We start from the raw sequence: 71,069 nt of genomic DNA, 5'->3' as shown, positions 1-71,069 counted from the left end.
GCGCGAGATTTGAATTTTCTGCCCTGGCGTCAGGGACTTCAGCTCTTTTATATAACCAGCGGGTAAGTATATTCAAAAATTTATTTTATTATGAAAATATCATTTTAGAAAGATCAAATAAGAATTAATCTCTTGCTAGTCATCAAAGTCATATGAAGTGGACATATGTCTCCATTCCAGTACTTCTGTGAACCACTCTCTTGTGGGCCAAAAGGGGGCCACTAGACTCATTCTAGTTCCCTCGTGCGACACGAATATTTGCATCACTTTGTGCACAATCTTGAACGGTGGGAACGCGTACACGTCCAGATGGGACCAGTCCATGAGGAAAGCGTCGATGTGAACTGCTTCGGGGTCTGGCACTGGGGAACAGCAAGTCTCCAGTCTCTTCGTCTTCGTGGTTGCGAACAGGTCTATACAAGGACGACCCCAAGTCTGCCACAGGCTCTTGCAGATTTCCTGATGAAGCGTCCATTCTGTAGACAAGACTTGAACTTTTCTGCTCAGACTGTCTGCCATCACGTTTCTTTCCCCTTGAATAAATCTTGTTACTAGGGTTACATTCTCTTCTCTTGCCCAATAAAGGTGTTCTCTCGCAGTCTCGTAAAGAGACCTCGAGTGGGTTCCGCCTTGCTTGCCGACATTACAACGCTGTAGTAATGTCGGAGTTGACCTGTACCACTCTGTTCAGGACCTACTTTTTGAAGCCTTTGAGGGCTAACAGTGTTTAGAAGTGCAAGATGGAGTTTGTTTTGGATCACAGCAGTGTCAAGAGGGGTCTGGAAGAGGTAAATGATCTGCACATATGAGCTGTTCATTGTATCCAGTTTCCTTAAAACTTTATTGCAAGCAAGCTATTTCTGCCAACTCAATGGGAATGTCCCTAGTTATAGAATGTGGTTGAAGGGATTCTGCCTTCCGTTTATGACCGCAATTTTGCTTTCTTCTGATTACAAGTGTTAGATTAGAAGGTTATGTTGTATAATCTCCCGTTTGGGTTGATTTTTTTTAATTGTCTACATTCTGAATACGTATCTTTGTATGCTGGGTTTCCGAGACATTTTGAATGGACCCATTTGCCTCAAATATCGATTATTTAATCATTTTTGTGTTAAGCATATGTTTAACCATTATTCTGGTAATTAGTTTTTAAAAAAAGGCTCGGTTTTCACCCAAGACACTGTTGGTTAGTGGCCTATAAGGAAGAAAGAAAAACCAGCACAAAGATATAGTGGAGAAATCCTTAGGATAACAGCCTCGCGTCTCTATCCGTAGGATAACAGCCTCGCGTCTCTATCCGTAGGATAACAGCCTCGCGTCTCTATCCGTAGGATAACAGCCTCGCGTCTCTATCCGTAGGATAACAGCCTCGCGTCTCTATCCGTAGGATAACAGCCTCGCGTCTCTATCCGTAGGATAACAGCCTCGCGTCTCTATCCGTAGGATAACAGCCTCGCGTCTCTATCCGTAGGATAACAGCCTCGCGTCTCTATCCGTAGGATAACAGCCTCGCGTCTCTATCCGTAGGATAACAGCCTCGCGTCTCTATCCTTAGGATAACAGCCTCGCATCTTTATCCTTAGGATAACAGCCTTGGATCTTTATGACTTTCAAGGGAAAACTCCGATTGTTCCCTAAGGTTTAAGTGTAGGTCTTCGCTATGTGAAGCTATTCTTGTGGACTCGGAATTTTGTATAGTGCTTGACTTTCCAGTTGGGTAACTTTAGTACATTATTTCAGTGAAATCTTTCTTGGTTCGAAAATTATCTGCCCGAGATTCTGTACTTGGGAATGGAGATTCGGAGTCGAGCTTTTCGGGCTTTTCCGTCTGCCTCAAGGACGGAACAAGCCCTGGTGAAACTTCAATGCTTTTTAGAGAAGGGAAAGTGTTCTGCGAGGGATTGGATGAGTCTTCTGGGAACCCTTTCCTCGTTGGAGCAGCTTGTCTCCCTGGGAAGACTGAATCTTCATCCTCTTCCGTTCCACCTCAATCTACATTGGAACAGCTGGAGACAAAATGTATCCCCATTTCAGAATCCACAAAGTGATGCCTTCAGTGGTGGAACGACCCAGTCAAACTTCAAGAGGGTCGTTCTCTGGAACAGAGGAACCCAGACCTTGTGTTGTGTTCAGATGCCTCGAACTCGGGGTGGGGAGCAACACTGGGAAAGTTGGAGATCTCGGGTTCATAGGCAAAAGATCAGGAGATCCTCCACATAAACCAGAAGGAGCTGTTGGCAGTCCTGTTAGCCCTCAAAAGCTTCGAAAAGTCAGTCCTGAACAGAGTGGCACAGGTCAACTCCGACAATACTACAGCGTTGGCTTACGTAGGCAAGCAAGGCGGAACCCACTCGAGGTCTCTTTACGAGACTGCGAGAGAGCACCTTTACTGGGCAAGAGAAAAGAATGTAACCCTAGTAACAAGATTTATTCAAGGGGAAAGAAACGTGATGGCAGACAGTCTGAGCAGAAAAGGTCAAGTCTTGTCTACATAATGGACGCTTCATCAGGAAGTCTGCAAGAGCCTGTGGCAGACTTGGGGTCGTCCTTGTATAGACCTGTTCGCAACCACGAAGACGAAGAGACTGGGGACTTACTGTTCCCCAGTGCCAGACCCCGAAGCAGTTCACATCAACACTTTCCTCATGGACTGGTCCCATCTGGACGTGTATGCGTTCCCACCGTTTAAGATTGTGCACAAGGTGATGCAAAAATTTGTGTCGCACGAGGGAACCAGAATGACACTAGTGGCCCCCTTTTTGGCCGAGTAGAGAGTGGTTCACAGAAGTACTGGAATGGATGGTGGACACACCGAGAAGCCTCCCTTTGAGAGTAGATCTTCTCAAACAACCCCACTTGGGAAAGTACCATCAAAACCACCAAGCTCTACATCTAACTGCCTTCAGACTATCGAAAAACTCACGAGAGCTAGAGGTTTTTCGAAGGAAGCAGCTAGTGCGATTGCGAGAGCAAGGAGGTCTTCTACCATCAAGGTTTACCAATCCAAGTGGGAGGTTTTTAGAGAATGGTGCAGAAACAACTCTGTTTCCTCTTCCAGTACTTCTATGACTCAGATTGCTGACTTCCTTCCGTACCTTAGAAGGAAGCGTAAGTTTTCGACCTCGACTATCAAGGGATACAGGAGCATGTTAGCGGCCGTCTTCAGGCATAGGGATTTGGACCTGTCCAATAACAAAGATCTCCAGGACCTTCTCAAATCCTTTGAAACGACATCAGGAATCGCCAGCTTGGAATCTAGACATACTCCTGAAGTTCCTAATGAGTAGCAGGTTTGAACCTTTACATTCAGCCAAGTTTAAGGATCTCACCATGAAGACTCTCTTTTTGGTCAGTTTGGCAGCAGCAAAATGGGTTAGTGAAATTCATGCCTTCAACAAAAATGTAGGCTTTAGAGATAACAAGGCTATCTGCTCCTTACAGCTAGGTTTTCTTGCTAAGAAGGAACGCCCTTCACAACCCTGGCCCAAGGCTTTTGAGATTCCGAACCTTTCGGATTTGGTTGGAGAGGAATTAGAGAAGATCCTGTGTCCAGTAAGAGCCCTGAATTTCTACCTGGAAAGAACGAAGAATTTACGGGGCAAGTCAGAAGCACTTGGGTGCTCAGTCAAGAAACCTTCGCTACAGATGTCTAAAAATGCGCTATCCTTCTTCATCAGGCTCTTAATAAGGGAGGCTCATTCTCATTGTAGTGAGACAGACCTCGAGCTTTTGAAGGTCATGGCACATGAGGTTAGAGCTGTGGCAACGTCTGTGGCCTTCAAGCAGAATAGGTCTTTGCAGAGCATCATGGACACGACATTCTGGAGGAGCAAATCTGTGTTCGCCTCACACTATTTGAAACGTGTCCAGACTCTTTATGAGGACTGCTACACCCTGGGACCATTCGTAGCAACGAATGCAGTAGTGGGGGAAGGATCTACCGCTACATTCCCGTAACCTAATACCCATTTTGTTCCCTTGGAACTGTTGTATTTTTATGGTTGTTTGTGGAGATTAGATAGTTTTCCACAATCATTGATTTATAGTCAGGTGGTCAGTTTGTTCCATGGGAGTGCCTGGAACAAGGGTATTGGAGGAGGTCCTGTCACAGAGGTTATACACCGTTTTGACAGCTCCTAGAGGTCTTCAGCCTCCTGGGTGGATCGCTGGATCTCTTAAGGAAAGCGGCCATAATGAGGCAGGAATTCATTGAAGTCAGCTTCCTTAACAGGTACGAACCCTTAAGCTTGTTTATTAACTCTTAGGTAAATTCCAACAATGTTGGCTGTCTCTGACCCTCCACCAAAATTCCAACAATGTTGGCTGTCTCTGACCCTCCACCAAAATTCCAACAATGTTGGCTGTCTCTGACCCTCCACCAAAATTCCAACAATGTTGGCTGTCTCTGACCCTCCACCAAAAGTGTTAATCAGCTATATATATAACTACCAGGTAAGTCAGATGTTTGAGAATGATATTTTCATAATAAAATAAATTTTTGAACATACTTACCTGGTAGTTATATATAATTTAATTCCCACCCTCCTCCCCTCTAGAGACCTAAGGGCATGGAAGATCTGAGGAATAGTTGAAATGGTTCCAGGGACCTTGGTAGAGGACGCACTGGTGGTACACCTGGCTACCCAATCGGCGATTGCCGTGAGTTTTGAAATTATGCATGACGTCAGGGACTAGGCTATATATATATAACTACCAGGTAAGTATGTTCAAAAATTTATTTTATTATGAAAATATCATTCCTCCTAGCCCTGGCCTCTGCCGAGAAAGTCAGCCAGCGACATGATCTGTCTTATGATATCGCCCATTCAAGGGGATGGGGGCAAGTGACACTGAGTTTCATATTTGAGTTTGTTAGATTGAGAGTCTCGGTTCTGTGACAGATGACCCAGACCAACTGTTACTCTGCCCTGTGAGGGCACTGAGAAATACTTGAAAAAAACCTCCAGAGTCCACCCTCAGATCAGCAGGCTCTTAGTGAGCATGGGGAGGACCAAGAGGAAGATTACTGGATCAGACTGGTTATCGAGAGAGCCATACAAGCAGGCTTCTCACCTCCCAGTCGTCATCCCTGTGATCACGACTTCAGGGGTGTAGGCACATCCCTGATGTTCAAGAAGAATTTCTCTCGACGCAGGTTTAACAAGCGGGCGTGTGGAAACGGCAAATAACGTTCACCGCCCACTACCTGCAGGACATTGCCCACAGGAACCTGAACACATTTACTGTACCTTAAGTCCTTTGGTGACTGCATAAAATGTGGTCTATAACACCTCAGCTCCCTTGTAGGACAAGTAGCAGTTGGTTGTGGGGAAATGTTACCCACGAGTAAGTCTAGGATGAATGCACGAGTGACTGGCCATTTCATATTTCACTCTCCCCGCTCTTGGGGTCAAACATCCAAGGAACTCGACAAGCTTTCTTCCTCTGACTGCAGGTGGGTACCATGCCCTTTGTGTAGCCTGATATAAGTTTATGTATTTATGTCCCCATTCTCCAAGCGAGGTGGTCAGGCAATGTCTAGGTTAAGTGGGGAACTTCACTCCAAAATTATGCTTACCTAGTCAAGTCATATTGCTAAATTCTACACATAGTACAGATTGCCCTGACTGTCATCCTATAATGATTATGAGGTGTCAGGGCGCCCTCTGATCAGCTCATGCGAAGCACAGTGTGTCACCCAGGGAGCCTTCAGCTAGTTGGATTTAGGACTTGGGGTGAGTCTCCAACGTAAAGAGTGTGAGCTTTGTATATAGTGCTGGAACATTGACAAATTTGGAATAATTTGTATTATTCCTGACCATACAAACCTGAAGCTCTTTACGCATACTGGTCCCGCCATCACCTTCCCCCCGGAAGTCCTGCCGGAATTGCAAAGCGACGGTTGTTTACTAGCTCTGGTGTGAGCTGGGTGGTTGGTCTACTCCCACTACCTCCCTCCGCTAACTAGCAGAGGCTAGTTACACCTCCAAAAGGCTTTAATGGCTAGTTTCAGCTATCGCCAAAGTAATACACCTATGTAAAGACCTCCAGGTTTGTATAGTTAGGAAAAATACAAATTATTTTAAATTTGTTGTTTTTTGTCAGGTAGAACTAGGAGAGTAAAATAACAACAGTGCGTCCGCGGCAGAGGTAGCCCTCTCGAGCATAGTTTTCTATATCGGCCCGATTTCTATACGACGTTTTAGAAAACTGGCTGCAGAGAGGGCTGCTCTGCCGCAGCGAAAAAATAAAAATAATCTGATTATGGTAATTATAAAATTTTTCTAAATTCTTTATTGATGATTTCCATGTCTTCTTTATGTGACAATTTGACTAAACTTTACCTTGAATTGGGCCATCAAAATTTATATATACAGTATTTCTATAAAAAAAAAAAATGATTTTTTCATGAAAGTCTAAAAAAAATCACTGCTTGTTTATTTCAAGTCATCATTCCTCTAAAAATTTCAGTCAAAAATTCTCTAAAAATTTCAGTCAAAAATCCTCTAAAAATTTCAGTCAAAAATTCCCTATAAAAATTTCAGTCAAAAATCCTCTTAAAAATTTCAGTCCAAAATCCTCTTAAAAATTTCAGTCAAAAATCCTCTAAAAATTTCAGTCAAAAATCCTCTAAAAATTTCGGTCAAAAATCCTCTTAAAAATTTCAATCAAAAATCCTCTAAAAATTTCAGTCAAAAATCATCATAAAAAATTCTGTAAAAAATCCTAATAAAAAAACTCAAAATCTCTCGTTAAAAAATTCAGTCAAAAATCCTCAGAAAAAATTCACTTTGCAATTTTATTTCAAATCAAAATTCCTCCTTATAGTCATAGCTGACATTTGAGTACTACAAGCCTTATTTTACATAATAATTCAGAAACATTGAAATTTTTACATAATCATGATATTCTTCCAAGAGAAGTCAAGGATCCTAAGTGTGTCAAGCCTTGCAGTCTACGTTCGGGTCGACGCTACCGGCAGTGTCACGCAATAGGACGTAACCCCAAAACTAAAATGTCTACGGGGGAATTTGGGAGCTCCCCCAATGGCTGGCCGTTCCGGTGCTGTTTCTGCCCGTCGTCCGGAAACGGCAGATTTCGACTGACAGGGTGGAACAGCATGACATCTTAGGTCAGCTTAATAATAATAGTGTAGGTTGTAGGCGATTATGATACATTTAATTATGACCCACACGGCTGGCGTGCATAGCACATTTCGCTACCTCATTGCAAAAGGGTCTTAACTCCAAATTTGCTAGTTTTGAGTTATATGGTGTACAAGATTGCCAATTTGATTCCGCATCTTTTGGTAAAAGAGTCGTAAATCTAGGTGATTGGCGGCCGAGAGATGGCGCTTAGAAGATTTGTGAAACATGATCAAATTCATAGGACTTAGCAACTTTCAAATGCGTCTCCTGAAAAATCAGGAATTTGGAGTTACGACCCTCTTGCAATGAGGTAGCGATTTGTGTACTGCTTGCCAGAACAAAGGATCATCGAGGTGATGTTTATTTGGAGCGAAGCGAGCCACGGCGGAGTGAAATCCATTTCAGGTATGTCATATAAATTATAGGTAATTATGATACAATACTTTGATAGCTACCCAACCGGTTGGCGTGCACAGCACATCCATGTATCGCTTGCCAGAATTCAGGAGCAGTGAGATGATGTTCATTGCAAGCAAAACTAATCATGGCGAAGCAAAGTCTATTTGAGTGGTGGCAAATTGCACATCCTTCTCTTTAGCCAGTTTTCTAAATCGTCGTTTAGAAATCGGGCCGATATAGAAAACTGTTCTTGAGAGAGGCACCTCTGCCGCAGTCACTGTTGGTGTTGCTTCGTCCTGTTAGTTTTACATGAAAAAAACATTTTTTTTTCTGTTATTTTTCTTGGATTTATGTTTTATTCTGCTGTTATCTTCCGCACATACCTAGTTTTTCTTTGCCACCACCCATAATCCCGATTCCCACCTGGGGACCCCCATTACTGTTGGGGTATGTAGGGCGGTGGTAATTGGAAAACAATGGCTTTATGGAAGGTAACAACATAAGAACAAAACAAAACAAGAATACCATTGAAAAAACTTGTTTTTCATGTTTATTACCAATAAACATTATTGCGTTGCTTGTGTATTCTGGTAAGCATTACATAGTTGTGCTGTGCACGCCATCTGCGTGAGTCACTATCAATGTACTGTATTATGACTACCTATAATCTATATTACAGACGCCAAATGTTTTTGCTCTGCCGTGGCTCGATTCACTCGCAAATAAACAGAATCTCGTCACTCCTCTGTTCAAGCAAGAGGTACATGCATGCGCTGCACACGCCAGCCGTGTAATCATTATCTAATGTATCATAATTACATAACTCCTGTATTATTATTATCAAGCTGATCTAGGATGCCTTATTGTCCTACCCTATCAGTCGGAGTCTGGTGTTTCCGTTTGACGGTCAGTAACGGCACCGGAACGGCCAGCCGTTGGGGAAGCCCCATGTTGCGCCACGCGTCTTATAGTTTCGGGTTTACGGACTTTTGCGTGACAGTGCTGGTAGTGTCAGTCTGAACGTATACCCCGAGGTTTAACACACTTAGGATACTTGACTTCTCTTGGAAGAACAACGTGGTTATGTGAAAATTTCCATGTTTATGAATTATGTGAAATAAGGTTTGTAGCACTCAAATGTCAGCCATGACTGTAACGAGGATTTTCTTTATTTGAAATAAACTAGTAAAGTTATTTTTCTATGAGGATTTTCGAACGAATTTTTTAACATAGTCAGTTTAAACCCCTCATAAATGTCGGCCATGACTGAAATGAGTTTATTTGAAATAAACTGAAGTGTATTTTTAATGATGGAAATGAAAACGCTATAAAACAGGTGATTAAATTATATCTGAATTTTGATTGACCAATTCGAGGTGAGGCTTAGTCAAATCTTGATACTGAAAAACATCATCAAACAACTTAGAAAAATGACATACTGTATTTACTGTAATTTCATTATTTTATCTCTGTTATTATGCATTTGCACATTATAAGGATGAGTCTCTTATTATAATGTTGGAAGGTTGTGTTATTTATAGGAACAAATCTTTTAAGTTGCACTATTCACCTTAACCGCGCCACAAGTTCTTCTACAGCCAGGTCTGTTTACCTCATTGAAAGCTTAATGGCCATTCTAGCTTAGCTCAAATTATACTCATATTAGGTTAGGAAAAATACAAATGATTAAAAGATTTTTTATTTTTTATCTTAATTGGTTATTAAATTTTTTATGAATGTAAAATCTTCTTGATTTCGTATGAAAATACTGTACCTTACTTCTGTCAAATGATGAGTATCTACCCTGAATATTAATAAAATAAGAGATTAATTTTTATTTATTGTAGGTATGTATTGCCAGTTCAAAACTAATCGATATTTTTCTTCCGTAGATTGGCGAAGGGCGTCGAGAACGCCTGAATCAGCATTTCCATTTTCTCTTTCTTGTTGCCGTGTATAACTAAGTCAGTGTTTGTTTGTTCCAACACCACTACAAATACAAACCCTTTTACCCCCAAAGGACGTACTGGTACGTTTCACAAAACCCATCCCTTTACCCTCATGGACGTACCGGTACGTGCTCGCAAAAAAATGCTATAAAAAATTTTTTTTCATATTTTTTATAATTTTTTGTGAAAATTCAGGCATTTTCCAAGTGAATGAGACCAACCTGACCTTGACAAAAATTGAGGCTGTTAGAGCAATTTTAAAAAAATATACTGCAAAATGTGCTGGGAAAAAAATAACCCCTTGGGGGTTAAGGGTTGGAAATTTCCAAAGAGCCTGGGGGTAAAAGGGTTAATTGATGACAGGCGGTGAACGCAGGCGAGTAGCGTCAACTGTCGAGAGCTCTTCACTTTTCTCTTCGACTTCACTGAGTACAGACGCACTATTGCATGATTGTTTGCAATCGTCCCTTTGTGCCAATTGTAGGTTTGACCAGTCTTTTGAGTGTCGTATTTGTGGGTAGGTAGGTTGGTTGGCCAAGGCACCAGCCACCCATTGAGGTACAGTACTACGTACTGCTAAAGAGCGATCGAGTCCTTTGACTGGCCAGATAGTACAGTAATAACATTGGAACCCCATCTGGTTATTACTCATTTTCCTTTGCCTACACATACTGTACACTAACAGTCTGGCCTATTCTTTACACATTATCCTTTTTCCTTTACCACCTGACAACACTAAGGTAACTGAAAAATTCTTTACTCAAGTGGTTAACTACTCCACTGTAATTGTTCAGTGGCTAGTTTCCATATAGTAAGTGTAAAAGAGACACTTTAGCTACGGTAAGAAGCTTTTCTAGGACGACACTCTAAAATTGAACCATTGTTCTTTAGACTGGGTAGTGCTAAAGCCTCTGTACCATGCTCTTGCTCTGTCTTGGATTAGATTTCTCTTAAATTAGGATACACTCAGGTACACTTCTATCTGTTTCTTCATTTTCTTTCCTCACTGGGCTCTTTTCCCCTTTTGGAGACTGTTGGCTTATAGGATCCTGTTTTCCCAACTTGAGTTGTAGGTTAGGTAGTAATAATAATAATTAAAAAGTTTTCGTTGATATAAGGAAAATATACTGAATACCTATTTTATCAAACGTTGTTATTGTTGAATTACTCAGCAGGTATAACAATAATTTAACCAGTTTGTTCTCACCTGGAAATTGCACCAAGATGGGCAAAGAAGAAAAGGTATAATTCTTTACTTCAGTTGTTCTATGTAAAGCAATAAATCTTACTTCAATTACTCTTTACCATCAAATAATATTCAATTTCAATTATACTAGTAGTTCCTATGCATATACAGTACAAGCCTTTAGCCCTTTAAAATAGGGAAAGGTCTAAGGATGCGGGCACACCGAGAAGCCCCACCTGTCTGTCAGTTGGAAGACTTTCACTTTTGGCCGCAATGAGTATTGACTTGCTGTTGCTCCATGAACAAGGGCTTTTATCTTTTTCATTTTCTTTACAGGAAGTAAATACTGGCTGTTGGTGTCTGTGATGAATGAAAAGGGTGGATGTTACAACCAGTTTATGGCAAAACTGGCTGTTGATTCACACACTGTGTTTGCAGGCTTATGTTTTAAAGGGGAAAATGAGAGCCAAATCTTATGCAGTGTCTGTTTTGACAACGCCCAAGAACATAATGATGAAGTCTTTTACTTCTTTCTTTCCCTCATCGAGTTTGACTGCTTTTGTATATGCCCCCGGCTCTGTCCCTTGGAGTATCTTGCGATCTGCATTGGCGTGTTTTTAGGGTTCTGGTGGTGTGTGGGGTTCCTCCCATTGATTGCCGTACCCTGTAGAAGGGCAAGAAACACGTATGTTGCTGTGCATATGGCTAACAATGAGGCTTGGGCCTCCTAGGGTGTGGCAGGTAGTCCCTTTAAGGGAGCTGGTAGCTCACCCACTCCGTTCCCAGTACAGTACCAGTCTCCTGTGATAGAGGGGGGGTAGGTGAGGTGACTGCAGTGGTTATTCTCCATTATCCGTTCTGTTAAGGTTCTGCGTTGCTTAAGCACTGGTAGAGCCAAGAAAGAGCTGTCAAGGAACACGATCTCTTATGGCTTCTTAAGATTATCTGTAAAATGTACACCTCAATTTCCGAGTGTTGAGGTACCAGCTAAAACCAGGACTCATGATGTCATGGGCATAGACCCCACCTTGCCTTTAAAGAGGAATCTCCCAGTCAGCCAGGTGTTGAAAGCTGGGGTATGCAAATGCTTAACAACCTTCAGTCTTCTGCCAACAGGTTTATACCCACAAATCACGACGCTTTTGTGCTTGGCTACTCAGGTAGTTGCATAGCTAGCCCATCTCCCACACAGGACTGGAAGCATATTATCTATGGTAATGCATGGATGGAAGTCTGGAATGAAAGGTAAAATGACTGGCTCTTCTCCATGTTTTCTTTCCCTTCTCTTGGGGGACGAAGTGATCGAACTATCACTTGATGAAGCTGACTTGATGCCTGTAAGTTTACACTTCTGAGCCCCATTTTTTAGATTCTAGAGATCCTCCTTAGGCAAGGGGGAAGATAGTGGAATATACACCAACCCAATTATCATACAGCAAGTATACTGTATTATTCTGGACCCCATTCTCCTTAGGGGAAAAGTATCCCTCCTTTGACTGCCTACCAATCTTGTACAGTATATTCATCCATATGATGCAGACTGACATTTCCAGGGAAGATAAAGGAACAACCAGTTTGGTTTTATGGTGAATTTCAACCAACAAATCCTTGAATCTCTCTATTTTAAAGATTGCTGAAGACATTTCTTCAGGTTCATATAGCTAGGAAAAATACATATTACTTTTAAAAACTTTATATAATATAGATTTCTTTTTTACTCATTTCAATAGAATCTAATATTCTCTGCAGTGGATAACAGGTGGACATTTAGTTGTGATTTGAAATAAATTTTTTGGAGATACCAGAGTACACCATTTATTTTTTCTAATTTACTTTTTTATCCCTTTAAAGTAACGATTATTTTTTTAAGAATATAAGGGACTATGGAGACCTTAGAATACTTTTTCTTAGCTTTGCATAATGTAAGAAATTAGTTCATGATTTCGATTTACTTTAGAAAATAGGCTCTGTAACTGGTTTTGTAAATGTTAAATGAATTTTAGATTTAATGATGTGTGCTAATCTGTTAAATCTTCCCCTACAGAGGTGTTGAAGAAAACGGAGCTTGATTTGAAGATGATAAACAGAGGATAAGGACTTTGCTTCTACTTGGTCACAAAAAACCAACACTGATTTGTTACAAAAGCTGTTTTTGGTGAGTACAGTAGTTTAAATGATAAACTTCACGGTCATTTATTTAATCTTTTTTATTCTTTTCTTTTACACACTACTACAAAGAAATTTAATTCTTCGCTATCATCCCATTGTCCTCTGATGGTTCGAATGTCAAGTGATTCGTCTGTAGTCAAAAAGCCCACAAGTTGTCTTCTTCAATGACCCTCTTATCCACAGTCTCTTCAATGACTCTTATCTGCAGTCAGTTTTCTCTCTCAACTTGGATTTAATGGCTTGTTCTTATTCTTTATTGCTTCAGGTCATTTTTTTCATTCTTAATTTGAATATTTTATTATTTCAAAACTTTTAGTAGTCTACTTTTTGCCATCGAAAATGTTTAGTATTTTTTAGTTGTTGATTGTTGGACCCAGCATTGTTGCATTTTATCCATTTTGAATTTTTTGGTCTTTTTAATTGATTTCCAATTTTATACAGAAGTTTTTAAACATTTATTAGTCGTATATTTTTTTCTGACCTTGGAAAATGTTATATTTGGTTTTGTGTTAGTTTGTTTTGCCTGAAATAAAAAAACAATTATTTTTTTAGTTTTCTGTTTTAGACAGGGTTGTTTCCTAACTTTGGAGTTTTAGTTTTCTGTTTTAAACCTTATTTTTTTAGTTTTCTGTTTTAGACAGGGTTGTTTCCTAACTTTGGAGTTTTAGTTTTCTATTTTAAACCTTATTTTTTTAGTTTTCTGTTTTAGACAGCGTTGTTTCCTAACCTTGGAGTTTTAGTTTTCTGTTTTAAACAGTGCGTGTTTGTTTTCCTAACCTTGAACTTGTTTTAGGTGTTTTCTGTTGTTGGTTTTCCTACATTGAACTTGTTTTAGTTGTTTTCTGTTTTATTTTTTAGATTGTTTTACCATGTTTTAGTTTTCTGCTTTATAAATGGGTTTGTTTAACCTTGGAGTTTTAAAAACATGTTTTAGTTTTCTGTTTTAAACAGAGAAGTTTCCTAACCTTGGAGTTTCAGTTTTATGTTTTAAACAGGTTTGTTTCCTAAGCTTGGGAGTTTTCTGTTGTAAACAGAGAACTTTGTTACCTTGAACATGTTTTAGTTGCTTTCTGTCAGTTTTCTGTTTTTTTAACTTTTCTTAACCCTGAATTTTTTTTAATTGTTGTATTGTTTTACCCTGAATAGTTTTTTAGCATGAGTTTTTAAACAAGTTTTAGTTGTTTTCTGTTCATTTTACCTTTTTTTGTTTTACCTTGAATATTTAGTATTCCAGTTTTACAGGATTTGTTTTGGTTGATTTCTATTCTACCTTTCTTTGTTCTGGTTTTCCCAGATTCACAGCTTTTTAGTTTTCCTTTTTGAAATCTTTGTTCTGGTTTTCCCAGATTCACTGCTTTTTTAGTTTTCCTTTTTGAAAAGTGAATTTTTTTTTGGTTTTCCCAGATTCACTGCTTTTTAGTTTTCCTTTTCGGGAATTTTTTTTTTTTGGTTTTCCCAGATTCACTGCTTTTTAGTTTTCCTTTTTGAAAAGTGAATTTTTTTGGTTTTCCATTATTACTTGTTTTGTTTTAGTTAATTTCTGTTTACAAAGTTTTTTGGTATTCTTGTTTTCTGTTTTCCCTTGAAAAGTTGTGGTTTTTCCAGCTATTTGGTCCTTGAAATTACCTTGAAAAGTTGTGGTTTTTCCAGCTATTTGGCCCTTGAAATCCAGCTATTTGGCCCTTGAAAAGTTGGGGTTTTTCCTGCTATTTGGTCCTTGAAAAGTTGTGGTTTTTCCTGCTATTTGGTCCTTGAAAAGTTGTGGTTTTTCCTGCTATTTGGTCCTTGAAAAGTTGTGGTTTTTCCTGCTATTTGGTCCTTGAAAAGTTGTGGTTTTTCCTGCTATTTGGTCCTTGAAAAGTTGTGGTTTTTCCTGCTATTTGGTCCTTGAAAAGTTGTGGTTTTTCCAGCTATTTGGTCCTTGAAATCAAAGCTTGTAACTTGGTTTAACGGTTTTATTCTGGCATTTTTATTTTTTTTTTATCAGTTTTGTATTTTACTATTGTTTGAAAATTAAACATCTTTTTGACTAGAAATTATTCACATATTTGTTGTCATAAAAATGATTATCAAACTACCTTCAGTTGCTTTAAAGATATGACTTTTTACAGACGTTTTGCAAGAACCTCGGTTATCAGGACAAATTGTTAGTAACTTTAATTAATTTTTGGGTAATGTTAAAGGGATTATTATTACAATTTCAGAAGTGTTTAACTACAGAAGCAATGATTTATGAATGAAATAAATTACAGTACAAATGATATGTTATGATGGTACATGTTATGATGCAACTGAAGCCTTATTATTATTATTACTATCCAAGCTACAACCCTAATTGGAAAAGCAAGATGCTATTAGCCCAGGGGCTCCAATAGGGAAAAATAGCCCAGTGAGGAAAGGAAATAAGGAAACAAATAAATGAAGAGAGCAAATTAACAATAAATCATGCTAAAGAAAGTAATGTCAAAAGAGATATGTCATATATAAACTATTAACGTCAAAAACAAATATGTCATATATAAACTATAAAAAGACTCATGTCCGCCTGGTCAACAAAAAAGCATTTGCTCCAACTTTGAACTTCTACTGATTCAACTATCCGATTAGGAAGATCATTCCACAACTTGGTAACAGCTGGAATATTTTCTTCAATGTCGTTTCTTCTCTTCCAGATGGTTCCTGTTTATGAACTTCACTGCTTTGCCAAGGAGCCATGTAGTGGAATGAACTATCTTCAGCCGATTATTGTTTTCTTCCCGAAGAAGCCTTCCTGTTAAAGGTGGTAAGTTATATATTAGTTGACATACAAAAAGCCTGGATGTAAGTTAATAAAGAAAATTAAAATAATTGTTTTTCTTAGCCATAAAAACCAGAGTTGTTTATAAAACCACCTTTTAGTCAGACAAAATTGCCAATAATACATTTCAAGAGTCCCTCGACTAACTTAACTAAACAAACCAGTTTTGGATAACAATGAGAGGGGTAAGCATCCATGTGTGTTTGAGGGGCAAACACAAGAGATGCTTCTCTCTGTTCATCATATAGCTCAGTCCCACTACACTGCCACAAAGGTTTAGCAGCAGAAGTAGACAAGGCACTTGAAACTTTTACTTGATCTTGAAAGTCGTTCAATCAAATGGTGACAACGCAACTGGGAAGAGATATCACCTGGTCATACTATCATGGAGTGTGTGTTGGCACTTGAACTTGTTCTTGAAAGTCGTTCAGTCCAGTGGTGACGATGCAACTGGGAAGAGATATCACCTGGTCATACTATCATGGAATGTGTTAAGTTCCCAGGGAGAGGCAAGGCCCAAGCACCTTTCCAGGAACAGAAAGACACCGAAGGAAATCATCCTTCTGCTTCACACACTGCAGCAGTAAAACTTCTGACGGTGCACATCAACGTCCAAGGATTGGCAACCTCCTTAGGATTATGTTGCTGACGTCACACTGCCACATGATGATTATTACTAGCTAAGGTATAACCCTAGTTGGAAAAGAAAGATGTTATAAGCCAAAGGGCTCCAACAGGGAAAAGTACCCCAGTGAGGAAAGAAAACAATGAAATAAACGATACAAGTAGTAATGAGCAATCAAAATTAAATGACTTAAAAATGGTAACATCATCAAAACATATAGGTCATATATGAACTATAAAAACTTATGTCTGCCTGCTCAACATAGGCGAGGGAATAGACAGAGAATAGGAATGCTTTATACAGTTGAAAGAATGTAGTTATTGGCAGGTTGCACAGGAAACTATCATACAGCCTACAGTAATCGATAAGCCACTGAACATTAATCCTTTCTTCTAAATACTATATCCTTATCAGAAAAGATTTAACAGCTATTTCCAGCTTCACTGAAACTAGGAATGAATTTAAAATTTGATTAATAGCATTACTAGGAATTACCTAAACAAAATAGACTTAAGATTAGTAGCATGATGTATGCAAAAGATTAGAGACTTTTAATTCAAAGAGACTACTAATTCATCTTTATTTGGACCAATTACAGTGTATTATCAAAACAGGGAATGAACCAAATAACGAGAAGATTTCATATAAAGAAATGCTATACTGTACTGCAGATTTACCAATGATTGTAGAATAAATTTCAAAAGTAATTTTTATTTTCCTTAACTATACAAAAGCCAAGTCCTTTAATAGGCGTATACTTTCAGCAAAGCTTGATCTTGGTTGTTAAAATCTATAACGAGGTGTCTGTAGTTAATGCCTGGTGACAATGAAGCCCTGACTCCTAATTCCTAATTAGCCACTAGGTTACAACCATGGCCTGGTATGCAGTCAAGGGAAGAACCTATATCTGTGAGGGGGATATGCCGTCTACATGTAGGGTCATACGAGAACATGGGTGCATACACATCTATTCACCCCCTCATTAGGAAAGATGGGAGAGGAGCTTCTAAACAAACTTACTACTTGGAAAAGATGCTTGATCATGTGGACCTCAACCTACATTCATTGTCTGGTCCAGCATATAACATAGTGATTACTGCATCCCAAGGAAGGGGAAGATAAGTTAATAAGGCCACTTGACATTACCTCTCATTCTGGAGTAACATCACGACTTATGCAAGGCGAGATGCCTCTTGTCCCGTGGGTAAGCTTGATTTACTGACCTGACCTGCTGAGCCCCTATTATTATTACTATCATCATTACTAGCCCAGCTATAACACTCGTCTGAAATGCAGAATGTGCACTCTCACGAGAAGGTAAACGAAGAGGTGAGGGTTCACTTCTGCAGGAGGGACCTGCTGTAGAAGGGCACAGTCCAGTAGGAGAATAAACTAGGCTACGAGTAAACACGCGAGTGCTCTCTCCTGTAGGAGCATGAGAACACACAGGAGAGAACTCACGGGCGCTTGAGCAAGCCAAGGTAGAGGCACATACCTAGTAGTGCTCTAATGGGCATGCAAACAGCCGAGGGTGAAGGAGTGTGAGCGAAAACAAAGCAGGCGCAGGAGCACGAGCACAAACACAAGTAATGCAAGGTTACACATGCATAAATTAGCATGTTAGTTGGTGCACATAAGCATGTAAGGAAGTGCTTGTCATAAGTAAAAGGAGCACTCTCAAGTATCCTCTGCATTGTCTCGTCTTATTTTCCGTCTTTGGTGAAGCAAGTCCATGGGACAGTACTGTCTCTCCCATGAGGAGAGATACGGTAGCGTAACATACGCAACTCCTATCGATCAGTCTTCTAGGCCTTGGTCAAAAAAAGAAGAAAAGAAAGGTGGAACACTTCCATCCTGACTGGAAGTGAGTGAAGAGACGACCTTGTCTGGCATCCTGGCTGATGCCGAAGACACACTGAGGAAAGAGATCCTAGGTACTCTATGAAGAGGCAGCACTATCAGGAGATATGTTGCTAGAACCTTCTGTACACAAGAAAATTCCGACAATATGAAGGGCAGTAACCTTCCCTTTCAACTCGGCAGCAGTAGCTGCTACTATCACGCATAAGGAAATAAACAGTAACAGTAATGCTGTCAAACAGGAACAAGACACTATATGTGCAGGATACACAGACAACTGTCAGTCAGCTACAAATGTCTAGAAAACAGAAAAATCTTTCATCTTCAATAATATCCTTTGTATAAAAAAATTGCCAATAATTATCTAAAAGAAATAAAAGATTAAAAATATCAGTTGACAGCGCCAGGTGTACAGTACTTCTAATTTCCGGCAGATAAAGTGGCTATTCAGTATCACAGCAGACAAGGGAGGCTTCGTTATCACCAACCAGAAACTACAGACACCAGCTTTTTTTCAACATCTCAGTTCTAGCTACACTGAATGCATAACCCTATTAGAAAACGAAGATTTGTATACAATACATGTAGAAACAAATACTATTGAAATGTACTAATAGTGGGAATCATATTTGCCAATGCAATTAAATTTTATGTTGGAGTGCCAAGGTCGCTAGTTTAAAAATGCACAAGCGTGTAACGTGAGATTAATGAATACTGTACGGAGTTTCGTTGAAATTCATTGGACTGAGGATTGTATATATTTAGAAGCTTCACTGAACAAAGTAAATATTAATCTACTTTCAATAGTATACAGTACAGTATTGTCATATTTGAAAAGTGGAGGAAATATGTTGCATAAAATTATATGTTTGAAAGTGAATGCAGTATGTATGTCATTGTGTGCATTGTGTAAAAAGGTAAAGTAGAAAATAAGAAAGCATCGGCTGATTTTCGTCCTCAAGAACCACAGACTCTTCTCCGTATTTGCTATGACAGAGCGAGCAAGCAAGCTAAGCATCAATTATTTATAAGTGCAAAGGAAATTGAGCAGTATGGAAGAAAAATTAATGCTTTGAGGGAAGAACTGAGGAGGAGAGTAGTTGAGAATGAAAGGTTGAGGAAGAAAAGTGAATAACTGAGGATGATAGGTTAAGAGAGGAAACAGTGAAAAGTTAACTGAAAATAGAAGAGATACTGTAATGGAGAAAGAACATAGGAAGTGAAGAAATTAGAAGGAAAGGAGATGCAGAAAAAGGAGAGAGAGACTCCTACATCAGCACGCAGGAAGTTGAACAAGGGTACTAAGAAAAGCAGAAGTCAAGAAATGCAAAGTTTTAATAAAATTACATGAAAGAAAAGTAAAAAACCCAGCCACTGAGGGGGACAAGCCAGCATCAACTTGGTGCCGGCCTCAAGCCCGGGTAAATGGGGAGAGTTGGCAGCAGGAAAAGCATCCAGCCATGAAAAATTAGCCAAAACCAATATGGCCAGTGGCGATAGTGAGATTAACCGGTGATGAAGTGTGGGACAGAGGTAGGTGGAGAACACTGGCCAGATACATCAACCCCACATAAAAGTGGGAAAAGATGTAGACACAGAAGAAGAAGAAAAGTAAAGTCAAAGTATTCACCAACAAATAAGAGATCAAATGGGTAAGGATAAGAAAGCAAATCAAAGAGAATTTAGGAAAAGTCTTTAAGATATCGTTACTACATAAAGTCCCTGATAGTACAGTGGTTTGAAGAGAAATTATTGGTAGTTTTGAAAAAAATAATTAGGAATGTACAAATTTGCCAGTTTTTCGGAAGGGAAATTAGCTTACCTTTTTACAACAATTATGCGTGCAGGTGAACAGTTATGAATCTGTGAGAGGTCGAGTGATCAGGTGAATATGAAAAGAGACAAAAACTAAGCTTGTAGCAGATAGAATTAGAAAAAATAAGACAAGACATGCATGCATAGACTGGAAACTTTATGAAAGCAGTACAGTAGTACCGTATGCAGTCAAGGATATAAAAGAACTTATGGCGTTGGTTCCAAATTCCTTTCCCACTGTACACGTCAATGTCCGAGTTTATCAATTTGTAAAGCATAAAATGAGATGTGTAAATGGAAAATTGTAATGGGATGGTGTGTTGGAAACAGTAGATCATGTAACCCAGTGAATGTCATAGCAATCTTTCTGGATAAATACTATGGGAATGAGAGCGAGAGAGAATGCGAATAATCAAATCCAGATTAAAATGTGATTTAGATGTAATAGCTTAGGTCAATAGAAGAATAATAATTTAGATGGTCACTAGATACTAAAGAAAATGCATCATGTGAATGAATGTTCTAAAAGTGTATTAAGCTATGCCATACAGCAAGAGTGGGTTTCACAGAGTAAGGGGAATGAAAATTGTGGTCAGAAAAGGATATTGTCCCAGGAAGCGCAAGGCTCCAAGAAGTAAATGTACATACTGGACATGGTTGGTCTGGTAGTGAATGTTTAGGAGAATGGTGAATATTTATCAAATTGAGAATCAATAAAGTAAAGGGAGCTGTAGTACGTTCCAGCATAGTGCTATATTACATATCCTTGTAGAAGGTAAGTAATTTGTCTCTCTGTGGAGAACACTACAGTACATCCCATCAATTAAAGGTCACAGGTCATTTGTAATTGGACAATTATCATTAATATTCACCATCATGGATAGAAACTTACCAGAATGAGTTTGAAGAAGTGAAAATTTGGAGAGGATATATAAATATTGATAGTGTAATTTTATCAATTTGAAAAGGAAAATGAGATATAATGATGCTGTGGAAATTAAAAGAACCTCATAAGCTTGAATATGATTAAGTGTGAGGAATGGAAGTAATGTGTGCATGGGAAAGAAAGAAAGGATAAACTACTATCTCACGGTACAGTATAAGTACTATACATCTGCCGAAGAATAATCTCGGTGAGTGTCAGGGCAAAGTTTCTGGATGGATACTAAGCAAATGAATGAGGAAACAGATCGTTGAAGTGTATACCAAGAATGCTAGAAAGGAGAGATATCAATCAATCAATATACCAAGGCACTTCCCCCAATTTTGGGGGGTAGCCGACACCAACAATGAAACAACAAAAAGGGGACCTCTACTCTCTATGTTCCTTCAGCCTAATCAGGGACTCAACCGAGTTCAGCTGGTACTGCTAGGGTGCCACAGCCCAACCTCCCACATTTCCACCACAGATGAAGCTTCATAATGCTGACTCCCCTACTGCTGCTACCTCCGCGGTCATCTAAGGCACCGGAGGAAGCAGCAGGGCCTACTGGAACTGCGTCACAATCGCTCGCCATTCATTCCTATTTCTAGCACGCTCTCTTGCCTCTCTCACATCTATCCTCCTATCACCCAGAGCTTTCTTCACACCATCCATCCACCCAAACCTTGGCCTTCCTCTTGTACTTCTCCCATCAACTCTTGCATTCATCACCTTCTTTAGCAGACAACCATTTTCCATTCTCTCAACATGGCCAAACCACCTTAACACATTCATATCCACTCTAGCCGCTAACTCATTTCTTACACCCGTTCTCTCCCTCACCACTTCGTTCCTAACCCTATCTACTCGAGATACACCAGCCATACTCCTTAGACACTTCATCTCAAACACATTCAATTTCTGTCTCTCCCTCACTTTCATTCCCCACGACTCCGATCCATACATCACAGTTGGTACAATCACTTTCTCATACAGAACTCTCTTTACATTCATGCCCAACCCTCTATTTTTTACTACTCCCTTAACTGCCCCCAACACTTTGCAACCTTCATTCACTCTCTGACGTACATCTGCTTCCACTCCACCATTTGCTGCAACAATAGACCCCAAGTACTTAAACTGATCCACCTCCTCAAGTAACTCTCCATTCAACATGACATTCAACCTTGCACCACCTTCCCTTCTCGTACATCTCATAACCTTACTCTTACCCATGAACAAATGTAACTGAATAAGTGACAAAAACTGTAATGTCAGAAAGAACAAAATTCATTGATTGAATGTGAAGCATACTAGAGTGGTAGGACCTAGTGATGCAAAACTACAAACAGAGTTTTGACAAAGGAAAAACTAATTTTTGGGGAGGTGCTCTGTGGTCTCCAATGACTTTCCTGTTCAAGGCTAGAACAGGGAATCCAATACAGCCCAATACCAAAAAAATATTGTTCCCCTGTTCTAGGGACAGTGCACCAACATGCAGAGTACAGACTCGGTGAATTATAGGGGAGACCTGCAGTTCAGGCCCATCATAACTTGCCACAACACTTCCAAATCTGCACATTGTCAATGACTGCTGAAGATATAAGAAAAGTAAATAAGAGGTTCAAAAATAGGAAGACAGAGGATATTACAAACCAGATGCTGCACTGGAGTGGTGATAAGTATGATTAAATGGCTATCAGGGTTTTTTAAATGCTAGCCTACAGGATGCAAAGTTGGTGAAAGAATGAATGAATATAAAGATAAAAGTGACTTGTAGGAATTATAGGGGCCAAATGTTACTTGATATACTAAGGAAGGTGTATGGTAGGATTTTGATTGCCAAAGGAAGAAGGTGAAAGAAGAATTGGTAAAGGGAGGAACTGTAGATTTTGAAGAGGGTGTGTGGATCATGTGTTGATTACAATTCAGTTTTGTGGAAAAGTAAAATTAGTAAAAAGCATTATGGCATACCAAAAAAAGATGATAAAAATTTATGAGGGTGTAATCTGGGTGGAAATGAGATTGCATGGTACTGTATACATTAAAAATAAAAGCTAGAAGAGTGAAAGTTTTCATGAAGCATGTAAGGGGAGTGTTGAGTGGGCAGAGTGACTGGTGTGGTAGTAAAGGAGATGTGAGGCTTAATAAGTCCGACTCCTTATCTTCATGGATGGAATTATGCAAAAAGTCAGGAGAGAGAAATGGATGCAAGTGCAACCACTACAGAGTACAATAACACCCAACTCTACATCAGGAATTTGTTCCAAGAGACAAGAAGCAAAGCAATTTTCGACACAAAATGGATTTCAGCCTTAAAAAGCTACTTCCGCATTTCCTATATACCTTATTGAACAGGAAAACGTTCTTGAAACCTGCTATCATTTTATAAAAAAAACAAATACCTACAGTTATAAGTTTCCATGTGAAGTACAGTACTGTACTTTTTAAAGCACCCAAGACATTTTAATAAAATACGTAGCAATGGTCCATGGATAGAGATAGCCCAGAAAGGAGGTAAATCAATGGAGGAATGCAGTAGAAAGATTGCTTCCTTGCTACTGCCTATGAGAAGGGAGAAGGTTAAGATTAAGAGTGAGACTTCATGTTGGCTATTGTCAGTAAAATAACTGATGGCGGTGGAACGAAACAAGAGCTTCTTGCTTGACACGTTACAGTTACACCACAAAGACAGAATTGCAAGAAGACAGAACGGGGCGAAATTAGACAGGATATATGCAATTAGAATGGAGACTTTAGGAAAGAAGACGTACTGTGTGGAAACAAAGATATAAATGACTGTAGGGTGTTGATAAAAAATTTCTTGGCTATTGTATTGAGCAATGTCTGTGTTTACCATTTAGAAAAGGATAAAATGAGATGGGTAAATGAATAATTTAAATGGGATGGCATGCAGGAAATAGTGGAAAATTGAGAGATTAAAATTTATATGAATGCAAGAAATGGATAGTGTATATATGAGAAAGTAAGGAGAAAAGTGTGTTTCATAATAGTGGGCATATAGACTTGTTCTTGAAAAGCAACCCCGTGAAAGTTGTGGCAATATTTCAGGAAGAATACTGTTGAATTGTAAGTGTCACTAATCAAAATGAGTACACTATACTGTATACCCAGAATTCTAGAACAGAAATAAGTATCATAAGATATACAAGAAAGGATAAAAGACAAACTGGAAGGGGTTTAAGATGTAATAAATTAGGTTTAAGGTGGTCACTCAGCACATGCTTCAGTTGCAGAGAGAAAGGGCATCGTGTGAATGAAAGTACGGAAGTGTAATAGGCTACACTATTTCACAGAATGGAAGGGGTGTGGACATTGTATTCAGCAAGGCCATTTTGTTAGGATGTGCTCGACTCTAAGGAGTGTATGTACAAACTAAAGCATGATTTGATCTGATAGGGATCAGCACAGCTCCAATAAGCAAACGTATAAACCGAGTTGATCTGGTGGTGAATGTGTGGGGAATGGGAAAAATAGAAACAGGAATGTCATGAGTGGATAGAAATACTGTAAGTATTTGAAGAAATATATAAAATGTTGCAAAACTTGAGTGGTAGAACAAGTAACTTCAGTTATTAAAATACGAAATGAGTGCGAGGGCAGAAAAATGTATTTTGAACCTAGAATAAGGGATTAAATGGAGCATAGGCAATATTTTGAGCAATGGGAATCTGACAAGAGTACAAGTGTACAAAAATCCGTCGAGTAAATGTACAGGTCCTGTTCTAGAACATGTTGTGTTGCAGAGGGCTACGTAATAGAGGAATGTAACATGCATATGTAAAAATTGCTTCGGTTTGAGATTGATAAATAGGGTGCAGTATTAAGTTTTATGCAACTTCATATATTAATCACTTTGATTTAGGTAAGCACTAAGATGTTGCTTTTTCAATAATACTGTACTATTACTAAGTGATAAGTGTATATAATATATTGTGTAAAATAAATATGATGGTCCGTTTCATGATTATCATTAACAGTAGAGTTAGTTCTCTTGCTTGAGGGTACACTCGGGCATACTATTCTATCTCGTTTCTCTTCCTCTTGTTTAGTTAAAGTTTTCATAGTTTATATTTGAAATATTTATTTAAATGTCATTGTTCATAAAATCTTTTTCCTTGTTTCCTTTCCTCACTGGGCTATTTTCCCTGTTGGGGCCTCTGAGCTTATAGCATTTTGCTTTTCCAACTAGGGTTGTAGCTTAGCAAGTAGTAATAATAATAATAATAATATGAAAGTAAATTGTGTGATCACATGCAATTGTAAAAACTGTTGAATAAAGAAAATATATCTTGTCCTCACAGCCCCAATCCCCACTATATCATGAATAGATTTTTAAAAGACAATCATCTATGGAAGTGAAGCATTGATATTAATCTGAGAAAGCGGTGGTGCTTAGTACGGATTAAGATATTTGAAAATCCATGTATAACAAAATGAATCTAATGATGACCAGAACAGGATTAATGAAAAATATGTAAACCACCAACAAAGTTGCATAGAATTATGTGGTTCAAGATAGTAAAGCCAACAGATGGTGTCAAGATGTGTGCTGGATTAACCCTTTTACCCCCAAAGGACGTACTGGTATGTTTCACAAAACTCATCCCCTTATCCCCATGGACGTACCGGTACGTCCTTGCAAAAAACTGCTATAATAAAAAAAAATTTTTCATTTTTTTGATAATTTTATGAGAAAATTCAGGCATTTTCCAAGAGAATGAGACCAACCTGACCTCTCTATGACAAAAATGAAGGCTGTTAGAGCAATTTAAAAAAAATATACTGCAAAATGTACTGGGGAAAAAATAACCCCTTGGGGGTTAAGGGTTGGAAATTTCCAAAGAGCCTGGGGGTAAAAGGGTTAACTAATGTTTATTAAGTGATTTTAAATCAAATATAAAGCAAATGATCAAGTAAATTAACCTGCTGGGACAGATGCACAGGTCTTAGAAGAGGCATTTCTGTTACAGTGGAATTCAAAGCAGGAAGCAAGAGGGCCTTACAGAAAAGTAGCAGCATCATAAAAGAAATTGTCTGCACCAAAGATCCTATTATATAATGTCCAATTAGCAGAGAAAGGAAAACCATATGCAATATGGCCTATATTACTCTGTAATGCAGAAACACAGGCTGCCGTATTGAGGAAAATAGAACGCATTTTGTTAGGGGTGGTGCTATGGTTGCTATGGGTCAACTATTATATTTAACACTAAGATGTGCAGGTATTATATGTGAAAGGCACAATTGTATGTTCATAATTACCCCATGATAGATATGAACATATGAAAATGTATGACCCGTGGTGATGAATGAACGTGACAGCCTAAGCCAACATCTAGTAAAAGATATAAGTACTGTATTATTATTATTATTATTAAATGCTAAGCTACAACCCTAGTTGGAAAAGCAGGATGCTATAAGCCCAGGGGCCCCAACAGGGAAAATAGCTCAGTGAGGAAAGGAAGCAAGGAAAAATAAAATATTTTAAGAATAGTAACATTTAAATAAATATTTCCTATATAAACAATAAAAACTTCAACAAAACAAGAGAAAGAGAAACTAGATACAACAGTGTGCCTGAGTGTACCCTCAAGCAAGAGAACTCTAACCCAAGACAGTGGAAGGCCATGGTACAGAGGCTATAGCACTACCCAAGACTAGAGAACAATGGTTTGATTTTGGAGTGTCCTTCTCCTAGAAGAGCTGCTTACCATAGCTAAAGAGTCTCTTCTACCCTAACCAAGAGGAAAGTAGCCACTGAACAATTACATTGCCGTAGTTAACCCCTTGGGTGAAGAAGAATTGTTTAGTAATCTCAGTGTTGTCAGGTGTATGAGGACAGAGGAATATCTGTAAAGAATAGGCAAGACTATTCGGTGTCTGTGTAGGCAAAGGGAAAGAACCGTAACCAGAGAGAAGGATCCAATATGGTACTGTCTGGCCAGTCAAAGGACCCCCTAACTCTCTAGCGGTAGTATGTATAATTGTACACCAACTTTGAACTTACGCACACTGTTATAAAAATACATCATGCAATAGATCATCAAAGTCTGCATATTCAATTCTTATAAAAAAAAGGAGAACAAGAACATGGTGTATAGCACGTGTTTCATACATGATCGTACACTAACGTTAATTTTTTTCCCTCTCGCTCTCCCCTGCTCTAATAATATAAACCTGTTTAAGTTTGCTATCAAACGTCTTGTTTGGTTTGAATTTTGTCATTTTTGTTCGCAACTATCTGTATATTAGCTCACCGTCTTGTTGAATAGACTATCACATGCATCTCTCCCCTCTGTAAGAACCTAACAGTTACATTGCCACATAAGCAACCCAAACCAAACTGTACCACCACCGTTATCAAAGTCGTGTTCCATTTTTCTTGACTGAGCAGCCAATGTCCCAAGGCCATATTGCATAAGGCTTTCCCTTTTTTATTAATACTGTACAACATTATATAAGAGGACTTTGGGAGAGACTATTTCTCCATGTTAATGCCTCTCGACTTGACTCCTGCTTCACAATTCAGTGTAACAGAAATGCTCTACCTCTTCTAACACCTATTCATCTGTCCAAACAGAAATTGTTCCTTTGGAATAAAGATTTCAAAACAAAATGTCCTTAAGTCATATGGAAACAGACTTGAAACCCAGCAGCCTAATGTTGTGGATAAGACATTTGAAGAGCAGTATGAGGATGAAAGCGTAAGAGAATGAAAATATATTGCACGAGTACATGCTGTCAAGACCGGAGTGAAGAGATATGATTGCAAAGTCTAAGAGGGATATAAGATGAAAAGGCAGATTGAAGGGTATTTCAAGAACAACATGGGTAAGAAGAATAAGTAAGGTGGTCAATGGGTATCTGTTTTGGCTCCGGCAAAGTAGATCAGCGAGTGAAAGATTGTTACAGAAGTCAAATTACGGTAAATGTTTCATGAATACTGGATTAGATCACATAGCAAGTATGTGGAGTGCTGTAATCATGGTCCAAAGAATCATTTTTCTAAAATAGGTTAGGCTTTAAGAAGCCAATGTACATGTTGTGGAATGGAAGGTCACGTGGAGTGTGTGTGTATATAGTTAACCCTTTTACTCCCAAAGGACGTACTGGTACGTTTCACAAAACTCATCCCTTTACCCCCATGGACGTACCGGTACGTCCTTGCGAAAAAATGCTATGAAATTTTTTTTTTCATATTTTTGATAATTTTTTGAGAAACTTCAGGCATTTTCCAAGAGAATGAGACCAACCTGACCTCTCTATGATAAAAATTAAGGCTGTTAGAGCAATTTAAAAAAAAATTTACTGCAAAATGTGCTGGGGAAAAAATAACCCCTTGGGGGTTAAGGGTTGGAAATTTCCAAAGAGCCTGGGGGTAAAAGGGTTAAGATGTGAAAAAGAGAATGTCAGGAATTGATTAAAAATGAAGTTTGGTAGACCTGGGTATAAAAAGTGTTTGAAGAGATGCATCCTATACTTGAAAAGACTGCATACTGTACTCAAAAGATGAAAATGGTTTCACATGTAATGTAGTGATTGAGATGACAATATAAAAGATAATACTGTAGTATAAGTTGGAACGCAGCTTTGATTGACAGCCTCACGACTTGGGTAGGTATTACGTAGCGTTTTTAAAACAATACTATTATTATCTGCAAAACAGGGGTAATACTTAGTATAAAATTTGTATAAAGCAAGGTTTCAAGATCATTACAGTATTTAAGGTAAAACTAAGTGTACTAAAGTGCCTGTTTGTTAATGGGTACTTGTGTAAAATAAAGGTGACAATGGATCAATTGACGGTTTAGAGTTCAAGAAATATGGTGAAATAAATGGGTATTTTGTTTAACTTCACCATGAATTTCTGGGTACAGTAGGAACTCTTTGTTGGTATATGAGGGTAAGAAGAGATTTAGAAAATATGAAGTGGAATGAACATGAAAACTACAAAATATAAAAGTTACAATGAATTAAAAAAAATGCATCTGCTAACCAGAGGAGAAGACTAGCTGTAGGCACGATAGACGAGTTAGGCAATCAAGAGTAAAGAGAAGAAACATATGGCTATTACAAAACAGGAAGTTGTTCAAAAAATATTTGGGAAACTAAAAATAGCTTTAGAAATTTCCAAAGAATGCAGCTTAGTGTAAAGAGTTACGAACAACTGGACCTGAATAAATAATGGAGGTTAACTCGGTTGAGTCCCTGGTTAGGCTGGGAGGAACGTAGAGAGTAGAGGTCCCCCTTTTTGTTTTGTTTCATTGTTGATGTCGGCTACCCCCAAAATTGGGGGAAGTGCCTTTGGTATATGTATGTATGTATGTATGTCCTGTATCTATGCCGTTTCACAATTTATTCTTGTTCAATACATACAGGTATTCTATTAGTTGAATGAGGAGTGGAGAATAGAAGTTGTTGCATGGTTTGAAAAGGTTAGTATGACCGATAATATTTATAGAAGTGACTGTTGAGAAGGATGATGCGGTCTCGAGTAAAGTGGCCTTAAAGTGGCCTCTAGAGCAAATATGTCTTCATGCTGACGTGGTAAGTGCAAAATATATTTGGAAAGTTTCAAATGCTATATTACCGTAAGAGATTTACCAATGTGTGTAGACTAAGTGAGTAAGAGTGGAGACAAATGTACAGTATAGCTAAATCTAAAAGCGAAAAGCATGTCAAATTTATTTAAAAGTTGAGGAATAAATTATCTATTTTAAGTTCATTAGATTAAATATTGTATACATTAAGTAGATTTATTAAGTTAAAAATGTAAATAAGTTTTTTTAACAAGACTACTTTTACTATGAAAAGTGGAGGTTAATATACTTTAAGAAAATAGTACTGTAAGAGAGTCAATTTCAAAATTATTATTGATGGTAAAACAGTGTATGAATGGAACTGGGTAACCATGTAAATAGAAAAAATAAATAAATGTATGATTACTTCTGATCCCTATAAATTCCAATCCTGCTATTTTCCATGTTGGAGCACCTGGGCTTATAGCATCCTGATTTTCCAACTAGGGTTGTAGCTTGGCAAGAATTAATAATTATAAATATAATACATCAGACCTAACGTGGGCATCACTCATTGGGCTCTGACTCGACTGGGTCCATAAAGGATAGTGTGTGAGTGAGGTTAGACTTTACAGTTTGGAAGTGTGGCATGGATGATAAATTGAAATTTTTGAGAAATTAACTAAGGAGGAGAAAAAATAAGGATGAAATATTTGGGAAGGAAAACAAGCACTGAGGAGGTTAGTGAAAGGGATAAAAAACAGAAGAGGTTCCCTGAAAACCTCAAAGGAAATAATGAAAGATACGATAGTATACATTAAGAAAATGTTTAGAATTGAAGGTGCAAAAAAAGACGGAAATAATGAAAGCAAGGATTGCATACATTAATAAAATGTGATGAATTGAGGGTGCACAAAAAGAAGACAGAAATAATGAAAGAAAGGATAGCACACATTAAGAAAATGTTTAGAATTCAAGGTACAGAAAAAGATGGAAATATTGAAAGAAAGGATTGCATACATTAAGAAAATGTGAAAAATTGAAGGTGCAGAAAATGAAAAAGAAATAATGAAAGAAAGGATAGGATAGTATACATTAAGAAAATGTTTAGAATTGAAGGTGCATAAAAAGAGGGAAATAATGAAAGAAAGGTTAGCACACATTAAGAAAATGTTTAGAATTGAAGGTGCATAAAAAGAGGGAAATAATGAAAGAAAGGTTAGCACACATTAAGAAAATGTTTAGAATTGAAGGAGCACAAAAAGAGGACAGAAATAATGAAAGAAAGGATGGCATACATTAAGAAAATGTGAAGAATTGAAGGTGCAGAGAAAGAAGACAGACAACCCTTGCAATAGCTTCCTGGAATGTGAATAGGAGTACAAGAAAAATTGTATCAAAGTGCAAGGCTGTGAGAAAAGTACTATGTAAAAGCAAATATGAGAGAGTACTCATCAATGGATACGAGTCAAGATAAGAAAGCAGACAGAATTGGAGAGTTAAGAGTACAGTATATGTACAGAAATGCTAACAGAAGCAATAGCTTATGGCTTTCTCTACTTTACATCTCTTGTTACTGGGATTATTTCAACAAACTTCAGGGCCTCTATAATAATACCAAAGTATTGTCTGAAAAGAGTGAGATATGTGGAGATGCAATAAGCAAAGATCATGGGTGTATGAACTACGCAGTTTCTTTTATTGATTTTGTATGGGAAGTACGCCATTTTTTAAAAGACTATTATGAGTGCGAGTGAGAAAGGTCGAGTGATCAGGCGAGAAGAATAAAGAGATACGAGAATAAGATTTAAGGGAGAGTTTGAAGGAGGAATGGGGAAAATGATTGGAGATGTATATGGCATAGACTGGAGACAGGGAATGAGGATGTAAGGGACGAGAATTTAAATATTTCATACGTGTGAGAGTTTACCCATTTGAAAATGTAGTATAGGAACTAATGGAAGATTATGAGTTATAATGTAGTGTGTAAGTGGGAGAGAAAGCAGAGAAAAGTATCCAAGAGCAAATGACTTACAGCAAGGGGTTATTTTTTTCCCAGCACATTTTGCAGTATATATTTTCTTAATTTGCTCTAAAAGCCTTAATTTTTGTCCTAGAGAGGTCAGGTTGGTCTCATTCTCTTGGAAAATGCCTGAATTTTCTCAAAAAATTATCAAAAATATGAAAAAATAATTATTTATAGCATTTTTTTGCAAGGACGTACCGGTACGTCCATGGGGGTAAAGGGATGGCTTTTGTGAAACGTACCAGTACGATCTTTGGGGGTAAAAGGGTTAAATGAAAATACTTAATTGTACGAATGTAATGAACTACTATAACACTAACAGTACTGTACAATAAAGAACATTTTTATCAATTTTTCTATGACCTACAGTATGCAGTACACACATCCGTGTTGCAAACTTTCAGATTCACAAACAACTACCGCAAGTAAGAAATATGTTCAAACTCCGTGGAGTTATAATTTTGTAATTTGCGCCACTCCCGACTGGGTCCTGATCCAGCCGCGGCCAATGGTAGGCAGCACCAATCCGCTGTGTTCAAAATTTTTTGTGTTTGCTACTGTGATATTCGTGGCTGTTTGTGCGTATTACCTCCGCCTTAATACCATCAATTACAATAACATTATTTATGGCTGATAAGCAGATTGCTAGTGGTAGTGCATTGAAGCACAAAGATTAGTGGCGATAATGCTGGTAGTGTGAAAAAATGGCGTGCCATTTCAGTGGAAATGAAAGTAGCCATTATCAAGAAACCAGATAACGTAGAGAAGACAAATATTGCCCATATATTTCAAATAAATTGTTCAACAATTTGCAAGCGTTACAAAACTATGAGCTATCCGATGACGGCGAATTATCTCTGCTATTGCAAGAGAATGGTTTATACACGGGGGGGAGAGAGAGAGAGAGAGAGAGAGAGAGAGAGAGAGAGAGAGAGAGAGAGAGAGAGAGAGAAGAGAGAGTATACAGATGTATGGGTATGCAATGTTTTGTGATGTGACATTTGAAAGTAATTTGCATTTTTCCTAACAAAACAAACCTGGAGTTATTTATAGGGGATATTACTTTGGGCATGGCTGAAAGACGAGCCATAAAATTTTATCGAGGGATCACTAACCCAACCGCTAGTTGGAGGGAGGGATAGGGGTAGCCGGCTACCCAACTCACTCACACACCTGGGCTGATCACCCAATTTGCTTGCAGGCAGGACTTTCTTGGGGGAGAGGGCTGGCAGGCCAATTTGTATGAATAGCTATAACTTTGTATCATTAGGAAAAATACAAATAACTTCTAAATTTGTCATTTGTTCTATCACTCAATACAAACTCTCGCAATTTATAGGGTATGACTTACCTCGTAGGAGGGAGGAAGTCTGTGCCAACTGACTTGGCATTTGACCGACGTTCTCTCGTTACGATATATATTGTTAGCAGTAGGAACCCTGGGCCTCACTGAAAAATGTTGTACACTAGCGACCTGCGCAAGCTGTGTGTTTGTGACACAATGTGACTGGTCTAGGTATGGGTTCTCAGTCATAAGAATCAAGAGTACTAGACCTTATCCAATTTCTTCTCGCTAGGGGTATTGGGGATGCAATAAGTATAATTTCTATACTAAATTACACAGGGAAATGGATCTAACCTGCAGAGAGGCGAGGTCAGCTGTGCCGAGTACCATGATGATGATTCCCCAAGGGAGAGGAAACCAATCATTCTAACTCATTCACCCCACACTAACCTGAGTAACCTCGGCCCTCAACTCTCCGCTACTTTTCCATCAAAGGAGCTTGAGGTGTTTAGACCACTTGTGCCACCACCACAGGACCAATGGAAAATGCTTCCATGCTCCTGTGGGTTACGTCTTGCAGGTAGTGGGTGGTGAAGGTCTAAAACACTTCCACATGCCCGCTTGCAATACCTGCGCCACAGAGTAGTTCTTTTTTAACACCAGGGACGTTGCAATGCCCTTTATGTCTGAGCTCTGGGTCATCGTGGTGGAGAAGGGTCAGGATTAACTGCCAGGTCGATGACCTTGCGAATCCATGCCGACATGGATATTGGATATTGTTTCATGGTCGTACCAACAACAGATTATCCAAATAAGGAAGAAGGAAATTAAGATGCCAAGTTTTTGTCAAACAAATTAAAATCAGTCAGGAGCTGAAGACCAGACAGGAGAACAACACTCAAAACAAGATGGAACAAAATAATTTAAAAATTTCCGTACGATAGATTGATCACCAAAAATCTTACTTTCTTAAAAGGCCAATATTTTTTGGGGTAATTGACGACAGATCACATAATTTGTAAAAATAGATTTACAATAAAAACTCTGATGATTTAAAATGACTTATACCGCAAGATTTTGTCCATAAAAAGATCTGGATGTTGAGGAGCACTGTTCTTCAGATACTACCTCTAGAGAGCTATGGGGTCTTTTGACTGGCCAGACAGTACTACATTGGATCCTTCTCTCTGGTTACGGTTTATTTTCCCTTTGCCTATTCTTCACATATTCTCCTCTGTCCTCATACACCTGACAACACAGATTACCAAACAATTCTTTTTCACCAAAGGGGTTACTGCACTGTAATTGTTCAGAGGCCACTTTCCTCTTGGTAAGGGTAGAAGAGACAAACTTTGGTAAGCAGCTCTTCTAGGAAAAGGACACTCCAGAATCAAACCATTGTTCTCTACTCTTGCGCAGTGCCATAGCGTCTGTACCATGATTTTCCACTGTCTTGGGTTAGTCGGTGCACTCTGGCACACTGTTCTATTTCATTTCTCTTCCTCTTGTTTTGTTTAAGTTTTTATAGTTTATATAGGTGATATTTATTTTAATGTTACTCTTCTTAAAATATTCTATGTTTCCTAGTTTCCTTTCCTCACTCTGCTATTTTCCCTGTTGGAGCCCCCGGGATTATATCTGTCTTTTCCAACTAGGGTTGTAGCTTAGCAAGTAATAATAAAAATAATACGATCATACATTCAAGTTTTGTCAGGGTTCTACTTTATCCCAATAATTAGCTGGAACAGGGAAAATAGCCCAGTGAGGAAAGGAAATTAGGAAATAAACTACAAGAAAAGTTTAAGCACAACAATATCATTAAAATAAATCATACATAACTATAAAGAATTCAAAATATCAAGAGGAAGAGAAATAAGATAGAATAGTGTGCCCCAGTGTACCCTCAAGCAAGCTATCTCTACCCAAAGACAGTGGAAGACCATGGTACATAGGCTATGGCACTACCCAAGACTAGAGAACAATGGTTTGATTTTGGAGTGTTCTCCTCCTAGAGGAGTTGCTTACCGTAGCTAGAGAGTCTATCAAGGGATTCAGTAACTAAGGGTTTACAACCAGCAAATAATATTGATCTAAAGAGTATCATCTGCATAAGCAACAAACTTGTTTTCAGTGCCAAACCATTTGTATACGGAAGGTCATCAACTTACAGACTTAAGCAACAAACTTGTTTTCAGTGCCAAACCATTTGTCTACGGAAGGTCATCAACTTACAGACTTACGCAACAAACTTGTTTTCAGTGCCAAACCATTTGTCTACGGAAGGTCATCAACTTACAGACTTAAGCAACAAACTTGTTTTCAGTGCCAAACCATTTGTCTACGGAAGGTCATCAACTTACAGACTTAAGCAACAAACTTGTTTTCAGTGCCAAACCATTTGTCTACGGAAGGTCATCAACTTACAGACTTACGCAACAAACTTGTTTTCAGTGCCAAACCATTTGTCTACGGAAGGTCATCAACTTACAAACTTAATCAACAAACCTGTTTTCAGTGCCAAAGCATTTGTCTACGGAAGGTCATCAACTTACAAACTTAAGCAACAAACCTGTTTTCAGTGCCAAAGCATTTGTGTACGGAAGGTCATCGACTTCCAACCTTAAGCACCAAACTTGTTTTCAGTGCCAAACCATTTGTATACGGAAGGTCATCAACTTACAAGCTTAGGCAACAACCTTGTTTTCAGTGCCAAACCATTTGTATACGGAAGGTCATCAACTTACAAGCTTAGGCAACAAACTTGTTTTCAAGGCCAAACCATTTGTATACGGAAGGTCATGAACTTACAAACTTAACTTGTTCAAAGAAGCTGTTAGCAAGTTGAATCGTTTTAAACCCCAATTTTGTTAAATCTTGGCCCAGGGTAGGCCTAACCTGAATCTCATGCATATGATTTCGAGCTACAAAAGTCAACAAATAGTCAGGTTCCATATGAAATAGATATCGTTACAAATTCTGTTTTGACTACTGTATCAAAAGAAATAGGAATGAATGACGAGCGATTGTGACGCAGTTCCGGTAGACCCTGCTGCTGCCTCCGATGCCTTAGATGACCGCGGAGGTAGCAGCAGTAGGGGATTCAGCATTATGAAGCTTCATCTGCGGTGGATAATGTGGGAGGGTGGGCTGTGACACCCTAGCAGTACCAGCTGAACTCAGTTGAGTCCCTTGTTAGGCTGGGAGGAACGTAGAGAGTAGAGGTCCCCTTTTTGTTTTTGTTTCATTTGTTGATGTCGGCTACCCCCCCCCCCAAAAATTGGGGGAAGTGCCTTGGTATGTGTGTATGTATGTATGTATGTATCAAAAGATATATTGTTTTATTACAATATTTCTGTATCTTTGTTAATTTCAGTTGAATTTGTGTTTATATCTCTGAAAGTTAAGTTCAGGACCTTCTGTATATATGAAAGTACAGTAATGGGTTGTGAAAAATACCCACAGGATCATCAGATAACATTATTACTATCCAAGCTATAGTCTTGAATGGAAAAACAAAATCATACAAGACCTAAGGCTCCAACAGGAAAAGCAGTCCAACGCTAAGAATAACTATAGTCCATTTCTTTTAGCGAGGCAGATTTGCACCAACTCGCAGCGGTGCCCTTTTAGCTCGGAAAAGTTTCCTGATCGCCGATTGGTTGGACAAGATCATTCTAACCAATCAGCGATCAGGAAACTTTTCCGAGCTAAAAGAACACCGCTGCAAGACGGTGCAAATCTGCCTCGATAAAAGAAATGGACTATAGTTCGCCTAACTTTCAACTGGGCTCCACAAGGTGCTAGAAGCGTTGGAAGACCCAGGCCTACATGGCTGAGGACTATGATGCATGAAATAGGAGATGATGAATGGGGAAAAATCAATTTAAAAGCTCAAGATAAGAGACGACTGGTGAAATCTAACCGAGGCCCTTTGCGTCAATAGGGATAGATGATGATGATAGATTAACCCTTTTACCCCTAAAGGACGTACTGGTACGTTTCACAAAACCCATCCCTTTACCCCCATGGACGTACCGGTACGTCCTTGCAAAAAAATGCTATAAAAATTTTTTTTTCATATTTCTGATAATTTTTTGAGAAAATTCAGGCATTTTCCAAAAGAATGAGACCAACCTGACCTCTCTATGACAAAAATTAAGGCTGTTAGAGCAATTTAAAAAAAATATACTGCAAAATGTGCTGGGAAAAAAATAACCCGCTGGGGGTTAAGGGTTGGAAATTTCCAAAGAGCCTGGGGGTAAAAGGGTTAATTAAAGATATAATTATTAAATCTATTAAACACTAAAGATAAAAGTTCATTAAATATACTAACTACAGAATAAAAATAAATCTAACATATGCATTTCCAAAACCCCATTTGCATACATTCTTCATATCAAACCTTAACTACATGGAATTTCCACACGAAATCTATAACCACTGTACTATATTACCTTTTACATGTCAAGAGTAGGTAAAGTTCATTGATGTTATATTATTATTATTATTATTATTATTATTATTAAATGCTAAGCTACAACCCTAGTTGGAAAAGCAGGATGCTATAAGCCCAGGGGCCCCAACAGGGAAAATAGCTCAGTGAGGAAAGGAAACAAGGAAAAAATAAATATTTTAAGAATAATATTAAAATAAATATCTCCTATATAAACTATAAAAACTTCAACAAAACAAGAGAAAGAGAAACTAGATAGAACAGTGTGCCTGAGTGTACCCTCAAGCAAGAGAACTCTAACCCCAGACAGTGGAAGGCCATGGTACAGAGGCTATAGCACTACCCAAGACTAGAGAACAATGGTTTGATTTTGGAGTGTCCTTCTCCTAGAAGAGCTGCTTACCATATAAGGTTGGTAGTCCTTCCCCTCTTTAGACTTCGGGTGACCCTAATGTCCAGTCACCCCAGATCGACTGGTTGCCAGGCTGTGCTAGAACCTTGGAGTTCATAAATTTATTCCCGTTCCTTTCCCCTGATCCATTACACTTGCCAGTAAACATCTTAGTGCACACTAATATATTCCTTACTTCACCTGAAAAAGATAACTCTGTATCAGAAAGAATGAAAATAGCAAATCAGACAATGGCTAAGTTAACCCTTTTACCCCCAAAGGACGTACTGGTACGTTTCACAAAACTCATCCCTTTACCCCCATGGACGTACCGGTACGTCCTTGCAAAAAAATGCTATAAAAATTAAGTTTTTTCATATTTTTGATAATTTTTTTTTTTAAATTCAGGCACTTTCCAAGAGAATGAGGCCAACCTGACCTCTCTATGACAAAAATTAAGGCTGTTAAAGCAATTTTAAAAAAATATACTGCAAAATGTGCTTGAAAAAAAAATAACCCCCTGGGGGTTAAGGGTTGGAAATTTCCAAATAGCCTGGGGGTTAAAGGGTTAAGTAAAAATGATATTTTAATTATAAAATAAATTTTTGAATATACTTACCCGGTGAATATATATAGCTGCAACTCTGTTGCTCGACAGACAAAAAACAGTAAAAACTCGCCAGCGATCGCTATACAGGTTGCGGGTGTGCCCACCAGCGCCAACTGTCGGCCAGATACCATACTCGATGTAAACAAAGACTCAATTTCTTCTCATCCCACTGCGTCTCTATTGGGGAGGAAGGGAGGGTCATTTAATTTATATATTCACCGGGTAAGTATATTCAAAAATTTATTTTATAATTAAAATATCATTTTTAAATATTTAACTTAGCCGGTGAATATATAATAGCTGATACACACCCAGGGTGGTGGGTAGAGACCAGTTAAATATGTTTACATCGTATAAGCCAAGAGTTTTTATTTCATTTTGGAAGTTATCAATATAACAAAAACAAAATAAATAGGTACCTGTTAAGGAAGTCGACTTAGACGATTACTCTGCCTTGTAAGTACGTCTTCCTTACGGAGCCTCGCGATCCTCTTAGGATGCTGACAGACCCCTAGGAGCTGAAGTATCAAGGGCTGCAACCCATACAACAGGACCTCATCAAACCCCTAATCTGGGCGCTCTCAAGAAATGACTTTGACCACCCGCCAAATCAACCAGGATGCGAAAGGCTTCTTAGCCTTCCGGACAACCCATAAAAAACAACATTAAAAACATTTCAAGAGACAGATTAAAAGGATATGGAATTAGGGAATTGTAGTGGTTGAGCCCTCACCCACTACTGCACTCGCTGCTACGAATGGTCCCAGTGTGTAGCAGTTCTCGTAAAGAGACTGGACATCTTTCAAGTAAAATGACGCGAACACTGACTTGCTTCTCCAATAGGTTGCGTCCATTATACTTTGCAGAGATCTATTTTGCTTAAAGGCCACGGAAGTTGCTACAGCTCTAACTTCGTGCGTCTTAACCTTAAGCAAAGCTCGGTCTTCCTCACTCAGATGTGAATGAGCTTCTCGTATTAACAATCTGATAAAGTATGACAAAGCATTCTTTGACATAGGCAAGGATGGTTTCTTAACTGAACACCATAAAGCTTCAGATTGGCCTCGTAAAGGTTTAGTACGATCTAAATAGAACTTAAGAGCTCTAACAGGGCATAAGACTCTTTCTAGTTCATTGCCTACGATCTCCGATAAGCTGGGAATATCGAAAGATTTAGGCCAAGGCCGAGAAGGTAGCTCATTTTTGGCTAGAAAACCAAGTTGCTGCGAACAAGTAGCTTTTTCCGACGAAAATCCGATGTTCTTGCTGAAGGCATGAATCTCACTGACTCTTTTAGCCGAGGCTAAGCATACCAGGAAAAGTGTCTTAAGAGTGAGATCTTTCAGGGAGGCTGACTGTAAAGGCTCAAACCTGTCTGACATGAGGAATCTTAGTACCACGTCTAAATTCCACCCAGGAGTAGCCAAACGACGCTCCTTAGTGGTCTCAAAAGACTTAAGGAGGTCTTGCAGATCTTTATTGTTGGAAAGATCTAAGCCTCTATGCCGGAAGACCGATGCCAACATGCTTCTGTAGCCCTTGATAGTGGGAGCTGAAAGGGATCGTCCTTTTCTCAGGTATAAGAGAAAATCAGCTATTTGGGCTACAGAGGTACTGGTCGAGGATACAGAAACTGACTTGCACCAGTCTCGGAAGACTTCCCACTTCGATTGGTAGACTCTAATGGTAGACGCTCTCCTTGCTCTAGCAATCGCACTGGCTGCCTCCTTCGAAAAGCCTCTAGCTCTCGAGAGTCTTTCGATAGTCTGAAGGCAGTCAGACGAAGAGCGTGGAGGCTTTGGTGTACCTTCTTTACGTGTGGCTGACGTAGAAGGTCTACTCTTAGAGGAAGACTTCTGGGAACGTCTACTAACCATCGAAGTACCTCGGTGAACCATTCTCTCGCGGGCCAGAGGGGAGCAACTAGCGTCAACCTTGTCCCTTCGTGAGAGGCGAACTTCTGCAGTACCTTGTTGACAATCTTGAATGGTGGGAATGCGTTGAGATCCAGATGTGACCAATCTAGGAGGAAGGCATCTATATGTATTGCTGCTGGGTCCGGGACTGGGGAGCAATAGATTGGAAGCCTCTTGGTCAGCGAGGTTGCAAAGAGATCTATGGTTGGTTGACCCCAAGTGGCCCAAAGTCTCTTGCACACATCCTTGTGGAGGGTCCATTCGGTTGGAATTATCTGCCCTTTCCGACTGAGACAATCTGCTATGACGTTCAAGTCGCCCTGGATGAACCTCGTTACTAGGGAGATGTCTCGACCTTTTGACCAGATGAGCAGGTCCCTTGCGATCTCGTACAACGTCAGTGAGTGGGTACCTCCTTGTTTGGAGATGTACGCCAAGGCCGTGGTGTTGTCCGAGTTTACTTCCACCACTTTGCCTCGAAGGAGATACTCGAAGCTTTTCAAGGCCAGATAAACTGCCAACAGCTCCTTGCAGTTGATATGCATGCTCCTTTGACTCGAGTTCCACAGACCTGAGCATTCCCGACCGTCCAGCGTCGCGCCCCAGCCCAAGTCCGATGCGTCCGAGAAGAGAACGTGGTTGGGTATCTGAACAGCCAGGGGAAGACCCTCTCTTAGGTTGATATTGTCCTTCCACCAAGTCAGACAAGACTTTATCTTTCCGGAAATCGGGATCGAGACCGCCTCTAGCGTCTTGTCCTTTTTCCAGTGAAAAGCCAGATGGAATTGAAGAGGACGGAGGTGTAGTCTTCCTAGTGATACAAATTGCTCCAGGGATGACAGCGTCCCTACCAGACTCATCCACAGCCTGACTGAGCAGCGTTCTTTCTTCAGCATCTTCTGGATGGATAGCAGGGCTTGATCTATTCTGGGGGCCGACGGAAAAGCCCGAAAAGCTTGACTGTGAATCTCCATCCCTAAATACACAATAGTTTGGGATGGGACCAGCTGCGACTTTTCCAAATTGACTAGGAGTCCCAATTCCTTGGTCAGATCTAGAGTCCACTTGAGATCCTTCAGACAGCGACGACTGGAAGAGGCTCTGAGAAGCCAGTCGTCCAAATAAAGGGAGGCTCGGATGTCCGATAAGTGGAGGAATTTGGCCACATTCCTCATCAGCCTCGTAAATACGAGAGGAGCTGTGCTTAGGCCAAAGCACAGGGCCCGAAACTGGTAAACCACATCTTCGAAGACGAATCTCAGAAAAGGTTGGGAGTCTGAGTGAATGGGGATGTGGAAGTAGGCGTCCCTTAGGTCTAGCGAGACCATCCAGTCTTCGTTTCTGACCGCTGCTAAGACTGACTTTGTGGTCTCCATGGAGAACTTCGTCTTTGTGACAAAGACATTCAGAGCACTGACGTCTAGCACCGGTCTCCAACCTCCTGTCTTCTTTGATACTAGGAAGAGACGGTTGTAAAACCCCAGTGATCGAAGGTCCGAGACTTTGACCACCGCTCCCTTCTCTAGCAAAAGAGACACTTCCAGTTTCAGGGCTTGTCTCTTTTCTTCCTCTCTGTACCTGGGAGAGAGATCGATGGGGGACGTCGCTAGAGGGGGTTTGCGTACAAAAGGGATTTTGTACCCCTCTCTGAGTAACTTCACAGATTGTTGATCTGCGCCTCTCTTCTCCCAGGCTTGCCAGAAGTTCTTGAGTCTGGCTCCTACTGCTGTCTGAAGTTGCGGGCAGTCAGACTCTGCCCTTAGAGGACTTGGATCCTTTCTTCTTCCCTCGCTTCCCTTCGGCACGAGCACCTCCTCTGCTGGAGGCTCTGCCACGAAAGGGCGGAATAAAGCGAGACGCTGGAGTGTCTATCCTCGGTCTAGCAGACAATGTAGGCAAAGGGGGAGCTTTGCGAGCCGAGGACGCAACTAGATCGTGGGTGTCCTTCTGAACTAAAGATAAGGCAATCTCCTTTACCAAGACTTCAGGAAACAGGCACTTGGAAAGGGGAGCAAAGAGTAGCTCAGATCTTTGGCATGGCATCACTCCAGCAGACAGGAAAGAACAGAGAGACTCTCGCTTCTTCAGGACTCCGGACGTGAATGAGGCGGCTAGCTCGTTGGACCCATCACGGACGGCCTTGTCCATGCAGGACATAATGAGCAAGGAAACATCCTTATCTGCAGAAGAGATTTTCCTGCTCAGGGCTCCTAAGCACCAGACTAGGAAGTTAAAGACTTCGAAAGCCCTAAATATCCCTTTAAGAAGGTGGTCCAGGTCCGATGGTGACCAACAAATCTTCGAGCGTCTCATGGCAAGGCAGCGGGGAGAGTCTACAAGACTTGAGAAGTCGCCCTGGGCAGAGGCAGGAACTCCCAAGCCGAGAACTTCTCCCGTGGCATACCAGACGCTCGATCTAGACGAGAGTTTAGATGGGGGAAAGGCAAATGCTGTCTTTCCTAAACTCTTCTTAGTCTCTAGCCAATCTCCCAACAACCGCAAAGCTCTCTTGGATGAGCGAGAGAGAACGAGTTTAGTAAAGGCAGGTGCGGTAGCAGGCACGCCTAATACAAACTCTGACGGCGGCGAACGAGGAGCCACAGAAACAAAGTGGTCAGGGAACAACTCCTTAAATACAGCCATGACTTTTCTAAAGTCCAATGATGGTTGAGTTGCCTTAGGCTCGTCAAGTTCTGAAGGTTGATCCTCTTGTGGTTCAGCAACGTCCTCATCTGATAGTTCCTCATCCGAAAACTGATGAGGAAACGGCAAAGGAGTGGGCAACGTTTGGCTCGCTGAGTCCGGTCGCACTGGTGCATGCGTGACGGAGCCGGACGCAGCGTCATGGAACTGCTGCACAGTCAGTGAACTGTCAACAACCATGGGTGCGCGAGGACGCACAGCGTCCACCCGAGACTGTTTAGACCGTCTGGGTTGTGCAGTCAACACCATACCGGGTTGCGGAGGTTGACGCACCGCGTCAAAACAAGTCACCTCTGATGGTTGCCGACCGTCCTGAACGTCAACAACCACCTCCGTGCGTCGCCTAACGTCAACGTGCGGCTGGCCACCCACACTGGGTCGCATCGGTGGAGGTACAACCCCAACTGGTAGACGCGAGAAAGTAACCTCAGCGTCAACAGGACGCACAACAGATCGCTTGGATGGTTGTTGGCCAGAAGGTTCAGCAGCAACCTTCTCCGCATTGAAGTCCTCCATCAAGGACGCAAGCTTGGACTGCGTGTCCTGCAGCAACACCCATTTAGGGTCTACGGCGGCAGGTGCGGCAACAGACAGGGTGAGCGACTGAGGCGGCACCGCTTTGCCTCTCTTAGGCGGCGAGCAGTCATCAGATGACGGCAACGAGTCCGAACTGACCCAGTGGCTACAACCGGGACGTTGGACTTGTCCTGAAGGGACCGACTTACGCTTCAAAGGTCGTGAGACCTTGGTCCAAGGTTTCTTACGAGAAACACCTTCGGACGACGAGGTAAAAACGGGCTCTCTCGTCTTACGTTGGTAGGGGCGATCTTGGGGAGATACGCCTGATACCATAGAGGGAACGTCTGTTCGCTGATCAAGGCCTCTCGAACCCATGAGTCGTACGACATTGCTTCTCCCCTGGGCTTGGGAGCTTGCAAGAGGTCCCGGACTAGGAGGACGACAGGCACGAACAGACGAACCCTCAAGCGCAACACTGTTCACAACACTTTGAGAAACACTAGGCACTTTATCACTTCCCGCGGCACTTTGGCACTTTAGTTCCTTAACATCCGCCATGAGTTGATTGCGGTCACTTGCAAGGGACTCAACTCTCTCCCCCAAGGCATGGATAGCACGCATCATGTCAGCCATCGATGGTTCCTGAGTGCTAGGAGGGGGGTTAGGAACAACCACTACAGGGGAAGGATTAGGTTGAGGGGCATGAGGAGAGGAAAAATCTACCGACCTAGAAGAACTTCTCCTTACCCTATCTCTCTCTAGTCTGCGTGTATACTTCTCAAATTCGATAAAATCGAATTCCGAAAGGCCCACGCATTCCTCACACCGATCTTCCAATTGACAGGTTTTACCCCGACAATTGGAACAAACAGTGTGAGGGTCGAGAGAAGCCTTTGGAAGACGCCTATGACAGTCCCTAGCATTGCATTTTCTAAACTTGGGAACTTGTGAAAGGTCAGCCATTTTGAATTGGTCAAGGGAAAATTCCAAAAAACGATCTAAGTCATCAACAATGAATCCGATACAAAAAAGAGTTCAAGGATTTATTTGAAGAAAAACCCTGTACTGCGAAAGCTCATAACCAAATTAAAGTACTTCACCAAATATGATGGGAAAAACTCCAGGTTTCAACAGCGAGTAAAGTACGTCTTGTCGACACGTCGACAGAGAAGAAATAGAGTCTTTGTTTACATCGAGTATGGTATCTGGCCGACAGTTGGCGCTGGTGGGCACACCCGCAACCTGTATAGCGATCGCTGGCGAGTTTTTACTGTTTTTTGTCTGTCGAGCAACAGAGTTGCAGCTATATATATTCACCGGCTAAGTTAAATATTTAAAATTTTGAAATCACATCACCTGAAATTAAATAAAAATATCAGGTTATATATCAGTTTAGCGAGATCGGTGTTACTCTATGGACACGAGTCGTGGTATAACAATGAAACAATATCCAATAGATTTTGTAGATTTTACATCAAAGCCCTCTGAAGAATATTAGAGGTTAAATGGCAGGACAGGATTAGAAAATGAAACTATGAGAGAGATTACTCAAGTGCCATATGTGGATAAGATCATGATAGGGGGTAGATGGAGATGGTTTGGGCATGATCTTTGCACTCCAAGAGATTAGTTCACCAAAACTTCAATTGGGCTTCACAAGGCACTAAAAGTTTCGGAAGACCCAGGCCTACATGGCTGAGGACTATGAAGTAGAAGATGATGATGAATGGAGAAGTATTGTTTTAAAAGCTCATTATAGAGATGACTGCGTCAATAGGCATAGGAGATTACGATGGTAAATAAATAAATAAATAAATAAATAAATATATATATATATATATATATATATATATATATATATATATGTGTGTGTGTGTGTGTGTGTATGTGTTTACACAAAATAGAATTAAAGATACATATACAGTATATAGGTACTGTATATATGAAGAAAAGGAAAATAGGGAAAAACTACAGTAGTAGTTTAAGAACAAAACATTAAAATAAATCTTTCATATATAAACTATACAAACTTCAAAATAACAATGAGGAAGAGAACCAAGATAGAATAGTGTACCCTCAAGAGAACTCTAACCCAAGACAGTGGAAGACCATAGTACAGAGGCTATGGCACTACCCGAGACTAGCAAAGAAGAACCTATCTTTTTGCAACTATGACAGTTTTAATCGTTGGAAAATAGCATGACCTATGATTTGCCCAAAAACTATATTTGTTTTCATGGTCTTAACCCATCTGGATTCTAATCTTATCCTTTTTACCCCCAAAGAACGTACCGGTACGTTTCACAAAACTCATCCCTTTACCCCCATGGACGTACCGGTACGTCCTTGCAAAAACTGCTACTTACATTTTTTTTCATAATTTTGATAATTTTTTGAGAAACCTCAGGCATTTTCCAAGAGAATGAGACCAACCTGACCCCTCTATGATGAAAATAAAGGCTGTTAGAGCAATTTAAAAAAAAATATACTGCAAAATGTGCTTGAAAAAAAATAACCCCTGGGGGTTAAGGGCTGGAAAGTTCCAAATAGCCTGGGGGTAAAAGGGTTAAAGTCTAACAGTTACTCTCTATGTGCAAAAACTTTTACTGCCTAACGAACAAGGATACCAGAATGGTGTACTGTACCTTCATGCATTGAATAAAATCCCCCAAAAATGTACTTTTCCTAACAATATAAACGGGATCCCTCTATTCGAGGCTGGGTATGGCTGTTACAACCTAACAAGGCTGCACAAGTTAGCCAACTCAACCTGACACGCCCCCGAGCTCCCAATTTGACCTTAAATCCGAGACTTTTGGGGTTGTTGGGGCACGAAGAGTAACATAAGAGGACTTGGTTTACTTTTTAAAAACTAGCGATTTGTTCCTACGAAAAAGCAAATATTGCGACTCCATTTTTCTCTGCCTACGCAAACATCGAACAGTCTGGCTTATTCTTTCCACAATCTCCTCTCTCCTCATACACCTGACAACACTGAAATTACCAAACAATTATTCTTTGCTCAAGGGGGTTAACTACTGCACTGTAATTGTTCAGTGGCTACTTTCTTCTTAAGGGCAAGGGTACAAGAGACTCTTTAGCGATGGTAAGCAGCTCTTCTAGGTGAAGGACACTCACAAAATCAAACCATTGTTCTTCAATCTTTACCTTGGGTAATGCCATAGCCTCTCTATCAGTCTTCAAATGTCAAATTAGAGATCTCTTGCTTGAGGATACACCCACGAATACTATTCTATGTTTATTATTATCATTATTATTAGCTAAGTTACAACCCTAGTTGGAAAAGCAGAATGCTATAAGCCCAAGGGCTCCAACAGGGAAAATAAACAACGCGTGAAGTAATAATTAAAATATTTTGAAAACCGTAACATTAAAATAAATCTTTCATATATATATAAACTACAACTTATGGAGCCCTTGGGCTTATTGCATCCTGCTTTTCCAATTAGGGTTGTAGCTTAGCAAGTAATAATAATAATTATAATAATAATAATAATAATAATAATAAATGATAAACCAATGCACATCAAAATAATTTCTTACGATATAGTAAGTTTTCAGTAGCCTATTTTCAATCCTATCGCTAAGAATGGGGCAGTCTAAGGGGGTTCCTATGGGGTTCTTAGCTCCCCTTTGGGTAAGTAGGTGAGGACACTGCTTGTAGGTTAGGTTAGGTGCGGAAGCTTAGGTCGGACAGTGTTCTATCCACGAGTCTCTGTCCGTCGTTATACAAAGGCTCGTATCATTTAGTACCAAGCTCTAAACCAAAGTTGAAAATAGACATTTTTGGGATTGAAGTACTGTACCTTGAACCAGGAAGTCTTGCAAACTAACATAATAGCATTGGATTCACATTCGAGACCTAAAATTTATATAACTTAGGACGGGAAAATACTTCCTTAGAAAAAGTTTTCCCTAAAGTAAGTACACTTCCAACCTACAGAAATACTCCTTAAATAAAATAAATGTATACACTAATAATTTTCACCTTTTCCCACCTAAATCATAAGTCAAATACAAACTACAGTCTGAATATCCTAGTAAAATACAAGCTACATTAGCAGCAATATATTCCAAGCACTTCCCTGGATTGTAATTCTGTACCTTTTTCTACGTACTGGTAACTATTTCTCGCTACCTTTCCGCTTGGAGAGCGAGGGTAACCACGTCCAAGCAAAAACCATTTGAGGGAAGTTTCTCCCAACTTGCATCGGAACACTTCAAAGTACCTATACACTATTAAGACTTCCTATTTCCTTCATTAGGAGTGTTGTGTTATAGTAAACATTTACCCACATTCATTTGATCCGGTTCGTCCTAACCAACTACAAAAACTTTGGATTTTTCTATGCCGCGAGTTGTTTCGCTCGCAAATAAAAAATTCACTGCTCCTCTCTTCACTCAAGTGGTATGTGGATGTGTTACACACACCTATCACATGGGTCACTATTATGGTCTCATAAATGCCTATAATTCATATCATAACCCTCAAATGGTTTTTCCTTAGGCTTCGCAGTGGCTTGCTTTGCTCGCAACCAAATAATTCAATGTTTAAAATCTGACACCAGGGACACTTATTTTCATTATTACTGTAAATTTCTTGTCTCCACACACCTACGACGTTCTAATTTATATTTTTCTTTGGTAAATAACCCATTTTTTCGAAACACATTATTGCTATTATTATCATTATTACTACCTAAGCTAAAACCCTAGTTGGAAAAGCAAGGTGCTATAAGCCCAAGGGCTCCAACAGGGAAAAATAGCCCAGTGAGGAAAGGAAATAAGGAAATAAACAATATAAGTAATAAAAATTAAAATAAAGTACTTTAAAAACATTAACAACACTAAAACATATTTAATTTATGAACTATAAATGGACTTGTGCAAGCCTGTTCAACATAAAAACATTTGCTGTTTGTTTAAACTTTTGAAGTTCAACAGATTTAACTTACCTGATTAGGAAAATCATTCCACAACTTGGTCACAGCTGGAATAAAACTTCTCGAGTGGTGTGTAGTACTGAGCCTCATGATGGAGAATGCCTGACTATTATAATTAACTGCATGCCCAGTATTACGAACAGGATGGAACCGTCCGGGGAAATCTGAATGTAAAGGATGGTCAGAATTAGAAAAAAAATCTTACGCAACATGCATAATGAACTAATTGAACAACGGAGCTAAAGGTTAATATCTAGATCAGAAATAAGAAATTTAATAGACCTTAATCAATTGCAAGATGAGAAAAAATATTAAACTTAAAGTCTGCTCGTTTTCCAAGTTGTTTCCTAATGTTTCACGTGTCACAATTACAAGTTCTTATTAACCCTTTTACACCCAGGCTATTTGGAATTTTCCAACCCTTAACCCCCAGGGGTTATTTTTTCCCCAGCACATTTTGCAGTATATATTTTTTGAATTGCTCTAACAGCCTTAATTTTTGTCATAGAGAGGTCAGGTTGGTCTCATTCTCTTGGAAAATGCCTGAAGTTTCTCAAAAAAAAATATAAAAAATATGCAATAAAAAAATAAAAAGCAGTTTTTTGCAAGGACGTACCGGTACGTCCATAGGGGTAAAGGGATGTGTTTTGTGAAACTTACCAGTACGTCCTTTGGGGGTAAAAGGGTTAAGTAAAATTCTTAAATCACATCACCTGAAATTACATATAACAGGTTATATATCAGTTTAGCGAGATCGGTGTTACTGTATGGACATGAGTCGTGGTATAACAATGAAACAATATCCAACAGATTTTGTAGATTTTACATCAAAGCCCTCTGAAGAATATTAAAAGTTAAATGGCAGGACAGGATTAGGAAATGAAACTATGAGAGAGATTACTCAAGTCCCATATGTGGATGAGAACATGGTGAGGGGTAGATGGAGATGGTTTGGGCATGATCTTTGCACTCCAAGAGATTAGTTCACCACACCTTCAACTAGGCTCCACAAGGCACTAAAAGTTTCGGAAGTCCCAGGCCTACATGGCTGAGGACTATGAAGTAGAAGATGATGATGAATGGAGAAGTATTGTTTTAAAAGCTCATTATAGAGATGACTGCGTCAATAGGCATAGGAGATTACGATGGTAAATAAATAAATAAATTATATATATATATATATATATATATATATATATATATATATATATATATATATATATATATATATGTGTGTGTGTGTGTTTACACAAAATAGAATTAAAGATACATATACAGTATATAGGTACTGTATTGATGAAGAAAAGGAAAATAGGGAAAAACTACATGAGTAGTTTAAGAACAAAACATTAAAATAAATCTTTCATATATAAACTATACAAACTTCAAAATAACAATGAGGAAGAGAAACAAGATAGAATAGTGTACCCTCAAGCAAGAGAATTCTACCCCAAGACAGTGGAAGACCATAGTACAGAGGCTATGGCACTACCCAAGACTAGCTAAGAAGAACCTATCTTCTTGCAACTATGACAGTTTTAATCCTTGGAAAATAGCATGACCTATGATTTGCCCAAAAACTATATTCGTTTTCATGGTCTTAACCCATCTGGATTCTAATCTTCAAGTCTAACAGTTACTCTCTATGTGCAAAAATTTCTACTGCCTAACGAACAAGGATACCAGAATGGTGTACCTTCATGCCTTGAATACATTCCAAAACAAATGATAGATGTATTTTCTTAACAATATAAACGTGATCCCTTTAATCGAGAGGTGGCAGTAGTTAGCCAACTAAACCTGACACGCCCCCGAGCTCCCAATTTGACCTTAAATCCGAGACTTTTGGGGTTGTTGGGGGCACGAAGAGTAACATAAGGACTTTAAAAAATGTGTGATTTGTTCCTACGAAAAAGCAAATCTTGCGACTCCTTTTTCCTCTGCCTACACAAACATCGAACAGTCTGGCTTATTCTTTCCACAATCTCCTCTCTCCTCATACACCTGACAACACTGAAATTACCAAACAATTCTTCTTTGCTCAAGGGGGTTAACTACTGCACTGTAATTGTTCAGTGGCTACTTTCTCCTTAAGGGCAAGGGTACAAGAGACTCTTTAGTGATGGTAAGCAGCTCTTCTAGGTGAAGGACACTCACAAAAGTAAACCATTGTTCTTCAATCTTTACCTTAGGTAATGCCATAGCCTCTCTATCAGTCTTCAAATGTCAAATTAGAGATCTCTTGCTTGAGGATACACCCACGCACACTATTCTGTGTTCATTATTATCATTATTATTAGCCAAGTTACAACCCTAGTTGGAAAAGCATAATGCTATAAGCGCAAGGGCTCCAACAGGGAAGATAGACTATGAGGGAAGTAATGAACAATTAAAATATTTTGAAAACAGTAACATTAAAATAAATCTTTCATATATAAACTACAAAAACTTATGGAGCCCTTGGGCTTATTGCATCCTGCTTTTCCAATTAGGGTTGTAGCTTAGCAAGCAATAATAATAATAATAAATGATAAACCAATGCACATCAAGATAATTTCTTATGATATACAGTAGTAAGTTTTCAGTCGCATAAGTTCAATCTTATCGCTAAGAATGAGGCAGTCTAAGGGGATTCCCATGGGGGTCTTAGCTCCCCTTTAGGTAAGTAGGTGAGGACACTGCTTGTAGGTAAGGGCACTGTTTGTAGGTTAGGTTAGGTTAGGTGGGGAAGCTTAGGTTAGACAATGTTCTATCCACGTGTCCCTGTCCATCGTTATATAAAGGCTCGTATCGTTCAGTACCAAGCTCTAAACCTAAGTTGAAAATAGACATTTTTGGAATTGAAGTACTGTACCTTGAACCAGGAAGTCTCGCAAACTAACATAATAGCAATGGATTCACATTCAAGACCTAAAATTTATATAACTTCGGATGGGAAAACATTTCCTTGGAAAAAATTTTCCCTATAGTAAGTACACTTCCAACCTAAAGAAATACTCCTTAAATAAAAAAATATATACACTAATATATTTTTCACTTTTTCCCACCTAAATCATAAGTCGAATGCAAGCTACAGTCTGAATATCCTAGTAGGATAAAAGCTACATTAGCAGCAATATATTCCACGCATTTCCCTGGATTATAATTGTGTACCTTTTTCTATGTACCGGTAACTATTTCTCACTACCATTCCGCTTAGAAAGCGAGGGGAGGGCGTCCAAGCAAAAACCATTTGAGGGGAGTTTCTCCCAACTTACATCGGAACACTTCAAAGTACCTATACAAAAGTAACACTTCCTATTTCCTTCATTAGGAGTGTTGTGCTATAGTAAATATTTACCCACATTACCTTGACCCAGTTCGTCCTAACCAACTACAAAAACTTCGGATATTTCTATGCCGCGAATTGTTTCACTCGCAAATAAAATATTCACAGCTCCTCTGTTCTGACAAGTGGTACGAGGTTATGCTGCACACACCTATCACATGGGTCACTATTATGGTCTCATAAATGCCTATAATTTACATTACGCCCATCAAATGGCGCAAACAAATAATTCAATGTTTAAAATCTGACACCAGGAACACTTATTTTCATCATTACTGTAAATTTCGTTTATCTCCACACACAAACAACGTTCTAGTTTGTTTTTCTTGTGTAAATAACGCGACATTTCTTCGCAACACATTTTTGCACAAATGCATAATGAGAAATATTCAAATTAATGTAAGTTTAATAACTTTCCTCCAAGTTATTGTTTTATGTTTCCCATGTCACAATTAGTAGCTCTTGTTACGTATTATTATTATTATTATTATTAATTGCTAAGCTACAACCTTAGTTGGAAAAGCAGGATGCTATAAGCCCAAGGGCTCTAACAGGGAAAACAGACCAGTGAGGAAAAGAAATAAGGAAATAAACTACAAGAGAAGTTTAAAGACAATTACAAAAAAATAAATCTTTCATATATAAACTATAAAATCTTCAAAATAACAAGAGTTAGAGAAACAAAATAGAATAATGTGACCGAGTATACCCTCAAGCAAGAGAACTGTAACCCGGGACTGTGGAAGACCATGGTACAGAGGCTATGGCACTATTTTTCTATGTTGGAGCAATTGGGCTTATAGTATCGTGCTTTTCCAACTAGGGTTGTAGTTTAGCAAGTAATAATAATAATAATAATAATAATAATAATAATAATACTAATAATAATAATAAGTGGCTATTGGCAGTTTCAAGACAAAGACCTGTTTATGCATTTGTTGCACTTTACCCATCTCTACCTCTGAGGATTTGACTAAGCGTCACCTAAATTTTCCCAATCAGATTCTAGATAAATAATAAACAACAGGTTTTACTGGGTTTTCATCAACTTCATTAACCCTTTTACCCCCAGGCTTTTTGGAAATTTCCAACCCTTAACCCCCAAGGGATTACTTTTTTCCAAGCACATTTTGGTGTATATTTCTTTTAAATTGCTCTAACAGCCTTAATTTTTGTCATAGAGAGGTCAGGTTGGTCTCATTCTCTTGGAAAATGTCTGAATTTTCTTAAAAAATTATCAAAAATATGAAAAAAATAATTTTTATATCATTTTTTTGCAAGGACGTACCGGTACGTCTATGGGGGTAAAGGGATGGCTTTTGTGAAACGTACCAGTACGTCCTTTGGGGGTAAAAGGGTTAAAAAGTGTGCTCTGGGGGTACACTAAAATTAAAAAAATCTTTATTTCAGTCATGAGTCTCATGTTTGACAATTGTGAGGGTTGTAAACTAACCTAGTTCAACACTCCTCCGTAACAATTTCCAAACTTTGACGATTTTAAGTACAGTAGCAAGTGTTCTTCCAAAAGATATTTAAATGTCATAAATACGTTTACTCATAACGCCAAATTTCGTAACACTTCACCCGGAAATATGAGACTCCGACTAATAAGGCAAGACTATATGACATCTCAAGTCTGTTTTATAATGCTTGAACATATTATGGTCCCAGAAATAGTGACAGACGCAGCTGGCATGCGCTGCGCATCTGCGTATTGCTTGCCAGAAGGAAGCATTAGTGAGATTTTGTTTATTTGCGGGCGAAGCGAGCCCAGGCCGTGCAAAAACCCTCGAGCGATGCCACATCACGGTGCTTGAGATCGGAACATGGTAAAGATATAGAAAATGGTGCTAGGGAGAAAACGGTGTTCGAGCATGGTACCTCTGCCGCACTCCTTCCAAAGGTGTCTTTTCACCCTAAGGGATAGCTAGAGATTTGGGGGACTGGGGCATCGAGTTTGTAAAGTTACCATTATTATTATTACTTGTTAAGATACAACTCTAGTTAGTAAAGCAGGATGCTATAAGCCAAGGGGCTCCAACGGGGAAAATAGCCCAGTGAGGAAATGAAAAATAAATATTTTCTTCCCCTGCTTTGGAGGCCTAGGGGGAACATAAAAAATCCAACTCCGTCACCCCATACCTACTACAACAGTGGTTTTACCACGTTAATTTAGCAGAAATAAAGAACTTCTTTATTTTTTATCGTTCTGTTGGGATCAGCAGTTATTACCTCAGACTTAAAGGTAGTTTACATTGCCATCCCCCTAAAGACTGATTCTCACCTGGCATTTTTGTAGGGGATCTATCACCAACAGAACACTATAAAAACAGGAATCAATTTCATGATAGCTACAGACGGAAAAAGCTTTTCTACTTAATGACAGGCATTTCCTATAGAGAAAAAAAGTTTTTCTTAAAAATGACATTTTTACTACAAATAAAAACTTAACTGCCCAAGAAGTAATAATTAATGGGGTTAACCTGTGCAACTCATCATAAACCGCTTGCCAGTACACAGGAGCTTGTTTTTCTTTTTCCGTGCGGAAAGCGAGCACATAGAGGGCAAAATCCATTAGATTTCTAAATAATATCCACTTTCTTAGATGGTCAAATAGGTTTTCAGGTTAATTTGCTATTGAAATGAAGGTCAAATTCAGTGAAAGCAAATTATTTGCTACAGGAAGAACTTTTTTTTGGCTCAAAATATTCTGTCCATAACTATAATTTCACCATTAATTTAACATAAATAATTTCTTTGCTAGTTTTCTTATGTTTGGATTAGCTCTTATTATCATAGACATTAAGGGTAGTTTACATTGTTACACCCCTAAAGACACATTCTCACCTGGGGTTCACAACCCCCACAAGGGCCAATTCTCACCTGGGGTTTGTGTAAGGTGGTGGTGATTAACAAAAAAAAAAAAGATGGATATACTTATGAAAATATCATAAACAGAACAATATAAAACGAGAAATCTAACAAAATATGGTTTTTCTCACGTAATTTGCTTTGTTTAAAAAAAAACTTCGTTTTTCTTATATAAATAGCTACTGTATGTGACAAACCCATTGCTATTACAACTCGTATGACAATATAAAACAGGAAATAACGTAACTGCTTCCAAAAATACTAATATCTCAAATAGTAGCTATTAATATATAAAGATATATAGCCCTTAAATACGGCCGGTCAAAAGTTCTGGCCATGAGATTTTGAAATTTCAATATTCTATCGTAAATTCGGTAATTTATATAACCTGGTGTAGTTTAAGCAGCTTTTACCGTTCGCATGTATTTAAAACTTTAATTAAATATAATAAAATATAATAAAAACACCTAAAATAACTTACTTATAGAGGAAATAGTAGTTCAGGTGAGCCATCGGACTTAAGTTTGAGTCACATGACAGAGGTAAACAAAACACAGTGTAGCCAGACATCAATATTAAGAAATGCATATAGATGTAAAGAAAATCCTAATAAAATTTAAAAATATCGTATTATTTAAATTATTATTCATTTATTAATAATTTAAAATGATATTTTAATGTAATTTCAATTACTGATAACTTTTTAATATACGATTTTGAGTGGATTCAGTTTGCAAGAATTATGAAGGAATTTTTTCCAATTTGGCAATAGTCATTCAATCAGCTGATCCTGCCCAGCTGATAATTTTTTTTTTCTTTTTGGTAAAATTCAAATTCAGTTTAATTTGAATGCATAAAAAATAATAATGTATAAAACAGAATATATATTATATATATTCCGTGATTTTTTTATGAAAAAATGTAAAAATGTACAACTAATCTTAAAATTTTGAGAGAAAAAAATGTAAAAATGTACAACTGATTTTCAAAAAATTTTGAGAATTAATGCATTATTTTTATTTCGAATTTTCGTAATTATATATACCATGGGTTTATCAAAACTGAAATTTATCGATATGAAAATGTAAATTGATGTTTATAAGTACTTGAAAAACCATTAAATAAACAAATAGTTGAAAATTCAGGACTAATTTGGATATTTCAGTTATTATTATTATTATTATTATTATTATTATTATTATTATTATTATTATTATTATTATTAAATGCTAAGCTACAACCCTAGTTGGAAAAGCAGGATGCTATAAGCCCAGGGGCCCCAACAGGGAAAATAGCCTAGTGAGGAAAGGAAATAAGGAAATAAGGAAAAATAGAACATTTTAGGAATAGTAACAATATTAAAATAAATATTTCCTTTTATAAGTCGATATATCTTATGTTACCCTTATTTCCTTAGGCTAAATACTGCAGGGACAGATACATATTCATTTGCTATAAGCCCAAGGGCTCCAACATGAAAAAATAGCCCAGTGAGGAAACGAAACAAGGAAATAAATAAACTATATGAAAAAGTAATAAACAATTGAAATTAAATATTTCAGAAACTGTTACATTAAAATAGATATTTCATATATAAATTATAAAAATATAAAAGAGGAAGAGATAAGATAGAATTGTGTGCCTGAGTGTACTCTCAAGCAAGAGAACTCTAACCAAAGACAGTGGAAGAATATGGTACAGAAGCTATGGCACTACCCAAGACTAGAGAACAATGGTTTTATATTGGAGTGTCCTTCTCCTAGAAGAGCTGGTTACCATAGCTCAAGAGTCTCTTCTACCCTTACCAAGAGGAAAGTAGTGTTAAGTGTACGAAGAAAGGGGAGAATGTGTAAAGGGTAGGCCAGACTATTTGGTGCATATGTAGGAAAAGAAAAAATTGGCCGTAACCAGAGAGAGGGATCTAATGTAGTACTGTTTGGCCAGTCAAAAGATCCAATAACTCGAGCAGTAGTATTTCAACGGGTGGCTGGTGTTTCGACCAACCTACTACCAAGGGTTATATATATATATATATATATATATATATATATATATATATATATATATATATATATATATATATATGTGTGTGTGTGTGTGTGTGTGTGTGTGTGTGTGTGTGTGTGTGTGTGTGTGTGTGTGTGTACTTTGAAAGTTGACTCCTAGTATGAAACAAATTAGTATATGCCTCATTCAGGCTTTAGGCTTACTGCTGAAACATGGACAAACCTTATGTGTGATAAACTCCCACCAAATATATACGATTTATGCATATTTTTATCTCAGCAATAGACATTTCTAGTCGTAAAATCAATAATTATTAATAGCGTGTTTCAGTTTAAATATACAGTCGAGGCTCAATTAACTATATAAAGTACAGTAGTTGCTATTCGTTCGTAGTATAATAATAATAATAATAATAATAATAATAATAATAATAATAATAATAATAATAATAATAATAATAATAAGGCAGACAGTAGTAGTCTGCTCGTGTGTTGCGGGGACGGTCAAATGAAAGCGAAAGTGGTTTGGGTTACTGTGTTGCGGGAACCAAAATAGTCGAATGAAAGGGAAAGTGTTTACATACGATCAGCTGATTTTGACAGAGGATACGTTCCTTGCGTGAATCATTATTTTGAATTGTTTAATTAGATATTAATGGATTTTCATCGTTTTTTAATCATATGTTTAATTTGAAAAAAAAATTCACATTATATTCCCTTGAGATACAATGTCGTTTTAAGTAATAATAGGATATTTTAAAGAATAATAGTAATAATAATAATAATAATAATAATAATAATAATTCACATGCATGAGTTATGAAATTGATTTATAGATTATTATTATTAACTTAAATGTTAATCTACCATATTTAGCTTGTGAATATACGGTACACACACACACACACACACACACACACACACACACACACACACATATATATATATATATATATATATATATATATATATATATATATATATATATATATATATATATATATATATATATATATATATATATATATGATAATAAAGGTAATAATAATGATGTTAGTAATCATAATAATAACAATGATAATATGGAGGTAATAATAATGATAATTATAGTAATAATAATGTTATATATATATATATATATATATATATATATATATATATATATATATATATATATATATATATATCCCTTTCTGAGTAGGGATACCTTAACATGGTGAAAAGGTTTGAGTAATACCATGATCAGCAAAGCTGTACTAGTCAGGGCCACCCATACTAGTTTGGCTTGCTGTAAGCAATCAGTCTTAAAGTCTCCCACCATCACCAATCCTCAGTGGCCAGCATGGTGATGAAATGGTCAAACCAAAGACATGAATAAAGACATATCTGAGGCCGTTGTCCTGCAGTAGACTAGAAGCAGCTGCATTTAAATTTGGCACACAGTTTTTCATATACAATCAATGGTATTGGATCCCTATCTCTGGTTACGGTCCATTTTCCCTTTGCCTGCACATACACCAAATAGTCTGGCCTATTCTTTATACACTCTCCTCTGTCCTCATACACCTGATAACACTGAGATTACCAAACAATTCTTCTTCACACAAGGGGCTAACTACTGCATTGTAATTGTTCAGTGGCTACTTTCCTCTTGATAAGGATAGAAGAGACTCTTTACCTATGGTAAGCAGTTCTTCTGGGAGGACACTCTAAAATCAAACCATTGTACTCTAGTCTTGGGTAGTGCCATAGCCTCTATACCATGGTCCTCCACTGTCTTGGGTTAGAGTTCTCTTGCTTGGGGGTACACTTGGCTACGCTGTTCTATCTTAAATCTCTTCCTCTTGTTGTTTTCAAGTTTTTATAGTTTATAATGAACTCACTGGAGTATTTTTTCCCTGTTGGAGCCCTTGGTTTTATAGCATCCTGCTTTTCCAACTAGCATTGTAGCTTAGCTAATAATAATAATAATAATAATAATAATAATAATAACTAACCAATTAATACCATAAGCTCATTAACACTTACAGCATTGTCTTTTTCATGCCATCCAAGAGAAGGTGGAAGTGTCCAGTAATGGTAATAAACATAGTTTAAGAAGCTGTTGAAAATATATAAAATTTTCCCCATACCCTAAATGGTAGTGAAGGAATTAATATATAGCTGCCTTAATATTTGGTGATATATTCAACCAACAAAATACTATGAGAATTATATCAATTTTCAACTGCTGTAATCAAACTTATCATTATTGAGATATCTGAATTGCTTTAATTCATCTAGATCATTGAATGTATCACTAAATAACTGTAAATTGACCCAATGCTTCACTTAAAACTAGGTTTACCCTACAATATCTGCAGACACTGTTGCAAAAATCAGTTGTGATAGTTCACAACTTCAGAGTATATGTGAAGACCATGCTCAGCATGAGAGAGAGAGAGAGAGAGAGAGAGAGAGAGAGAGAGTCTAGTGTCTTAATGTTAATTTTTCAAAAGTTATGACAGAATAATATCCTTTTGCAAAGGAAACAAACAAGAACACTACCTAAGGTTCCTTACCTAACCTAACCTAGCAGCCATATCCTTCCCTAAGGTGAGGCGGGGTACCTACACCACCTGCGACCATCCTTAGACTGCTCTATTCGTAACTTACCATAAGAATAGGTATTTCAGACTAAAATAAACTATATTTTCCCCCTAAATAAAAGTAATAAGTTTACACCTGTTCCAGAAAACTACATTCATCCCATACTCCACTTTTATCTTTGTATGCTAGGCTAGTCACATCTGTCTACGTACAGTGATTAGCTTGGGTCTTTGACTTACTTATAGGACTATGTTTTGGATCTATACCACCAATTTGTTTGGGAACTATTGTATCTTTCAAACAGTTTCTAAATGGACATTATTCCTCCTCTTGTAGCTATGAATCAGTGGCTGGGGGAGGGGAGGTGGGGTAAGTATATGAACATCAGGTGAGTATGGAAATAAAAAGGAGCAGGTTAAGTTCAAATACAGGTCCTTGACTTATGAACATTCAGAGATACAAACAAAAATTCATCTGAAATAATAAATCTCAAATATTGTATCAAAAAATCAAAATGAAATATTGTAATAGAAAAATATTATATAAAGGAGGGCAGTAAGCAAGATGGGCATTTGCAATATGAAACTATTTGTTGAATTTAAAACATGCATTCGTCTATTGCGTACAACCGATCGTTTTGTTTGATCGCTCCAAGAACTTTTAGAGTGTTTAAAAAGAAAAATTTTTAAGCACTGTAAACGAGTGCCGAGACATCCAAAACTGGTCTCCACCCTCGTGAATTTTTGTGTCCAGGAATATGTTGTAGAACCCTGGGGGAGGATTTAAGATCTCTTCAATCACATATTTCTCTGAAAGATTTGCAATTTTTATTTGCAGTAACTGAGCTTTTGCTGTATAAGTAAGATGACTTGTATAGAGGAATGGTTTTCTCGATTAAGGCGGGATGGTACAGTATTCAGTAGCCTTCTTTGACCAAAGCCAAGACCCAAGGGTTGGGCTGTTGTCTTTCCAAAACGAGTAAAAGGCGAGCCAGTCGCGTACCTGTCAATCGTTATGCATCCTGCGTGCGACTCACGCATTTTAAATTCTGCATGAGATACACATTTTAAATCCTGAGTGAGACACGCATTTTAAATTCTGCACGAGACACACTCATTCTAAATCCTCCACGAGACTAATGCATGTTAAATCCAGCGTGAGACTCGCACGTTTTAAATCCTCCGTGATACTCAGGCATTTTATATCCTCCATGAGACTCACGCATTTTAGCCTCGTGTCACTCTAACAAGCGCAATTACCAAGACCTCACTCCTTGACAAACCTTCAAAAAATAGTGATTATTTTCAAAGTAAACATGGTGAAAATGATCATGAGCTTTGACAAAAACTACAACAATTTCCTGACAGGATAAACATACACCAATATACAGTAACATGTATAGAGGGTATACTGTATTATACAAAAATAGAAATTATTGGAAAAAATACATTTTTTTGTCACCTCAACCAGGTCTGTGGATTTGTCATTATTTCATCTGTTGCAATAAAAGAAAAAAATAATAATGCCACTAGAAGCCTTTAAATGCCCTAAAAAATTGTTTTCAGCAGGATACCCCTGTGACACACCTTCAGGGCTCTGGCCTGGACATGATCCGGGGCCCCGGCATTGTTATTACTTTCATTTCCTGCTAAGCTACAACCCTAGTTGGAAAAGCAGGATGCTATAAACCCAGGGGCTCCAACAGGGAAAATAGCCCAGTGACCAAAGGAGACAAGAAAAAATAAAATATTTTAAGAGCATCACATACATATACCAGGGCACTTCCCCCAATTTTGGGGGTTAGCCGACATCAAACAAATGAAACAAAAAAGGGCACGTCTCCTCTCTATGTTCCTCCCAGCCTGAAAAGGGACTCAACCGAGTTCGGCTGGTACTGCTAGGGTGGCACAGCCCACCCTCCCACGTTATCCACCACAGATGAAGCTTCATAACGCTGAATCCCCTACTGCTGCTACCTCCGCGGTCATCTAAGGCATCGGAGGAAGCAGCAGGGCTTACCGGAACTGCGTCACAATCGCTCGCCATTCATTCCTATTTCTAGCACACTCTCTTGCCTCTCTCACATCTATCCTCCTACCACCCAGAGCTTCCTTCACTCCATCCATCCACCCAAACCTTGGCCTTCCTCTTGTACCTCTCCCATCAACTCTTGCATTCATCACCCTCTTTAGCAGACAGCCATTTTCTATTTTAAGAACAGTAACATTAAAATAGATATTTCCTATATAAACTATAAAAACTTTAACAAAACAAGAGGAAGAGAAATAAGATAATAGTGTGCCCGAGTGTTCACTGCTGGCCTTCGGTTTAAGTAACCTTCATGCTGTTCTACAATAAGGTTTTAGAGTTCGGTTGGCAAACCTTCTGGAATGTCTATTTTAGCGGAATTTTTGCTGTGATATCTCCTCAATGAAAGGGCCTCCTCGTAAGTTCGTCGAGCAAATACAGCCGTTTCTAGTCAACTGCAGAAAAAAGGCCTCAGATATATCAATTCATGTCTGGGGTTTGTCCAGTTTTCATCACAACGCTGGCCAGGAAGGTTGGGTATTTCTAGAAACTGACGTCAGGACATGGCTTTGAGTTCTATTTTCTACTCGAGCCACTAATTTATCATCGTTTACTCCATCTAACACAGGTACTGAGATACAAGCAGAAATTAATTTTAGTTTTGTGTCTCTGATACTGAACCTACCATGGAAGTACATAACCGTTTTCATCTCTTAACCCTTTAACCCCCAAAGGACGTACTGGTACGTTTCACAAAACCCATCCCTTTACCCCCATGGACGTACCGGTACGTCCTTGCAAAAAAATGCTATAAAAATTTCTTTTTTCATATTTTAGATAATTTTTTTTTTTTTAAAATTCAGGCATTTTCCAAGAGAATGAGACCAACCTGACCTCTCTATGACAAAAATTAAGGCTGTTAGAGCAATTTAAAAAAAATATATACTGCAAAATGTGCTGGGAAAAAAATAACCCCCTGGGGCTTAAGGGTTGGAAATTTCCAAAGAGGCTGGGGGTAAAAGGGTTAATCATATAGAACACAAAGACATAGTACTTCGGTGGCTCAATCTGCAAATTTCTCTTGTAATCGTGAACCAGAATCTCCAGTCTTTTTCTGAATTCGAGACAATTCTGTGTATCTGTCCATTTTGAAGTTGGAGTCAAGGTGCGAAAACTATCTTGGAAGTTGACCCACTCTACGATTTGATAGAATAAGAAACAGAAGGTTATCAACTTACGAACTTGATAGATTCCAAGATGTTTTAAGTTGAATTTTGTTCAATTTTGGCCTGGGGTAGACCTAACCTAAGTTACATGCCTACAATTCCCAGCTCCAAGAGCCAACAAATAGTCCCATTTCATATAGAATAAATACCAGATTATTGCAAATGTTGTTTTGCTTACTGTATTAGGTGATATAATTTTGTTTTATTATGATATTTAATCATCCTATAACAGTATACTGTACAGTACAAACTTGGATACAATAACCGAGATTTATTCCAGTTCGATTTGTGTTTGTAGCTCCAAATGGTTGCAAGCTGAGGACGTTAATTATTTCATCCCCGCAATGATTGAAAAGGCGATGCTTCCCCACTTTCATTGTGTCTCTGTATTTCTCATCCTGATTCTGTCTTGCTGGGGAATCCTTGTGAACATCAGCTGCCTCTGATACCTTAGATAACCGCAGAGGTAGCAGCAGTAGGGGATTCAGCATTATGAAGCTTCATCTGTGGTGGATAATGTGGGAGGGTGGGCTGTGGCACCCTAGCAGTACCAGCTGAACTCAGTTGAGTCCCTTGTCAGGTTGGGTGAAACGTAGAGAGGAGAGGTCCCCTTTTTTGTTTTTGTTTCATTTGTTGATGTCGGCTACCCCCCAGAATTGGGGGAAGTGCCTTGGTATATGTATGTATGTATGTATTTATACTTTGAAACGGGTAGCTTAAAGAGCGTGTAGAATCGTATTATCTTCGGATGTACAGTACTAGCACCTATATTAGCCCCAATACGATTATAGCGAGATGAGTTAGTGGCTAAACTTGCAAGTAAACGGCGATGGCTGTTATCTGAAATACGATGAAAACAATTCAAATTGATTGAAACTTTGTTCACCTCAGATTTTAAGGGAATCATACAATATGCCATGCCATCCACATAAGTAATACCAGATCAGCTCAGTCTTCTGCCTCACAATCTAGCTGTCTCATAGAGTGACTAGGATCATGAAATTGCAAAAAGTTTGGCTGCAGAAGAAGTATAGAAGGTAAGGATTTTGAGACCGAGAGGGTTTCAATTTTGTAGTGAGGAAGCGTAGGCTCAGATCTCTTACTGAATGAAACGCTATTAATGTTAGAATGACAATGGGAGGTTGGGTTAGGTTTGGCCATAGTTTGAGAATCACCAGAACTTCAAAGTTAAGGGAGGATTCACTGGAATTCCAAGTAGTCTATAGATTGGAAGGCCCTGTACCACTGAACATCTGCCAAACAGCCCATTGAAAGACCCAAAAATAAGAGACAGATGAAACGGACCCACTCTACAGTCACAGGGTGGTTAGACAGATTGAAATCCTGCATGAGCTTCTTAACCACCAATAGCCTCGAGCCCATGGAGTCAGCAACTTACTGCCTAGAATACTGGAGAAAAACAGACCACAGCCCACTTGGTGAGGCCATTCGGAGCCTCTGTGACTCTCATCCCTATGGAACAAACCTCTGTGATTAGGTTACTCTGAATCGAGCTAGAGTTGGAAGAACTGGAGACAATCTTCATAAGCGGAGTCTCGACACCTCCGCCGAGTGTCCATGTGGTCATTCCATCCACATAATGGACCACATACTTTGTGGTTATGAACAGTAATGTGAAAATACAAATCTCCTACATGCCCTGCAATACATTAAGACTTATTATGATCTATTTTATTATTTAAAATTTTATGGTCTTTCAGCCTCCTAAAATAGGTTCCACCTTCCTATACGCTAAGAAGGTATAGTATATATGAGCACCAAAATTTAAACAAGAGGTTAAAATGAAAAGAAAAATATGCCAACACAGAATGAGGAAGAAAGAAGACTAGCCTTGCTTCGGCGAAACTTAAAAGTTCCTCTGTCATAACGATAAAAAAGTTCTTATTTCTGTGGAACCTTGTTTCATATATGGCAAAATTGCCGTGAGATCCGAGTGCACAACATTCACCCTTATTTAACTAGATTGGGTGACAAAAACAAATAGTATTTCTAGGAAATGTAAAAACCTTTGTGAGACTACAATTGACAAATTTCCTAAGGGCTAATTAATCTCCAAAGTAGAACCTCATTCCAACAGACATATCGCAGAACATAATGATCGGGAACCAGTACCCAGAGAATAGAAACTTGAGATAAAAAAAAACCTATCCTAGAAGTTTCCATTAATTCTTAATATTTGAAACAGAAACTATTTTCAAATTTATTGCTATTATTATTACTATCCAAGCTTGGAAAAGTTGGATGTTATAAGCCAAAGGTCTCCAACAGGGAAAATAGCCCAGTAAGGAAAGGAAATGGGAAAATAGACTTACAAGTAAACTAATGAACATTTAGAATAACAGATTTTAAAAACAGTAACATTAAAATAGATAATTCATAAATATAGTATAAAAACTTATATCAGCCTGTTCAACATGAAAACATTTGCTGCAAGTTTGAATTTTGAAGTTTTACTGATTCAACTACCCAATTAGGTATATCATTCCACAACTTAGTCACAGCTGGAATAAAAACTTCTAGAATACTGTTAAGTATTGAGCCTCAGGATGGAGAAGGCCTGAATATTAGAATTAACTGCATACCTAGTATTACAATTGATTCATTGATTAAAGGTTTTCCGACATCCTGACATCTAAGGTCATTAATGCCGATATCGTTTATTGTGAATAAAAAATAAAAGAATATTCAATTAAAACCATGAAAGCAAAGATGACATTTTGAAAGTTAAATATCGTTCAGAAGATCTGCTTCTGAAATGAAGCTAGAAATACTACTAGCATGGTAGGACACATCATGTCCAAGAATCTTGGCAAGGATGACCCTGCCATCCTCACCTCGAGCCTCAAACAGGTATCGTTTTCTCTTACTATACATAGGGCATTAGGTTAACAAAAGCAGATGGTACTGTACTATCAGGGAAGATCTGAATGCAAAGGATGGTCAGAATAAGAAAAATCTTGTACAAGCTTAACACTTTTACACCCAAAGGACGTACTGGTACGTTTCACAAAACTCATCCCTTTACCCCCATGGACGTACTGGTACTTCCTTGCAAAAAAATGCTATTTAAATTTTTTTTAGCATATTTTTGATTTTTTGAGAAACTTCAGGCATTTTACAAGAGAATGAGACCAACCTGACCTCTCTATGACGAAAATTAAGGCTGTTAGAGCAATTTGAATAAAAATATACTGCAAAATGTTTGAAAAAAAATAACCCTTGAGGGTTAAGGGTTGGAAATTTCCAAATAGCCCGGGAGTAAAAGGGTTAACAAAGTAAATGAATGACCTATACCAAGCAGACTTTAGATTCAACCCAATCGAGCATTAGCTATGTACAGTATTCCCAGAGGGCATAGTTCTTTACAGGACCATCCAATTGTGGAACAAAACTACATTTATTCCTTCAATATTTTGACCATAAGCAGAAATTTTGTAAGTCGCTTCAACATAAAAGCCCTGAAAGAAAGAGGCTATCGTCCTTCCCAGATAAAACATTAACAGAGTCTGATTCAAACAGGACTTCTCAAAATAGACTACAATCCCGAGCCTCGTTAAGAAGTTCCACGAGACGGTCGTCAAAGAATGGCCACTCAATTGTTTGGAAGCACTCAGTGTCTCAAAGAAAAATTTCCTCTTGCTTGAGGGTACACATAGGCACACTATTATCTTATTTCTCTTCTTGTTATTTTGAGTTTCTATAGTTTATATACAAAAGATTTATTTGAATGTTATTATTCTTCAACTTCTCTTGTAGTAATTTCCTTATTTCCTTTCCTCACATAGCTATTTTCCCTGTTGGGGGCCTTGGGTTTATAACATCCTACTTTTCCAACTAGGGATGTAGCTTAGCAAGTAATAACACTTATAATAATACTGTAATAATGATAATAACAATAATAATAATAATAACCACTCTGCTACTGGGGCTGTGACTTCTGAAAACATTCAGTGAAGAACATTCAAAACGTAACCTAAGTGTCTGCAATGTCCAAGTTCTATTTTCTCTATAAAACTGGTGTACCTCAGTATCTTTAACACATGCTGACATTATGTGCATTGGCTGGAAGTAGTCGAGTTGTTTTTGTTTGAGAGCGATCAAGATTATTATGAATATTTTCTACAAAGATCAAGTTACTGAATCCTGATCCAGCCCACTGACAGAGCACAGGTATTTACAACTTATCTCTACCTTTGAATTGCAGCTAAAACTGTGGATGTGGTCTCATTGTAGAACCTGGTTTAAAATAGGAACTTGAGATGAAAAACATCTAAAACTGGTCTTCAAAAGTCTCACACTACCTTGAACAGCTCTCGTAATTACTCGTACATAAAGCACAAACAAAATCATAGCGAGGAAGCGGTAGTAAACACGTACGTCTACTAGGGAGACCAGGAGACAAATGGCGCCGTCTCGCTAACTCGGCCACTCCTACACAGGGGTGAGGCAGTTAGTAAGCATACAATGTTATCAGAATCAAACAACTTGAATTCTGGTCGTAACTAAATGACTCAGGAGTAAACTCGTACATATATAATGAGGGTTTGAACTTGTGTAGGAACAAAATACAATTATGGATTATGTGTCTGGAGGGTTTTTGAAACAACTGCTAAATTCCAAAAGAATTGTTAGTTTATTAATGAAAGAAAACTTCTCAGGTCTTCATCACTGTATATATTTTTTGGGCTGTACACTCAACTTGACAAATTCATAATCCTTTTATACTATTAGCACCCTATGGAACAAACTTATTAAATCTCTCTACACTGTCCCTTAGACTCAAGTAGTCAGTGGATGTCATGCATAGAAGGAAAAGAAGGACTTTTACATATACAGGAGAGAAACCGGAAGGGGAAACGTGCAAGAAATCTTGGGGAAGGATATAAAGTTTACTATGCAAGGGAGATTTTTATATATACAGGAGACAAAACGGAAGGGGAAACGTGCAAGAAATCTTGGGGAAGGATATAAAGTTTACTATGCAAGGGAAAATAAGGATTTTTATATATACAGGAGACAAAACGGAAGGGGAAACGTGCAAGAAATCTTGGGGAAGGATATAAAGTTTACTATGCAAGGGAAAATACAAGGAGAAATGTGGTAGGAATTAATCTACTTTCAGATTTGCAGGAAAATGTAAGAAATCAAGCTCATGAGAAAGATAATATGGCATATCCTCTCGGCATGTGTCCCTTAAAGGCGTGGCGAAAAACAGGATGAATTTAGAGGGAAACTACTAGAATACATAGGAAGAGCTCGAAGGAGTGAACTGCTAGTGTTATCTGGGGATAAGAGTTTTGGAAGAAACAATCAGGAAGGTGAAAGATTGATGGAATTAGCAGAAGCTATGAATTGTCATGAATACAGAAGTTTGAGAAAAGAAGTCATTGAGTAACTTATAAAATGGACAAAATGTTTCACAAATTTACTATGTGTTAGCCAAGAAAACCATTACGGATTGTAAGATTACAAATAAATCCATAGAACCTCATAAACTGATAGTGGCAGATTTCAGGCTGAAAGCAATAAGGAAAGACCCCAGCCACGAATAGGATCAAAACTTAACTAAAGGGGGTATAAGGTACAAGAGTTCAGAGGCAAAGTGGAAGGAGCCAGAGAAGAGATACATAAATGGAAGGTCAGAATTGCCTGAAAGGATATGGCATGTTACGAGATAGTGGTACCGGCATCAGCAGAGGTGTCTGGGAAGCCAAATTGTATACAGCATCATGAAAAAGAACAGGGTGGCGGAAACAAGAGGTTCAAACACCGGTAAAAAAAAAAAAAAGTATAACCAGACAACAGTGGGAAAAAGATAACCACCAATCAAGAGAAGAATATAGACGGACAAAGAGGGAAATGAAGAGATTGCAAAATGAGGTACCAGGAGAGAGTAATATGCGATAATGGGAACACCAGAAGGGGAATAGATAATCTAAAGTATAGCAGAAGTGGAAATAAAAGGCAGGCTGGATGTAGGAGATAGGAATTACCAAAGATGGAGATGGAAATTCCTCACTTGAGGTAGAAGACAAGAGAAGATGGTAAGACTATTTCTTACAACTATTTAATACTAAGAAGGAGTAAGAAATACAGGAAAATGTTCCTTCTTCTATGCATCAAGTAATGTTGAGAATGCTATAAAGAAGGAAAATTAAATATAAAGCTGCAGGAAAGTCAGGGGGAACAATAGAAATGACTAAGGGATTGAAAAACCTAGACAAAGAGTAATGTAAAGAAGTCTAGGGAAGCTCATCTGATATACTAAGGTCATGTAATAAGAAGGAAGGTGGAACCAATCAAGAGAGCTAAGAACATGCCAGTGATGGGGTGGAGGAGGAGGATTGTCGGGCGACAGAAGATCGGACGGATGGACGTGGCGAGAGGGGATATGGCTTTAGTGCGACTGGGGGAAGATGCAATGGACAAATGGAAAAAAGTTGACTTAAGCAGACAACCCTGCAGTACAGTGGGATTAATATGATCAATAAAAGAATGAATTGGATATAAAATTTATGCCTTAAGCCAATTACTGGGGGTATCAAAGGCCATTCAGCACTATAAAGCCAATCACAATTTCACTTAACATCTAAGAGATAGTTCTTGATAAAAAAGTGAATCATATTAATACAGGCAATATTTGTTAGGTTGCAATGAATATATCAACTTTCCAATTGTGATCGTTTCAACTATTTCGACATTACATCTACTACTCCTTCAATTCAAAAACTTTCCAGTATTTCTCCGGATCTTGCCTCGAGGAAGAAGTGCATATCATCATCGGGGTCTCCTGAAATGGAAAATCCTACATTAGAGAATTGCTGGACATTTGGAAAATGTTGCTGTTCCACAGAATAGCTTGCAATGGGTAAGAATAATCAAAGACTGGCTTTACTGTTCTGTCAATTTTCTCTGATACTGTACTTCATTATCCATTTTAATCATATAAGCGCCCTAACTCATTTGAGCAGATTGTAAATTTTCTTAGTTCCAAATAAAGTGTTGAGAGAAGGACCTAGTTTCATTATAACCTCCTTTATCTTAATTTATCCAACGCATCCTTGAAGAGAGAGGATTTAATGCTAATTATTTATCGCCGTGAATAGGCCAACAGGTTACGAGCCAAGGTTATTGGCAAAACCATTTGATGGCGATGCCAATAATTATGATATACAGGAAGACAATGTGGCCACAATGCACATTTTCAACTTGCATTCAACATATGATAAATAAGCTGACAAACGGCCAAATGACTTTAATTTAACAACATACATACATTCATAAACCAAGGCACTTCCCCCAATTTTGGGGGGTAGCCAACATCAACAAATGAAACAAAAACAAAAAAGGGGACCTCTACTCTCTATGTTCCTCCTAAGAGCAAAACAATCTGTATGACTACCTAACAAACTGTTTTCATAGTCTCTCCCATGGGCTAATAAAACCAGAGGCTTGAGATGACGGAGTAGAAGCTAACAAGTTAATGAGATGATATTACCTTAGGGATATATCACAGGGTTTAAGCTTTATGGAAATCATATACATACTCATAAATGGAAGATAAGAATGCTGATGTATCATAAGCTACAACAGATAAAGCTTTGCCGCCGCATAAGGAACGAGGCGAGACGAATAATGACTTGATAGTTGTGTGTACATTAAGTCCTCGACTTAACTTGATAAGGTTCCAAGAAACTTTAAGTCGAATTCTATTAAGTTTTGACCTAGAGTAAGCTTCACCTGTTGAAGATTGCCCGGCCCTTTTGGCCAGACACGGGCTCTTGCAATCTTGCAGCCCGTAGAGCAGTGGTTCCCAAACTATCTTACCTGACGCCCCCTTTTTGCTTCCAGTAGACCCGTATGTCCCCACTCGTCTTTTTCTTTTTTATATGAAATGATTCTTACATTTATTTCTTAGCATTGTACAGGAAAACAGATTTCTGTTTGTATTACATTTTAATAATGAAAGCCACTCAAACAAATAATAGTACATTCCAGTAACTAAAAACGAAACATTTGGCTCTAAGTGAGCGAAAAAAAGTTTGAACATTAGCAAATTGACAAAATTGAGTTGCAATTTTAAGAATAGATCATTTGAAAACATGGCATATAATTTTAGGAAATACTTATGAGACTAAGGCACAATTTCTGGTCAAATTTAGTGAGATGGATGCATGTATGTAATGACAGATATTTGTTCTTTTAATGATTTTATTATTCTATTAAACAAGTAATTTCGAGCAGATGACTTCACGCCCCCCTTGTATCGTCCTCACGACCCCCTAGTGGGGGGCGCCCCCCAGTTTGGGAACCACTGCCGTAGAGGCTTCACCTAACTCACATGCCAATGATTTTCAGCTGCAACTGTCAACAAAATGGTCTCTCTTCATGTTGCAAATGTCATCTTATTCCTGCATTAAATTACAGTATATAATATTCTATTGAAATATTTCATTATGAACTTCAGATACAATATCACAGATTTACGATTTCCGTTGGATTTGTGATCGTATATCGGAATGTTACATTTGTTGAAGTTTCAAGGAACTTTTAGAGTTTTGTGGAAATTGCTAATCGACTAAATCCTCCTTAAAGGTATGAAGGGCTGAAGATTGCTTTATGAAGTCATGAAGATCATTTTAACTTCAATGTTTTTTAGAATAATTAATTTTTACTTGTTCATTACTTCTTATATCGTTCACCTATTTCCTTTCCTCACT

At 38.5% G+C, this 71,069-nt stretch overlaps 1 protein-coding gene and 2 long non-coding RNA genes across 6 annotated transcripts in view; 1 reads left to right on the top strand and 2 right to left on the bottom strand.

The window, feature by feature from the left end:
• Positions 1 to 10,942: 10,942 nt before the first annotated feature.
• On the top strand, positions 10,943 to 15,698 carry LOC137637101 (uncharacterized). Its single transcript, XR_011043390.1, has 2 exons — positions 10,943 to 12,837; positions 15,524 to 15,698. It is a non-coding gene; the product is annotated as an uncharacterized lncRNA (long non-coding RNA).
• LOC137637100 (uncharacterized) lies at positions 15,490 to 55,048 on the bottom strand. The gene is made up of 4 exons (XR_011043389.1): positions 54,961 to 55,048; positions 48,293 to 48,444; positions 37,581 to 37,769; positions 15,490 to 15,621 (listed from the first exon to the last, which is right to left on the bottom strand). It is a non-coding gene; the product is annotated as an uncharacterized lncRNA (long non-coding RNA).
• Positions 55,049 to 66,959: 11,911 nt separating this feature from the next.
• LOC137637099 (uncharacterized) overlaps positions 66,960 to 71,069 on the bottom strand; it is a 42,794-nt gene continuing 38,684 nt past the window's right edge. For all 4 annotated transcript variants that reach the window (XR_011043387.1, XM_068369394.1, XM_068369393.1 and 1 more), the window contains one exon: positions 66,960 to 69,139. The gene's annotated coding sequence lies outside the window, so the exon portion shown is untranslated. The remainder of the gene's footprint in view (positions 69,140 to 71,069) is intronic.

The sequence above is a fragment of the Palaemon carinicauda genome, unplaced genomic scaffold (genome assembly GCF_036898095.1).
Source record: "Palaemon carinicauda isolate YSFRI2023 unplaced genomic scaffold, ASM3689809v2 scaffold534, whole genome shotgun sequence".
Lineage (NCBI taxonomy): Eukaryota > Metazoa > Arthropoda > Malacostraca > Decapoda > Palaemonidae > Palaemon > Palaemon carinicauda.
The sequence above is the reverse complement of the archived record's forward strand: the minus strand, read 5'-3'. Positions and strand labels throughout refer to the sequence as shown.